Here is a 72,089-nt window from a genome sequence, read left to right as displayed (position 1 = left end):
AAGGCTCTGAAGTTAACGTCTTTAATCCTAACCCGCCCTTGGAGCTGAGAATCACATGGCCAGCTGCCTGCAGTGTATTTCTCCATGAATATGTAACAGGAGTCTTATTTTCACCATGATTTCTATCCTGCTCCCTCCTCAACCTGCTCCTGTCCCAGTCTCCCCATCTTAGTAAACAGCATCCCCACCTCCTACTGGCTAAAGCCTCAACCCCTGGGATAAATTCCCCCTTTCCCTTTTCTCGTATCTAATACATCAGCAAAACCAACTGATTTGACCTCCAAAACAGAAGTCAGACTTGATCACTGCTCTTTATATCCACTGCTCCCATTTGAATCCAAACCCTGAAATTTTTTTTGCACTTCAGACACTGTTAACAGTAATTGGTCCCACGACTACACCTACACAGATATTTTACAAGATCACTAATCACCGCCAAGTTGCCAAATCCAACCCTCAGATCCAAATGACTCAACCTGTCAGTCCTATAGACATAGAAGTCCCTCCACTTCTCTGGAAATATTCTATCTTTTTCATCGTGATGTTGGCTCTCCCTTCCTCTTCCACACTGGTCAGTGATGATGGCTCCTTTCCTGGCTGGGTTTTTTTGAGCTTCCTGACCTTTAGACATCAGTCCTGTGCTCTGGGACTCGGACCTTCTGCTTGAGTTTTCTGTTGTGTTAAAAAAAAAAAAAAATTCAGCTGAGTACATTTTAAAGAACCTATTGGCTTTATTCAATGATTCACGAAATGAATGGAGACTGAAAGGAGCTCGGAGGAGCAGTACAAAATGAAAGAATTTTATAGGCAGAAGAGAGGAGGAGCAAGGAAGTCACATCAGGCAAACAAGGAAGGTTGGTTATGGCCAGGTGACTTGGCTTCTGGGGATGGCAGGGGTCCGAGGGAGTGGGGATCAGGTGGTGTCTGCTTGCCTGGGCTCAGATTCCATTTCTGGGACAGCTGAAATCATAATTAAGTCTGGTTTGGGGGACATGGGGCTTAGCATAAGCAACTCCATTTTGGGCCTCTTGTTTTGTTTTTAATAGTTACTTCATAACAAATAATAACAAGTTTAGTAACTTTAAACAGCTCAGTTTACTATCCTACCATCTCTAGCTGTCAGGAGGCCAGACACAGCTTAACCAGGGTCCTCAGCTCTGGGTCTCACTCAAAGGAGGAGAGAAGGCGCCCACCAAGCTGTGTTCTCACCTGCAGGTTCCACTAGGGAAGGCTCTGCTTCCAAACTCACTCGGGTTGTTGGCAGAACTCATTTCCTTGTAGCTGTGTGATTTGGGGGGCAGCCCATGCTGGGGCGGGCCAGAGAGATTCTCCAGGCTGTTAACTGGAAACCATCCTCAGCCCCCAGAGGCTGCTTGCGGTTTCCTGCAATATAACTCTCTCCACAGGTGATTCCGAACTTGGCTCTTTGCTTCTTCAAGTCCAGGACAGCCTCTCACTCCAATCAGCAAAACAGTCTGATTTAATATAATGAGATCATAATAGTGACATCTTCTTACCTTGCCAAATTCTACTGGTTAAAAGCAAGTCCTAAGTCCCATACACACTCCCATCCATACTCACAGGACAAATACCAGGGGACAGATATCATGAAGCTGCCTTATCATGTTGCCAAACACACCTCTGTCCATACTCACTGCGTAGGTAAGCCCACTTCTTCTCAGAGCTTGAACCCTATGTCCTAACGGTGCTCATATTTGTGCCTCCAGCCTGGACCTCATGCATGAATGCCAGACTTGTGTGTTCAGCTGCTGGTTGGGCATCCCCATGTGGATTCAGCCACCATCTCCAGAACCAAACACCTGTTGCCCATCAAACTTGCTTCTCCCGTCGTCTTTCCCATCTTAGCAAGTGGTAACATCACTGTTCCAGGGCCTTGGGCCCCCCAAATTGTAAAATCATCCCAACTCTTGTCTTTTCCACACACTCCACACTTAATATATTTACAAATCCTGCGTGTTTTGTCTTCAATATACACCCAGAATCTCCCCCCTTCTCCCCACCCCTGCATCTACTGCTCTGGTCTGGGCCAATACCCCCTCTCACCCAGATCAGTGATCCTCAACCAGGAGATTTTGACAGGGTCTGGACACACTTTCCGTTGTCACAACTTGGGAGTGGGAAAGGGCGCTCCTGCGATCTAGTGGTCAGTGCACAGGACAGCTCCCCATAGCAAAAATTAATGTGGCCCCAAATGCCAGCAGTATAGAAATCTCAGTCTACATTAATTCAAGTAGCATCCCCACCCCACAACCACACAAGTCTGTTCTGCACACAGCAGCCTGAGTGATTCTTTTTTCTCTTTATGATTTTATTTATTTATTTGACAGAGCGAGAGAGAGATCCATGTAGGCAGAGAGGCAGGCAGTGGGAAAGGGAGAATCAGGCTCCCTGATGAGCAGAGAGCCCAATGCGGGGCTCGATGCCAGGACCCCAAGACCATGACCTGAGCTGAAGGCAGAGGCTTAACCCACTGAGCCACCCAGGCGCCCCAATCCTTTTCTAATCTAAATCAAGTTAAGTCTCTTCAAAACCATCCAAGCTCTTCTCATCTGGCACAAAGTTAAAGGCAAATCTTTACAATGGCCTTCAAGACTTTATGTGATCTGACCCCACTACCTTCCTTACCTACCTCCTACCACTTGCCATCTTGCTCATTTTTTGCCCAGCATTATTGGTCGCTGTGTCATTCTTTTAACACACCAGATGTGCTCCCACCTTGGGCTTACTGTTTGCTTTGTGTGGGATGCTCTTCTCCAAACAGCACAACTGCTAGTTCCTTAATTTCCTCCAGGTCTTTCCTCAAATGAAGGAGACTTCCCTGACACAGTCCCATAGAAAATACCAACCTGTTCCCCTAAACCCCCACACCCCATGTCCACTCACTCAGCTTAGTTTCCTTCCTACCCCACATCAACCCCTGATATGTATGTATATTTATTTGCTTCATTTCTCACCCAACAACAAAAATGAAAACTCCAAGAGGACATCAAATTCATTTTGTTTCTTGTTAACTATTCTGTCTTTAGGGTTTAGAACAGTACCTGACACATAGTAGATGTTCCGTAAATATTGGAGAATGATTTATTTCTATTTTTGCCTTTTCTCTATCCATTCTTTACACAGCAGCCAAAAATGACATTTTAAAAATGCAAAAGGAATCCCATGACCATCCTCCACCCACCAGTGTAAAACCCTTCAACGGCTTTTCGTTGTGCTCAAGCCGCAGCTGACATTCTACAGCCCAGGGCCAGATTAAGATTTCAGAAGACGATGGAAAGACGATGGTGTTGTCACCACCAGAGATATTTAAATATTTTTGAAGATTAGATCCCAAAGTAAGTGTGCTAAAAGCCTAGCAATATCCGATTTCACAAACTCAGATTTCATAAAGTCTCATTAGTCTTCTCACCTTATGTAAGTTTAATCTTTCCTCAGCCCCCTTTCCTCTTCTGTTTCAGGCACTCACCATACTTTGCCAGAATGACCATAACGGCCTTCCAACCTGTCATCTCTCTTCAGGAATATGCCCCTTTCCCTCCCCTCCTCACACCAATTCATCCTCTAAACTTATTCTAAGATGATCACTCTAAAATGTGCATCTCATTGTGTCCTTCCCCTACAGGAACTTACTCAATAGCTCCTAAGGACGTGTGAATTTCCTTGGTGTGGTATTTTTACAAGACCCTTTGCTTGCAAGTGGCAGCAATCCAAAGAAAACTGGAGGAACCAAAAGGGAAAAGCAAGCAAACAAACAAAAAACAAAGGAATGTCCAGGTTCCTGTAGGGGTGGATACCACAGAATTTCATAAAAATCCAAAAGAAGATGGGGCACCTGGGTGGCTCAGTGGGTTAAGCCTCTGCCTTCGGCTCACGTCATGATCCCAGGATCCTGGGATCGAGTCCCACATCGGGCTCTCTGCGCTGCAGGGAGCCTGCTTCCTCCTCTCTCTTTGCCTGCCTCTCTGCCTGCCTACTTGTGATCTCTGTCAGATAAATAAAGAAAAAATTTTTTTAAAAAATCAAAAGAAGAGCTGCAGAACTAAAATTTCAGAATCAAGAACTAGGGACTGGAAACCGGCAAAACACTTTTCTCTTTGTCCATGTCTCATGTTTACTCGTCTCCATATGGCTGCTTTCTTCTCTGGTCAGACTCTTCAAGTGTCCAGGAAGATGGCCATTGCCAGCTCCTGAATCCCATCCAGCAAGGTCAGTCACTTGCCTAAAGAGAGAACCTTGTCTTCCTGTCATTTACATATCAATCCCAGGGAGACTCTGATTGGTCCTATTGGTGTCAGGTGGACCAATCACTATATGGGTTTATATGTGTGCCCATCCTCCCCCCAGACTGCATAAAGCACAGGTGAAATTTTTTTAAATTAACATATAATGTATTATTTGCCCCAAGGGTGCAGGTCTGTGATTCATCTGTGTTACACATTTCACAGAACTCACCATATCACATACCCTCCCCAATGTTCATAACCCAGCCACCCTCTCCATACCCCCCCTCCATCCCTGCAAACCTCAGTTTGTTTTGTGAGATTAAGTCTGTTATGGTTTGTCTCTCTCCCCCCATCCCATCTTGTTTCATTTTTTCCCCTCCTACCTCCTATGACCCCCTACCCTGCCTTTCAAATTACTCATATCAGAGAGATCATATGATAATTGCCTTTCTCTGATTGACTTACTTCACGTAGCATAATACCCTCTAGTTCCATCCAAGTCATTGCAAATGGCAAGATTTCATTTTTGATGGCTGCATAGTATTCCTCTCTCTGTGTGTGTGTGTGTGTGTGTGTGTGTGTGTGTGTTTATTACATCTTCTTTATCCATTCCTCTGTTGATGAACATCTAGGTTCTTTCCATAGTTTGGCTATTGTGGACATTGCTGCTGTAAACATTCAGGTTCACTTGTCCCTTTGGATCACTACATTTGTATCTTTAGGTAAATACCCAGTAGTGGGATTGCTGGGTCCTAGGGTAACTCTATTTTCCTCTTTGAGGAACCTTCATACTGTGAAGCACAGGAGAAATTATCCAGAGTGAACGGCGTTGTGTACCCAGAAAGAAGAAGATGAGAAAGTACAGCGGTCAGGCACAACACATAGCCCACAGTTTCCACCATTTACATGATCTCTTCTATTCCACTTTTCCCTGCTCCTTCCACAGGTTCTGTGCTTGAACCACAGTGAGCCCCTGTGAATTCGTGGATGGCTTTGGCTTTCTCTTACCTGCATCTGGCCACACCTGCTGCTCTCTGTGCCTAAAACCCTATTTTCTGGCTTGTTATACAAAGATAATACTTCCAGACATTCTTCACACATCGTACACTTCATACATCACCTCCTCCAGGAAGTCTTTGTTTGGACTTAAGGGTTTTATTGTCATTTAGGGATAGTTAGGCCAACAGACCAGGAGATCACTGCTGTTGAAAAGACAATTGGTTACTCACAGATCCCAGAAGGAGGGGGCTGGCGCAGCCACCAGGGAGGTGTGGGGGAGGACAAAGGGGAGCACCAGGTTCCGTCAGGATGGGACTGAGGATAAGAGCCTTTATTGTGGTTTCTGTAGGAAGTAATGGGGGAAGTAGGGATGGTAGGTTGGGACTGGCTGATTTGGACACTTTCAGCAGGAGCTGGGGTATAACGGCTGTCCCTGGTTGTCTGGTACTTGGCCCTGGGGTGATTCGGACCCTGAGTAACAGTTCCACAGAGAAGGTGGTCAGGAATTCAGACTCTAGATTCATTGCTTTGCATTTAAAAACCTCACTCCCAGCTGAGGGGTAACTCTCTCTAGGAGCTGACCAACCCTGGAGGGGCAGTCCTTCCAGCTTCAGCAAGCACTCATGATGGTCAAAGTATCAAAATATGGAAAATAAAGGACGGTTACTCATCTTCCCTGATTTTTTTTCTTTTTAAACTTCTTTTATTTAAATTCAATTAGTTAACGTAAAGTGTATCAATAGTTTCTAATGCAGAGTTCAATTATTCTTCCCTGATATTTTTTTCACCCTCTTCCCCTAAATCAGGTTTCTGTGACTCTTCCTTCTAATCACCATAATAACCAGTGCATATTTCTGTCCTTGCAAGGTGACAGCGCCAACAATGGCATCCCAAGTGACAGCATAGCAATGTTCAACCTTCAGATTCCTTTGAGGGAAGAGGGTCAGAACTTGAAGCCATTTTAATTTCGATGTAATGGATGTGTGACCTCATTTGATGTGGGTAGCCTGTAAGACTGCACTTCTAGTCTTTACTCACGTGTCCTAAAAATATTTTTATTCATATCTTTTTATTAAAATGATGACAACAAAACTCGAGGTGTGCTATATATCCTGAATTTCCACCATCACATTCACTTATAGAGCCATTGTTCATTCATCCTCATACTGATTATTGAATACGTTTTTTTTTTCTCTGCATTATTGTGCCTACCTTCGACCTTCCAAATACACAATTAACCAGGAAAATTTAAACTCTGACTGCTCTTTTAAGAAATTCAGGCTTGTAAATATCCGTGCATAGAAAATCAAAACAATATGCCTGATTACACAATGACCCCTCCCACTGCTGAATGTATGTGCCTTATTATCTTTGTATGGTGCCTGGGTGTGGATTAGGAAAAGAAGCACCTTCCTTTGCATGGTTGCAGCTGTGTGCTGTGGAGACTGCTTGGGGAGCAAAGCACAGGTTGGTTTTTAGCCCAAAGTGTCTCCTTCTGGTAACCCTTAAAACGTCAAGCGAAGATGCTGAATGTGCACTATTTTGCCCCAATGGGTGTAGCTCGATTCATGTTCCTCCCTGGGATTTCCTCCGGGACCTGATAGTGTTATACAATAGCAAGTGAGGGATTAACCCATCACTGTGTAAATTTCTGCTGCCATAATAAAATGTGCATGTTTCTGTTTAGGAATCTGAACACGTATTTGACCTTCATAGTGATTCAACTTTGAAGCAAAGACTTTTTTCATCTTTTCTTCAAGACTTTGGGTTAAATTAAGGGGTGCTCTGAGATTTTAAGGCAAATTATCACGAGTCAGCCTTTATCTACAGTTACTTATCTCTGTAATCAGATTTTTTCTCAAGACACACAAAATACACGTACACACAAAATAAAACACAGATACAGTTTAGATCCCACTCAAATTGTCAGCCAGGGCTGTTGAGTCCACATTTTTTAATCATCCCAGGTGATTGATTATATTAAATGAATATTAGCAGTTACAAAATAAATCTACAGTAATACAATGTACTTTTATCATTTTTTACATTAATGGTTTTTGGTTAATTTTTCCTGTTTCTTAAAAAATAATTTAAAAAATATAGCTCTTCTATAGTCCGAATGTTTGTGTCCCCTCTCAAAAGTCATATGTTGGAGGGACACCTGGGTTGCTCAGTGGGCTAAGCCTCTGCCTTTGGCTCAGGTCATGATCCCAGGGTCCTGGGATCGAGCCCTGCATTGGGCTTTTTGCTCAGCAGGGAGCCTGCTTCCCTCCCTCTCTCTGCCTGCCTCTCTGCCTACTTGTGATCTCTGTCTGTCAAATAAATAAATAAAATCTTTAAAAAAAAAGTCATATGTTGGAACCCTAATCCAAGTGTAATGACATTTACAGATAAGGCCTTTAGGAGATTATTAGGTCATGGTGGTGGGGCCCTAACAATGGGATTAGTGCCCTTATGGGAAGAGATGGGAGAGAGCCAATGATATGCTATACTACATATAATATATGAAATATTATCATAATATTATATTATTATATCAATAAATGAAATGCAATAAATAAATAAATTAAATTAAATAAATTTAAATGCAATAAATAAATAAATTACAATGGAAGATTATTCAGCTTAACAAAGGAAGGACTGTGGGTGATGTCCCTGGTGGGCCATGCTGGCTCTTGGCTGGGACCTAAGCCAGGCCCGGACTGAAAACCTGCATCGTCCCACCAACTTGGGGTTTCCTGCTATCTGCCCCCCAAAGGACAAGTGTCCAGTGTCAGAGAATGGGGACAGAAATAGCCTCAGTTAGTTTCTACACTAAGAGTAGCTTTGGAAACTTCTGAAAACCCAACTCATCATCCATCTGGCTATTAAGGGACGTCTACAACATTAATCCCATGACCCATGTTTTACTTTGTAGAATTCTAAACATTCAACAAGCTTGTGAGTGGTCTATTTATTTGCAAGCTTAGGTTGCTGCTTCTTGTCTTTAAAAGCCAAACACTGTAGTTGCTACCGTAGATTGGTATAGTCTTTTACAGTTTTCAAAGCACTTATGAGTTCTTCCCCTATTCTTTACTTCTGAAAAGCAAAATGTGTATCAGTCAATGATGTAATTAGTTTGAACAGAAAAGAACTTTATTGAACATTATCAAGGACCTTGAAGAATGCCCAGAGGGTCAATGCCAGGTTCTGGGGCTGTACCACTGCAGGACTGCCCAGGGGAGATAGTGCAGTGATACCCCAACAATTGACCCTGGATGGAACCGTGGGCATGGCTGCTCAGAGAACTCCAGTCTTTTGCATCCATCCTTAGAAACAGATCCTACCTACTTGGTTCTTGCTTCTTCTTCTCCCATCAGAGCCTCATGTGGGTGCATCTGATGGGCAGACCTTGTATCATTTGCAAAGTAATTTCTGGCTTCTCTTGGGGTAGAAAGTCAACATGGGAAAATTCCTCAGAGGTAGGAAGAGTGTCCAAAGGATGCTGGCTGTTGCAAATTACAACAAACATGACAAACAATACCACTGACCATCAGAAGTGGGGTTTTAATGTCTTGAAACAGTTATTATTGGGTTTTAATGTTACTGGGAATCATTTACTGTAGGTTCACAAGATATCTGATAAGAGAGCACCTTTTAGATTTCTCTAACCAATAATGTCTGCATTCTGATCCTGCAGAAAAAAGTTCTCTGAAAGTGCTGACCAGTTTTGATTGCAATATGATTTTTCAGCTGATTCTTTTCATATCCTATTTGAAGCAGAGCTCAAAGCTCTGTACTCAGTGGGTGCTTGTATAATTGTTTTAATTCATTTGTTAAACATAATTATCTTTCCTCACTTCTGTCCTATTCCTTTGATATATGCTCAGCAACTAGGTCCCTAATGGATGTGATTAGAGCTTCCCATGGTGTGCATCATTAAGGTGGGGACACATCTTCGTTTCATGTTTCAGGAACTTAAGCTGTTTCTTTTGACACCTGGGGGCTAAGTTAATGAGAGAGTTCTTTGATAGCTTTATGTGAGCTAATTCTGCTTGTCACCTGCTATAGGGGACCGGGAGAAGAGGGAGGAAGTCAGAGAGCAGAGGATAGGTGGGGTGCCTTTGTTCAGTGACCATACCCTCATGTCAACCACCAACCCAATCATTAACTCTGTGCGTTTAAACAAAGACATCCTGAGACAGATCAAAGACAGGTTCTTGGCAACAGGTCAGAACATATTCTTGGGAAAAAGAGTTATGCTAGTGGACCCTTGTGAATCTGAGGTGTCTTCCTCCTAGAGACCTGGGTGTTTTGTAGACAACCTCTCATCCACCTTTTTGCAATGTCCCTGCAAGGCACTTCTTCCCAAGTCTGGGAAAACTGAAGAATATTAGAATCTGTGCTCTTAGAGATGAGGGAAGGTGTCAATGAATCATCCTTCTGGGTTCTAACCTAGACTGACAACAGATAAGAACCTAGTTCAATCAAATGTGATAGGTATTGAGGGCTAGATGAGTCAGCATGGCTTAGATTCAAGACCAAAATAGTCTTGAATCTTCCTGTGCCCTGAATTGAAAAATGGTGCCCAGGGAATAGTGTACCTGGCCCGATCCAGCCATGCTTACCCCAAGAATATGAAGATTTGCCCCTGCATTTTCTTTTGAAAGTTTTATGGTTTTAGCCTTTACATTTAAGTCTACAATCTATTTCCAGTTAATTTTTGGATATAGTGTGAGGCAAGAGTGATGATTTGTTTTCCCATACATACATGCAATGATAGAAATGCTTTCCAGCCTGTCCCCAAGAAGAATGAGCCTGGGTCTTTCCCACTGTTTCCTGGCAATGGTCCAGCACAGCTTTCCTTCAGAGCAGGCAAATAACGGAAAGAAAATCCTCAAATTTAACAATCTTGTCTACTGGGTTTCAATGGAAGTTCATGCATTTTATCCACTCCCCCTTTTCAACCTGCTTTCTATAGAGAACATCAATTTTTCAGGAATTAAACCTGAAAAAAAAGGGCAACAAATTAAGCCACTTACAAGAGTGTCATGAAGTACTGACCTTTTATTCTTAACACAGTGACTGGACAGAACCCATATTTTTGCGAGTAAAAAGAGCAGGCACCCCTTCCCCATCCTATGCGATGGTGCACTTCAAAGCCTTGTCTAAGCAAATCTTAGAATGTAGAAGTTGTAGGGAACAGAATGTTCATCAGTTTGATGAACGTTGGAAACAGTGATCTTTGCAGCTTCAGTTTATAACAGTGAGCTCGTGCATTCTTGGATAGCTGTCCATTACTGATGTGTGCCGGATTAGTTTTACAGTTTCACCTGAGGATCAGAAGTCTGTTGTAGTTGTTTTATGAAGAGTCCAGAAATTCTGCTTTTAAAAAACAGGCTAAATGCATACAGCAACATTTATTACACAGAAAGTGCAGCAAGTCTACAAGGCCAGAAGCATAAGTAGTAAAGCAGTAGCTAGGACTATAGACAATCCTATAGCAAGAGAAGACTGTGATGCTTCCGGCTGGTCCAGGAAATCTTCTGGAGGCTTCAGTACCTGGTGTGATCATTTAGTCATGAAGAGGGCACATCGGAAGGGGTGGTGTGGTGAGCAAGGGCACAGGACAGGAGCTGAGCACATCTGGCAGGTGGCAAGTGGACTGTCAAGGTGGGGCCGTGAGAGACTGGGGTCAAGGCAAGCTGCCAGGAGCCAGGAAGCCTCCTGAAAGCCTGAATATCCCAGGATAGCATATCCTCAAATCATGATGATAAGGCTTACGATGATTTAAATGCTGTTAAATGAGATTTTTGCCTTTCAAACCATGCTATACCTTTGATTGTAAGATGTATCCCAATTTCAAAGATGTTAGATTGTGTGGGGGGGAAAGCACAAGTCAGTGTGCTAGCGTCGGGGAGGACCAAGAAGATTTCCACATCCCGGTATCTGCACGTGTGTTGTACCCTCCCACATCTGGTGTGACTAACAGGATATAGCAGAATTGGGGGTAAATCAGTTAAAGAATTAGGTTATGAAAGACACTGAGGCTTCTGTTTTGTTCTCTCTCTCTTTTCCTCTCTTTCTCTTCTCTCTCTCTCCTTTCTTCCTCTATTCCCCCTCTCCTTCCCTCTCCCTCCCTCCCTTTCTCTCTCTTTCTCATTTATCATTAGCTCTTGTGGACACACAGGTCTCCCTGTAGATACCTGGGTGGCAAGGAACTGAAGCCCTCCACATCTTCCACCTGCACAGAATTGAGGTCTGTCCATCATCACATGTCCTTCAAACAGCTGCACCCGGCTGTTTAATGGCAATCTCATGAGATACTCTCAGAGGCAGAAACACACAGCTCGACTGCTTCCAGGTGCCTGACCTTTAGAAACTGTGTGAGATCATAAGTACTTAAATATATTGTTTTTGGGCTGCTAAGTTTGGGGGTAATTCATTGCACAGCCATAGAGGAACGATTCTATACTCAGACTCAAAAAATGCCTTATTCTGTATGTGTACTCAGCGTCAGTCTGATGTTCAGAAAGTGATATGCCTGCCTGAGGCTGCTTAGAACCTGCAGTGCCTCAGAACAGGGGGAGACATTAAAGAGAGGTAACAAAAAATGGGGAAAGGGAATGGAGACATACAAAGAAGAACCATTTCGCTTTTCTAGGTCCTTCTTTTTAAAGAGTAGAAAATATACTTTCCCAGAAAGAAACAAACTCAGAAGGAAAGAGTAGGATGAAAGTTACCTTTAGCAGCCTATAAACAGATACTCAAACCCAAAACACTGGAAACTGCAAAAAGATGCCAACTGCTTTTAAAGAAATGGCACACGACGTTAGGTATGAATAACTTTCATGCAAATTGAAGAGGTAGACGTGGTCAAATTGTTCAGGAGGCACCAAAAGAGTGTGAATAACATTCTATTGAAAAGAAGGAAGACTGAGATTCTGAAAAAAATGTTTTATTAGGTAAAAGAATGAAATATATATATATATATATTTTTTTTTTTTCTAGGGTTTCTAATACAAGATACCAGAAGCCTGGAGGCTGAAACCACAGAAGTGGACAGTGTCACATTTCTAGAGGCTACAATGTTGGTAGGACATGCTCGTTTTGTAGGTATTGTGGATGGATCTGTTCCAGGCCCCTTTTCCAGCTTGAAGTGTTGCTCTGGCTTTAAACTTCTTCACCGGGCCTTCTCCCTCAGTGCATATCTGTGTATCCACACTCTCCCTTCTTAGAAGCACACAAGTCCTCCTGAATTAGGGGCCCAGTCTACTCAAATATGACATCATCCTAGCTAGTGACATCTCCAGGGACCCTATTTCCAAATAAGGTCATGCTCCCAGGTGCTGGGGTTTAGGACTGGGATAGTTTATATGCATAAACACACACAGACACACACACGTGTGTGTATATGTATTCCTATATATATCTATGTGTGTAGATAGAAAGGGAGGAAGGAATAGACGGGAAAAAGAAAATACGCCTAGCGAGTTAGTAGACTTCACCTTTAACTTTTCAGCACTGACCTTCAGAATGAACGACTGAAATTCTATTGAAAGAAAAGACCTGGATAGGTCAGTGAAAAATAAACTCTACATAGGAGGATGCAGAGGCTAGTATAGATTTTGTGGAAAGAGAAAGGATGAAAAGGGCTAGACTGTACCCAAAGGAATCCTGAAAGGCTGCTTTTCCGAGGTCTTGAGAAGAGACAATGGAAAGACACCTGATCCGTGAACAGAGAAAGAAACCATTGCAGAACAACAAGGGATCCTTTTAGAAAGACATGGCTATCCTCAAGGTGTCTGCATGCGATGAGAAAACTCACTGAGATCCACCACATTCAAGGCCATCCAACAAGGCTCCAGACACTTTTTGGAAAGCTTGTCTTTCTTCCAGGGAGAGAGAATGAGTGAGAGAGAGCATGAGAGAGGAGAAGGTCAGTGGGAGAAGCCGACTCCCCAAGGCTGGGAGCCTGAGGCAGGACGAGATCCTGCCAGTCCGGGGTCATGACCTGAGCCCAAGGCAGTCGCTGAACTAACCGAGCCACGCAGGCGCCCGTCTCCAGAAATGGGTCAACAACAGCTGAGGAGCACCTGGGCGGCACCCTCAGTGAAGTGCCCAACTCTGGGTTCTGGCTCAGGGGATGATCTCAGGCTCTTGAGATTGAGCCCTGAGGCTAGCTCTGGGCTCAGGGCAGAGTCCACTAGGTCTCTCTTCGGGTCCTGCCCTTCCCCCCTTCCTCAGGAAGAGTGCTCTTGCCCTGAAACCAACTAGGAAAAGCCTTCACAGAAATAAACAATGGTTGAGAGGGGGAGGGGTGGGGAGAGAAGCGACTGGTCCTGGGCCAGCAGGAGGTGCCTGAGATGCTGCCCGCCCTGCCAGGGCCGGGCTCCCTCAGCCGCCACCGCCACCGCCTCCCGACGCCTTCGCAGCCACCGCGGCAGCAACTCCCGCCGCCCCCGCCGCCCCCGCCGCCCTCGCTGCAGCCCCTGCCGCAGGGAACAGCTGAGCCCAGAGAGCCTTGGCGCAAGCCTCCAGGAGCGCCTTGAGCGCCCTCTGAGCTAGCTCTCTTGGGGCAGCAGGGCCAAAGATCCGTCAGGTAGGAGGCGAGGGCGTCACCCAGGTGTCCCCGGCGGGGGAGGGGCAGGCAAGACCTGCAGGGAGATCCCCTTGGGATTGTTGGAGCTGCTGCAGGGCTTCACGCTGCACTTGGCAACGCACCAGCCTGAGGACCCTGCCCTGAATCTGGCTCTTTCCTGAGCATGGAGCCTGTTTGGCCCTCTCTCTAGGCCTGTTTCTCTCCCTCCTTCTCCTTTCTGTCCGAGGAAGGAAGAAAAACTTCCAAGAAATCATCAAACAACCCTCCTGATTCTTGTCCTGCATTAGGACCCCATGTGTCAACATTTGATTTTTACTTCTTGAATGGAAGGAATTGCTTGTTTGATAGACGCATTTGACAGAAAGACAGAGACAGTGAGAGAGGGAGCCCCATTGGAGAGGGAGTACACGCAGTGCAAGTGGGAGAGAGAGAAGCAGGCTTCCTGCTGAGCAGAGAGCCCCAGGCAGTGCTTGAGTCCCACATCGGGCTCTCAGTTCAGCAGGGAGCCTGCTTCCTCCTCTCTCTCTGCCTGACTCTGCCTACTTGTGATCTCTGTCAAATAAATAAATAAAATCTTTTATAAAAAAAATAAAAAAATAACTTGTCATGTCTGGAATCAGGAGCATATGGAAAAAAAAAATCTGAGGACAATACTTCTGCCATGTTTTGTGCCTTGTTAATATTTTAATCAGTCAGGCAACTTTTAGCTTTATTGAAATACCTGCTAAGATACCAGCAGTGCCTTTTGGAGCCCTATGACTATAAAAATTAATTGCAAATATTCAAAATGTTTACTATGGTGTCACTATTTAGGGCCACCACCAAGTATGTTTCAGAAATCAGTATAACTGTTACTCTTCCGTAAGGCAAAAGGGCATGTTTTCAGGAGTTCCATCTGCTGTACCAGGAGGTGAATCACGTAATGATTTTTGTCTATAAAATAATTCACTTTTCAATCTAACATTCCTCATTCCACATTATAATAATAAAAACTAGGAGGAGACTAAAACAAACAAACAACTACAACTACAACAACCAGCTTTTCCTTCAGTAGAAAAGTAAATATAACCTTATGAGTAGCCTGAAATTTATTTTTAAATATTTTTAAGATAAACGTTTTTGCTAGAAAACCATATATTTTGTATTACTAAGAAATAACAGGCGAAGTTTTATTAAATTCTAAAAAGTCTAGTTACTTTTATTTATCTATTAACTCATCTCTTTATGAAGTAGAACATGATCACACCTATTGTATCTACCCAAGTTTGTATGCTTTTGGTTATTTTATGTTTGCTATTTCCTTGCTTAATTTTTACAATATTTGATACATAATAGTATCTTTAAGTCCATCTATGGTTTAAGAGAATTTGTTTGAACTTCATAAAAATGTACCATACTTTTTGCACTGTCCTTGTTTTACTTCTCTATTAACTTTCCAAGATTTATTCACTTTAGAGTGTGTAGCTATCGTTTATTTTTATTCCTCCATAATGCTATGGTTACAAATTTGTATTTATCTGTACTTTTAAGAATATCTTAATTATATACCATTTCTCATCTCACATAACACTCATGGTACTTCTGCACTTATCAGATATTATGTAACTGAAAACCACAACTCAGCAACAATATAATACCATTTTTCAAAATTAAATGGCGTACCAGAATTCTTTAATTCTATCCTTTATTTGTATTAGCTGACCCTTTATTCTGGTATTTGGCATTGTTCATATGAAGGAAAGCTTATAAGTTGATATTCCATAAATAGAAGGATTTATTATGATTGATTAATTATTTTCATTTAGAATGCATAGAATATGGTTGATTGAATATTTCTATCTTACTCCCTGCCTGGAACATAGTGCTATCTATGTAATAGCCACTAAAATATTAAGTTAATTACCTAGACTTTAAACTGTATATTAATAGGAATAACATATAGAACTCTTCTCAGATTGGGACACCTGGGTGGCTCAGTCAGTTAAACGCCTAAGCCTTTAGCTCAGGTCATGATCTTAGGGTCCTCGGACTCAGTTCTGCAACAGATTCCCTGCTTAGCTGGGAGTTTGCTTCTCCCTCCCCCTGCTGCTCCCCCTGCTTGTGCTCTCTCTCACTCTCTCTCTTACAAAGAAATAAAATTAAAAAAATAAATTCTTCTCAGATAGCTAATATAGAATATCGTCTTTGTATTCATCAAAGGGAAAGTGCCATATAATAATGAAATTCAGACTACTTCAAATTCATTTTTTAACCAGTAAGAAAGTACTGGAAACAAGCCAAAAATGTCTTCAATGAATTAAAGAAATAGATTGATTTTCAATATCTTAATGTTTCTAAAATAAATTGCAAGATTTTTATATTAGATATTGAAAGACCCCTCCCCTAGAAGATAGGATAACTAACCGCTTGTTTCCTTTTCTGTGAACCGCTGGCTTTTAGGCGTAAATTAGGTTATTAATTGCTCTTTTGCCCTTCTGTAACCACTTGGCTTATAGAAATAATAGAAGACGCCATGATGGCATTCTTACCTTCCCCCTTCTTGTTCCCCCTCCCTGCCTCTCTCCTCCCACGCGCGGGCCCTCAGAACCAATCAGCTTGTTCCCCCTTCCCGCCTCTCTCTTCGCGCGAGCCGGTCCCCAAAGCCAATCAGCAAACTCCACTAAGGCCTTTTTTAAAAGTTCTAATTGTCAACCAATCAGTTGCGCCCCACCCAAAACTTGTTTGTACCTGTTTATAAAAACCCGGCGCCACCACAGCCGGGTGTGCTCAGCTAGCAGGAGCTGCTGACCACCCGCAGGCGCCTGCGTAACAATAAAGAACCTCTTGCTGATTGCATCCAGTGGCAGTGTTGGATTCTTGGGTAAGGGGATCCGCGGGTCTTTCAATATCAGTGTAAATATTCATTATACAAGCATATTCTAAAAATAAACCTGAGAAAACTACTTGACATATATGATGACAAAAACGAGTTTGACAAAAGTCAGTTTGGGTAAAACTTACAACACCTACCACCTGAAACTCTTGTTCTATAATTTAATTATTTTAATTTACAAAAATACAAAGATAATATATCAGAGTAAGTATATTGATAGCTTTGAAGGTATGTTCTGGTTGTGCACTGTTAACTATTTAAAGGGGAACGAAATATGTGATGCTTATAGTGTGACTATATTAAAATTCAACAAGTTCAGAAGCATACAAGGAATAGAATAAAGACAAAAGATGACCCTTACTTATCCTAAAGATAGACAATGGTATATATGTGCTAGTTGGGGAGAGAATCCAGTCAGTAGATGGAGGATGTGGTAGTGGAAAAAAAAAAGACACAACGTTTTGGTTGAAACTTTAGCACTATATTTAACAAAGTGAAATTGTGTGTTAATAGCCTTGAATAAAATCCAAAAAATATTTTCAATTCATTGAAGATTATTTAGGAAAAACTTGAAAAATATAACTTGATAAGGATTCCAATAAAAGATTCATAAGCAATACAAGTTTCAGAATTTTCAGTATATTTTCCCCAAAAAGCCATTTGATTTAAATTAGAAAGAATTCTATTTGCCTGCCACTTAAATAAGAGGAAATTATTTGGTTTTGTAATAAGTCAATAAAATAAATTAACATATCTTTAGAAAACAGACATGCACACTAATTTAAAAATAATAGTGCTTAATCTGTTCAGCAAACATTTGTAAAATTCCTTGCCATCAGCTAGCTCTGGAGTTCTGCTAGGTGAGTAAGGCCATGTATGTTACTGCTCAGAGTACTGGCGCAAAGCAATTGTCCCCTTCACATCCATTTTTTGCTGTTGATATGTCATGCTATATTGTTTAGAGATCCATAGATGGCCCTACGTGAAGGCCTTTTTTTGTGTGTATATGGGTGACTGTGATTTAGCTTTCAAATAAGATGGCTCCTGATTTACAATGATTCAACTTATGATATATTTTGCAATGATGTGAAAGTGAAAGTGATTCAGTAGAAACTGTACTTTGAATTTTGAATTTGGGTCTTTATATGGGCCAGTGACATGTGGTATGGTGCCGTCTTGTGATGCTGGGCAGGGGCAGTGAGCCACAGCTCCCAGTCAGCCAGAAGATTACAGGGCTGAACACCTGATATACTTACAACCATTCCATATATAACCATTCTTCTTTTTTTTAGTGTAATATTTAATACATTGCATGTGATATTTGATACTTTGTTATAAAATAGGCTTTGCTTAAGATGATTTTGCCCAAATGCAGGCAAATTTAAGTGTTCTGAGTATGTTTAAATAAGATTAAGGTAAGCTATGATATTTGATAGTGTAGAGGTATGAAATGCATTTTTAATTTTTTATGTGTTTCTCTGTACATAGCCCCCTTGTAAGCTGAGGAACATCTCTATATGAATATGTAGCTTTAGTATGGCTTACATATTATTGGCATGAAACATCTAGAACAGTACGTGTGCCATATAATTGTCTACAACATCAAACAAGTTTCTTGAAAACTTGTGCCAAAGGGGTTATATCTTTAAGGATTCTTATTTCAGAAGGATTCTCTCTTTTCAGAAGTTAAGTGAAAATCTGACCAAACTAAACATTTTTCCATTTTCCCTAGTGAGCAAAGATAGCTAAAATCTATCTGCCATTTTCAACACTGTACTCAACGATTGTAATTCTAATTTAAGAACAGATTATTTATATCAAACCCACATGTTGGCCTATTCTTATACAATATTCATAAATCTCACTCAGAGCCTTGGATACTTTTATTTGCTGAGTCTATATGGTCTACGGAAATTCATCTTTTTTGACCTCATAGCTTCATGTATGTCTATATTTTTGAAAATACATGCATCATAGTTCCATTGTAAAATGTCTGGGTTATAAAATGTGCTATGCTATCAAAATGGGAATAAGAACATAGAAATGACCTGATGTAATGAACTGGACCAGATTTCTAGATATCACATTTCATACCAGAAAGATTCAGTGGTAAGTTTTAAAATGGCCAGGTATACTTTGACTGAATTATAACTCATTTAACTTCTTTCTTTGTGTACAGTATTATACATTAGTCAGTATTATAGTAAATAAGTACTTTGGACAGATGTAAATATGCTGTAATGAAAAATGTTTTTCTTCTTTCTTTTAGTCCTTTTTACTTATAAAACTAGCCACAAATACCATGCCTCCCCCAAAATAATTTGCAATCCAAATTTATCTCTAAATGAATTTATTGCACAGAAAAAAAAATATATACATTTACAGTAGACATGTTCAAAGATAGTTACACAACAGCAGGGCCTTAAATGTAAGCAGTATAGTTGTTTTATTTTGTTTTGTTTTTTTCTTTAAAAAAGAAGAGGTTATGTGAAATATTGGAATTTTATTTCCAGGCCTAGTATTTCAAGACAGTTAACTACACTTACAGTGTCAACAGCTTCTTGTTGGCAGTATGATTTTATTGGCTCCATGGAATAACAGCAAGACTTTACTATTGCTTCTTTCTTTTATGACACACACAGAAAAAAAAAAATGGATACATTTGCTCAAGACCAACCAGAATCATTTTAACCTATCAAAATTGATGGGAGGCCTTCACTGCCAAAGTCACTGCTGGGTTTTCACAATTCATTGCAGACAATCTGCTACTCCCATTATGGTAAAGGAGAGAAGAGTCATAATCAGGGAAGAAAGCTAGATTAATACTTGTAATTATCATTGAATTATTTAGCCTGCTATAGGATTATTATTATTAGTGTCATTTGATAATTTTCTCTCATTTTATTAAACACAACTGTGAGTAATTACCCTACCTAATATTTCTCTGTATTGGCTGACTAGCTAGCAAACATTCATGAAAATATAGAATAGCCACACATATAAAATGCTGCATTATGATGCTGTTGAATCAGAACATACCACTACCTGATGCTGTAGCTCTTTGAGGATTTCCAAATCAACTAATTATATGTTTCTTGGATTCGTCCCATACAATTAGAAAATTTATAATAGAGTCCATGAACATTATTGGTTTTACCATTTTAAACCAGCAATCACACCTTGATTTTTACAACAAAAGCAGAAATATAAACACAAACGTTTGGATTAGTTTTCTGTTAGTCTGTCCGGACTTCAAAATCCTATTCCTCAAGTTAATGCACACCAAAGTTCTGGATTAAACAAGAAATTAGATGGCACCTGAACACTTGGTTTAATATTCTCAAAAGGACTATGCAACTTATTTCTTACATTATGACATTGTTTTACAAAGATCCACACTTCTATAATGTTAATATTTTTAATAATCAATAAAGTCAATTAATCATGATTAAAATCAAACATAAAAAATTCTACTTTTTGCTTTTGCCTCCTCCATTTGGAACTTATTTATAGCCTGATAATTCAAAGGTCCCTATGTTTATGAAAATCTGGACAGAAATAGCTCTAAGATCCCATTCAGAACTTGATATTAATCTAAGTCTTTTGGTTCCATTTATCCTGAGAGCAAAGAGTAGGACAAAGGATTTGAGTACTTTTAGTTTATCTGGGAGATTATCCAAGGTAGAAAAGAATGGGAAAGTGAGACAGTGAAGAAGCAACTTTGTCAAAAAGGTACATTGTTGATATAATTGTTGTGGATAGAAAATGAAGGCTTGCTTTTACTGAAAGGTCCTGAGAAACTTTAAGTTGTCCTCATGAAGACCTGAAAACTGGCAATTTTATCTATGGTTCTTATTTCCATTTCACTGAGAGCTGTCCTCAGAGGACATTAACTCTCCTAAACTTTTGGGTTGTGTTGGAGACATTCGAAAATGAGAGATAGAACATGAGATGCTATCAGTGTTAAGTAACTGTGATTTCCCATGGAACTATCCACCACAGGTGTGGCTATAATCAGGTGTTGGGCCTTGATATCAGAGGTATTTGAGGCAGTATCATTTTAGGTTAATCACTATATCTGAAATTTCCAAAAACTTCAACTGATGAAACTTGATTATAAATCTATAAATAAAGCAATAAATCTACTGTGTCCAAATTATTTTCATAGAAATACACAGACAAAGCATCAATTGATTAATATTTAAATGTTACAAAATACTGAACTGAAAGAATTTGGTCATATAACAACGTGTAAGAAGTAGAACTTAGGTTTAGGTTAGAACTCAGGATGCATTTGAGACTCAGTTAAGAAATTGAATGGAGGGACGCCTGGGTGGCTCAGTGAGTTAAGCCGATGTCTTCAGCTCAGGTGATGATCCCAGGGTCCTGGGATCGAGCCCCAAATCGGGCTCTCTGCTCAGCAGGGAGCCTGCTTCCTCCTCTCTCCCTGCCTGCCTCTCTGCCTGCTTGTCATCTCTCTCTGTCAAATAAATAAAAAAATCTTAAAAAAAAAGAAATTGAATGGATGTCGACTATCTTATAGGTTTGCTAAAAATCAGTGACTTTGTGTTCACGTGTGGCTATGCAGGAATTTTTAACTTTCTCTAAGAAGTTATTAGATTTGATTATATAATGGCAGTAAAGGATGGGGAAAAGCAAAGTACAAACCCCATAAAGACAAAGACACTGAGTATGAGAAAAGAGTAATAGATAAGAAGAATCAATGCATTTGAGGAAAATGGGAATTGAAATACACAATGGTTGTTGATTTTTTTTAGATGGAGAAAACAAAACTAGCTTGCAAGAAGGAAATAACAGAAGACATGTTGTGATGTGATACAGAATCCTGGAAAAGGCAGTAACGTGGAATAAAGGAGTAGGGAGAGCATATCAGGTAATTTGGATAGGAAGGAGTTAGGAGATAATTGCTTGATAAATTTTATATGGCCCACTTAAATGCACAGATTTCTCTTCTTTAATTTATATGGAGAACAGGGTGTCCTTTCTCTTCCCTTTCAGAGCACCAGAGGTGTACTCTTTCAGACTGAGAACCTGAAAAGCTCAGGACTCAGTTGCTTAAGCACAGCTGAGAGGACATATTTCAATTAAGATTTACATTTTGATGGGGCGCCTGGGTGGCTCAGTGGGTTAAGCCGCTGCCTTCAGCTCAGGTCATGATCTCAGGGTCCTAGGATCGAGTCCTGCATCAGGCTCTCTGCTCAGCAGGGAGCCTGATTCCCTCTCTCTCTCTCTGCCTGCCTCTCCATCTACTTGTGATTTCTCTCTGTCAAATAAATAAATAAAATCTTAAAAAAAAAGATTTACATTTTGCTGTATGTAGTAGACTGTCAAAAGTGGTTTAACCATATTTTTTCATTTAACAAGAAGACGACAGAGAGTGTTTTCTGGTGTTGGTTCAGAGTCTTAAGAAAGTCAAGTGAACTATCTTAGAGGTTTTCGTGGCTTTTTATTCACGGTTGCAAAAATTGCTGTTGGAGTTCTCACCTCTATCGAAAGATAGAGGTAAAAGAGAATGATATCTTGTAAGACTGATACTTTGTCATATGGTTACAATGTAACTAGAAAAGAGACAATAAAATATTTGATGTTGTTTTAAGTTTCCTTGTTGTCAATCCCTCAGTGCTTTCTGATATTAAAGGAAAAAGTAGATGGATATTGACCTGGTAACTATCAACACCTGTCAGTCACTCTTGGATAACCAATATCTCTATAATTTCTTCTTCCCAGTAAAAAAAATATATATATTCGTAACCCACACAGTGCCATCTCAAGTTACTGCACCAAGATTACAATGATTTTCAGTCATTCCAAATGGACAGAATACCCTTCCTTATGATATCATGTCTTATAAGATAGATAATTGGCTTGCTACCAATATACCCAGATGTGACTGTGGAAGAGACAGGAAAAAAATAATAATATTTATACATTCCTTGGGTTGACCCTGTTTACACAGATGCATTACTATTAGAAAAGGTTGGTTTGGGACATTGGAATGAGTTTACTTAGTCGGTATGTATGTAATTGGGTTGGAGGAAATTTTTAATTTCTACAAAAATTATTAGAATTCTATCTTATTCTCTTTTGTTAATTTTCACATGTTAACAAAGCCAACGTTTTTGTCTAGCAGACAAGATCTTAAATCCTAACAAAACTCAATTTTTTCCTTTTTCTTTTTTTTAAGTTTGAGAGCCTCATGTTCTCTCATGCTGCTTTAAATACAACTCAAAAAAAGGAGCTAAATGGGGCAGTAAGACCAGACTTTTTATTTTATTTTATTTATCTTATTTTTAATTAAAAAATTAAAGATTGTATTTATTTATTTGAGAGAGAGAGAGCATGAGTGGGGCAGGTGGTAGTAGCTGCAGAGAGAGACTGAGAAGTATACTCCCTAATGAGCAGGAAGCCCGATATGGGGCTCGATCCCAGGATCCTGACTGAGATCATGACCAGAGACAAAGGCAGGTACATGTGCAAAATCCCTTTTTTCTGGGAAACAATACTTTACAAGAGATGTTTGAAAAAGTAATGGGGAATCAACTTTAATCGGAGATACAAAAATTTAATTGACTTTTGTAAAGCTACAGGGATCCAAATGATGGGATTCCCGGCCCGTTTAGGTTGTGGACCACAGAGTATTTCTCTCTGTAATATTTTATTTTCTTCCATGTCTACTAACTCCAGTCCAAGTTCACTGATCTCTTTTTAGATAGTGCAAAACATGGCAAAGAATACCAAACAAGTGCCCAATATTCTACATTTATTACATCATTTCTAACATATAGAAGTGTGTTATCAAGGTTGGTTCTGTGAACGAACATAGTTATGCTAAAGTGTGTTTTGTTCTCCAAGAAATTAAATGCATGATTATCACACAATTATAAAATACTTGTGTCAAGAATTTTTATTCAAAAATTAACAAGAGAAGCAGATATTAAAACTAGTTCACATGGTTATTTGGGATATAAGCAGAGTTGTGCAGCAGAAGTGCTCTGGGCCCATAATTTGGGTTATAGAATTCATGTTTTCTAATGAAAAATCATTAACTTGCATTATTGTTAACAAGAATCTTGTGCATTACCATCAGTTTTCTACATTATAACCTCTTGCTCTACAGTTTGTAAATAACTTTGTCAATAGCAAGCTAATAAACGTGTGACTCCAATGGATTGAGATAATCTCCAGAGTTTTTGTTACATAATACCCAGGACGCCATTAAAAGGACACCTAAGAATTTATTTTGCCCAAAAATTTGATCATTTTTTTTCACTCTCCTTACCTATTTTCCAAATCTAGTACTTTTGCTTCACCTTTCACTCTGTGGACAACCCTGTATCTGATTGACTTGTTAATTCTGGGAATGTTTTGCAGATTAATTTGCTTGCCAGAGGTGGTTCCTCTAATTGATGTCTAAGAACCCTAATTAGTTAAGAAAAGTTGTTTTTAACATTTTCATTGCTATTTATTATTATTATTATTATTATTATTGCTAATATCTCTATTATAAATAGTTCACAAGGGCATCTATCTGACAAAAGACAAAGAGCTGGCTACTAGTAGAAAAAGTACATTTGACTCTGTCAGTGAAAATGGTAAAGGGATTTGAGAAAATAAGGCAAAGCACTGGAATTATGTGTTAAAACTTTAAATATTATAGACACATTTACTTAATTTCTAACTGTTGTTACTTATAATTAAATAAGATGTTTTCCATGAACCACGCATTACAGCAAATATATTGTTTATACAGATTAAATTTTCATCAAAAGGGACGCCTGGGTGGCTCAGTTGGTTAAGCAGCTGCCTTGGCTCAGGTCATGATCCCAGCGTCTTGGGATCGAGTCCCGCATCGGGCTCCTTGCTCGGCCGGGAGCCTGCTTCTCCCTCTGCCTCTGCCTGCCATTCTGTCTGCCTGTGCTTGCTCTCTCGCCCACACTCTCTGATAAAGAAATAAAATCTTAAAATATTTAAATAAATTTTCATCAAAAAATTGTAAATGTATTTTATTGTAGGATAATGATCAGCATTTTGCAGATGAGAAAAGTGAAATTTAGAAAAGTATGTCTCTTCAAATCCCTCATACAATATCTAGCCTAGATAGAAGGATATACTATCACAATTGAGGAAGATAATTGAGATTACTTAAAATGATAAACTTATGGGTTTTTTAAAAGTTTGCCACATATTCAGATTCTTTTAAAATATATATCTATTTTGTGAAAGAGAATGCACTGAGAAGTAAAAAGAAAGTGATATATCAGTGCTACCAACTAATGGCTATAATATCACCAACTTATTTATGAACAATGAAACAGCGTGCAATATTTAAATAAATTTAAATAAATTCCTATTTATTTTATATATTTATAAATTTAAATAAATTCCTATTTATTTATTATTAAAGAAATTCCTCTAACAAACAGTATGTTTTGAAGGTTGCTAGCAGAAAAGTGTTGTACTACATGGAAGTAATCAGAAAATGTGATCTAAAATTCTGCTTTCAAGGGCGCCTGTGTGGCCCAGTGGGTTAAAATTCTGCTTTCAAAAAGCTATAACAGTAAGTACTGAGCATTAGCTATTTTATGCTATGGATGAATAACTGAAATCTACATTTGAAACTAATGGTACACTATATGTTAACTAATTGAATTTTGAAAAGTTAATTAAAAAAACCACTATTTTATAAAACAATATTCCCAACAGGCTCTTTTGCTTTAAAATACTCACTTTGTAATGAGAGTCATTACTTTTGTTTAGCCAATTCTTACATCACTGTTTATCCCTTCCCTGCTTTATCCCTTCCCAGTATCAATAAAGGCTCACTTGGGTTACCTAGAAGCCATGAGAAAGCTTGTAATAGGTATGGCTGATTTTCACCAGCAATTTGACCACCATGTGCACAGGGAAGTCTATTGATAAAGGCTTTATTGCAATAAGTTGCAAATACATGGATGATTGAATTCTCTTTCTTGAGGTCTTGTTTCATGATAATAAATTGAGGGTGGCTTATTGGAATGGATGTTATTAACATATCTTCATAGTTATAAGTACATGGAATTGTAAAATAGATGAATGAATGTGGCATTACTGACAACTGTCCTCATTTTGAAATCAAATTACAGTGTACTAAGATGAGGAAGCAAAGCAGATTTGGGATTATGAGTGAAATAATTTAAAAAAGTCTTAGGGGTATGATCAGACTATTGGGATATTCAGTAGAAAGATGTCAACTGATTGAGATTCTGTGTTCCCTGATTTCAGAGAGAAGTTAAGATAAATAAGTAACACGAGGAGACTAGGAAGCCAAACATAAGTGATAATTTTGTGCCAGGTTGTGTATACATCTGTTTATCTTCTTGCTTTACCACTAAGGTTGCTCCTAGAGGAGAGCTTAAATATGTGTTGGAGCTAATCTCTGTGGATTACACAAGAAACCACATCCTACAGCTCTCCCTGAAACACCCCTTATGATTTCAATGTAATTTGGTTTTTGCATTTTCAGAAATAACAAAATACTTTGCAAACTCATCTACTTTATTACCACCACAAGTGAGTCAGCTGACTCCACATTTTAACACAGTGACAGTCACAGAGGAATGGAGGAATGGGTAGAGTTATCAATATATGTGCTTTTAAGAAGTATGACAGGGTAGCAGCTATTTCCAGGAACCAAAACATGGGTCAGCAGCTGTGCAGGAAAAGTGATGGAATAAATGACTCATTTCAGAGGAGTTCTATAACATATTAGTTCTATAATGTATCTTCAGCACCCAATTACCCGTTTTGATCTAAAGATAAGGAGTTACAGTTAAGGTCCCATTTATGATTTGACTGGTAGGGTCTGAATCATGTTTACTATTGTTTTGACTATTACTTGAAACCTATAGTAGTACTTGGGATATGTGTTGTGTATTCTGTGAACATGTGCTATTTTTAGATTAGATAATTTCTGTCTCGAACCCCTGTTAATTTGTTTGTTTTTGTTTATTTGATGGCAGTTTCAGTAAATGGATATATCTGAAAAATTGCAAAGCCACTATTAAAATAAATTATTATTACATAGAGCATGGAATTGCACATTCTTCTTTTGAATCCAACAGAGCTTCACCATATCCTTAACAATTTGGGAAAAACATGCTATTATTTTTCTTTATAAAATTTCTCCTGTTAGGCTGTGATGGTTGTCATCAGCAGTAACTCCTCTGAAGGCTTTGTCAAAAGATTTGAAAAAATTGGAAAGGTGTGAATGAAGCTGTTTGCTGAATATAAAGAAAAGAGAATTGACGCACAATTCACACTCTTACTTCTCCTTCTATGCTTTCAGATGTTTAACATTTGAAAATTTTGCTTCTAGAAGAGAGGCCCTATATAATTCTTTTTTTTAATTTTTATTTTTTATAAACATATATTTTTATCCCCAGGAGTACAGGTCTGTGATTCGCCAGGTTTACACACTTCAAAGAAACCCTAAGCTCATCAGGAGAAGAGAAATCATAAAGATCAGAGCAGAAATCAATGAAATAGAAACCAAAAAAACAATAGAATAAATCAACGAAACTAGGAGCTGGTTCTTTGAAAGAATTAATAAAATTGATAAGCCCCTGGTCAGACTTATCAAAAGAAAAAGAGAAAGGACTCAACTAAATAAAATCATGAATGAAAGACAAGAGATCACAACTAACACCAAAGAAATACAAACTATTATAAGAACATACTATGAGCAACTCTATGCCAACAAATGACAATCTGGAAGATATGGATGCTTTCCTAGAAACATATAAACTACCACAACTGAACCAGGAAGAAATAGAAATCCTGAACAGACCCATAACCAGTTAGGAGATTGAAACAGTCATTAAAAATCTCCAAACAAACAAAAGTTCAGGGCCAGACGGCTTCCCGGGGCAATTCTACCAAACATTTAAAGAAGAAGTAATTCCTATTCTCCTGAAATTGTTCCAAAAAATAGAAATGGAAGGAAAACTTCCAAACTCATTTTTTGAGGCCAGCATCACCTTGATCCCAAAACCAGACAATGATCCCTTCAAAAAAGAGAGCTATAGACCAATATCCTTGATGAACACAGATGTGAAGATTCTCACCAAAATACTAGCCAATCAGATTCAACAGTACATTAAAATTATTATGCACCACGACCAAGTGGGATTTATTCCAGGGCTGCAAGGTTGGTTCAACATCTGCAAATCAGTCAATGTGATACAACACATCAATAAAAGAAAGAACCAGAACCATATGATACTCTCAATAAATGCTGAAAAAGCATTTGACAAAGTACAGCACCCCTTCCTCATCAAAACTCTTCAAAGTGTAGGGATAGAGGGCACATACCTCAATATCATCAAAGCCATCTATGAAAAACCCACCGCAAATATCATTCTCAATGGAGAAAAACTGAAAGCTTTTCTGCTAAGGTCAGGAACACGCCAGGGATGTCCATTATCACCACTGCTATTCAACATAGTACTAGAAATCCTAGCCTCAGCAATCAGACAACAAAAGGAAATTAAAGGCATCCAAATTGGCAAAGAAGAAGTCAAATTATCACTCTTCGCAGATGATATGATACTATATGTGGAAAACCCAAAAGACTCCACCCCAAAACTGCTAGAACTTGTACAGGAATTCAGTAAAGTGTCAGGATATAAAAACAATGCACAGAAATCAGTTGCATTTCTCTACACCAACAACAAGACAGAAGAAAGAGAAATTAAGGAGTCCATCCCATTTACAATTGCACCCCAAACCATAAAATACCTAGGAATAAACCTAACCAAAGAGGCACAGAATCTATACTCAGAAAACTATAACTACTCATGAAAGAAATTGAGGAAGACACAAAGAAATGAAAAAATGTTCCATGCTCCTGGATTGGAAGAATAAATATTGTGAAAATGTCTATGCTACCTAAAGCAAGCCCTATATAATTCTTACTTTAAGGAACAAGTTGCTTTTATAATTTTTTTTAATTATTCTACCATTCAAGTATTTCCATTTAAATTAAATTCAATACCATTTAAAAAAATCAAAAGTGCAGCCAGTATTCAATTCCTGGGCTAAATAATTTTAGAAAGCTTTGTGTTATTGAACCTCCAGGGATTTTCTGTAGTTTTAACTCTTTCTGTGATTTTTCCCATTAGTCACGTAAGTGACTGCAATATAACAGACATTGAGGATAAACAAGGACTGAATAGAACAATCCTTGGCCTCATGAAGTTGAGAATCTAGCAAGGGAGTCAAACAATTCAATCATTCAGAGACAATTTATTGAGTGCCTGGCCTAAGATGAGCACTACAAAACCCCAGCCCAGAGCAATCATTTTAATGGGAGAGATAGATAATAGGTAAGCCAACTTAAAAAAAAAATTGTACTGGTTTTTCCTTAATAGTGATGCATATTTGAGCTAAATAAGCACATTTTAAAAAGAGCAGTGATTGAGAAGAGGTTTTTTAACTTAGTGGTCCAAAAACGACTCCCTTAAAAAGTCTGTTTTGAAAAGATTTCTGAATAATATCAGCTATGAAGCTGCGTAAAGATCTCAGGGGTGGGTGATTTTTCCAGTCAAAAAACTGTAAAGGCTCCAAAGTCACAATAGAGCTATAAGTTTCTCTAATAAAGTAACTTCTGACAAAGAATGAGAAGAAATAACTAACCCAGGTTTGAAAGAAAAGGGACAGACTTTCTATGGAATTCATATTTAATTAAAGCTCGAAAGGACAAAAATACAATAGAGCAAAATTCTGGTCACGCTGATATACCTAATGAAAGTTCGTAAACAAGGTGTGGGTAGCAAAGAGTGTGTGGGAATGTTGGTAAGAACAGTGGGGAAGAGTCATCCCTGAACATGTTCTTAAATGAAGCAATCCTTGTGTTGTTTTAAAGGGTAAATTGGAGTTTGCCTGAATGATTAGAGAAGGATGCCTCACCTTATGGAAGTTCAAAGCCATAAAGATGTAATAAACTACTGCAGATATTTTCATGTATATTTGTTGTTGCTTCTAGTAATGGTGATCTAAAAACTCCTACTTAAGACAACTAAAAATCCAGACAAAATAGCTTTTAAAGCTAAAAATATCAGAATGATTATAAAAATAAGTGAGGGATTACTGGGCCAAAATACGAAATACAATGAGAGCCTAGAGATATATGCCCTGAAGCCATTTTAGCTATGAGAGCATTTGAAACTGCTAAAACACACTGAGCTGTGTTGTTAGTAGACTCTTGATACTAGAGAAACAAAATTCAAAATCCAGCAGCAATCAAATTTGAGGACTTCGGTACAACCCAAATTTAAGTTGAGATCCCCAAAGCACAAGAAGCAGAAATAAGACTATAGCCTACCTTGCCTTCTGTGTAAACTGAGAAAGTCAATCACTGAATTTGGAGTATGATTGTCTTGTAGAATCTCAGATATAAGAGAAAATCCTGCCAAGGAGGACCATACCATTATTATAGCTCTTAATTATCCCTACTCAATAAGAGTTTCAAATATAATGTCTTGAACATAGCAAAATGTAACAAAGCACACAAAGAAAAACCATTAACAAGATTTGATAGACAAAATGGGATTAAGTATGATGTTAAAATGATCAATAAAGATTGTAAAATGGCTTGATTACTCTGCTCAAACAAATGAGAGGAGAAGCAAATTGAACAAAAAACTGAAACTAAAAATGATATTGAAAAAGATTTTATAAATGAACCAAATGGATACTCTAGAACTTTAAAGATATGACAGCTAATTTAAGATACCACAGGGGTGCCTGGGTGGCTCACTTAATTAAACCTCCAATTCTTTTCCTTTTTTTTTAAACACCTTAATTTTATTTTATTTCTTTCATTTTGGCTCAGGTCATGATGTCAGGGTTGTGAAATAGAGCCCAGAGTTGGGCTGTGTACTGAGCCTGGAGCCCGCTTAAGATTCTTTTCTCTTCTTTTTCTATCCCTCCCTGTGCTCTTGCTTGCTAATAAATAAATAAATATATAGATAATAGATAAAGCAAAATAAAAGCAGATTATGAAAATAAATATAAAGATTTTGAAATGTAAACAAGTTCAAAATAAAATAGAGAAGACCTACACAGCTAAAAGTTCATTCAAAAAATCTACTATTAAAGAAGTCAGTATGACACAATGTTAAGATATCAAAAGATTTGAGCATGTACTTTACAGAAAGGGTAATCCAAATGGCCACTCATATATAAAAACTTTATCTTTATTATGAATCTGGAATTAAATTAAATTAAATTAAATTTAAAACCTAGAATGGCATACTATTACACACTTACCATATTGGGCAACAGTAAAATTGTCTTGCAAGAATGTGAAAGAATGACAGTGCCCATAATAAAAACATTTGAGGTAAGTTGGACAATATTTAGAAAACTTAAAAATAAAAAAATTTGGTCCATTCCTAGAAATACAACATGGAACTAAATGAATATTTTCACCAGGATATGCAAACAGATGATTATAGTTATTTCATTCATAACGGCAGATCAGTAGTGGTATATTTTCACAATGTTACATTAAATAAGAGAGAATATTAACAAACTGGGAGGAGGGGATAGGTTGTTATCATAAAGAGATCTTCTATGGTGCTGATTATGTTCTATTTCTCAAAATCTTTAAGTTAAAAAAGTTTTCAAATTTATATCTAGATAGATAGATAGATAGATAGACAGATATCCCAGAAGCTGTAATGCTAGGCTAAGACCAGGCTTTAAAGGGCTTTTCTATACTCTACTAAATACTTGAAACCATTCATTATATCATAGCTCAGTGTTCAAATCTCCATTTGTTTCCTCAGTTTCCTAATATTTATCTTAAGGTGACCTGATCTAGACTTTTGATCACCTTTGTCTAAATATTTCTATTTTAACAAAGTCCTTTTTAACACTCAGAGTCTAAAACTTAGAAAAATACTCTGTTATCTCACTAGAGTGGAAAATATATAGTTACCCATTAACTAATGATATCCATGTCTACATTAGATCCATGACATTTTTAATTCTTGGGTCCTTTTGGTTAAATGAATTTTTTAAGCTTCCTTTAAATGAAGCTTTAAGCCATCACCACATGAATAAAATTGAAGAACTAAATGAAAACAAGCCAAGTATTTACAGAGTAATAGAACGTGCAGTGGAAAGAGTACAATTCTGAAATCATAAAGCCTAAATTAGTGTGATGCATCTTTACTAGCCATGTAATCGTAAACCAGTTATCTAAATGTGTTAGCCTCAGTTTTTTCACCCATGAAATGGTGATGATAATACTTATTATGCAGAGTTTTTGTGTGGATGTAATGAAGCATGGAGCATGAGAGTCTCATATTCCATGCTAAAATGATAGCGATTTTTATGCTTCTAATAATTCTAATAATAGTAATTAAATTGTTCAAAATGGTAATATTCATTTGTATTGAGGCATTGTATTGACTATTCATAGACACATTTACCAAAATAAATTTCATTTTACTTTACCCCCTCTGAGGATATATATTTCCTAATTCAATATGAATCTCATTATGAATAACAATTATCATAATAAATATGCTGATTTTTCTTCTATTTATTTTTAGGGAAGTATCCTTTACTGTTGAACGTAAAGAACTTAAGCAAGTCTGTCTTATTCAAAATTTGCATGCTGCTTTCTTATGAAACTAGATGTTAGAGTTGTATGAAATAAATTCATGCAGTTAAGACATTTATGTTTGGAAAACTGGGTGGTCAGTTCAGTATTTCAAAAGAAGATTTTAAATTTAAACCTTAAAACTGAGCTCTTTCAGCCTTATTTATAGACCATCCTTCATGCTTCATAAGTATTCCTTCATTGTAAACTAAGTAATAGTTTTTGTCACAGTGTATAACTAAAATGGATTTTATATTCTATTATTTCAGAGTTAGTTGCAGTTTCTACTTCCTTACTTCCTTTTTTGAAAAATAGATTAATTCTACAAAAAGTTTTTTTCCAGCTTTATCGAAAAATAATTGACATATTATAATTTTTAAATTTAAGAAATTATTTCTTATAACATTGCAAACTTTTAACATTGTGTAAATTTTGTACAATTTGATAAATTGGTATACATCTGTATTGCAATATAATTGGTATACATGTGTATTGCAATATAATACATAAAAATGTTAATACATCTACTATCTCATATAGTTGCCACTGTTTTTATGCATGTATCATAAGGAATTTTAAGATCTACTCTCTTAGCAACTTTTATGTGTATAGTACAGTAGAGATAAACTTCAGAGGTCTTGTGGGTTTTGTTCCAGACCACCTCAATAAAGCGATTATCTCAATAAACTAAGTCAAATTGTGTTTTTTTTTTTTTTTTGGTTTCCCAGTGCATATAAAAAATTATGTTTCCCAGTACATATAAAAATTAAACACTATACTGTACTGTTCAAAAGCATTATGTCTTTAAAGAAGAACAATGTATATACCTTAAGTAAAATAGTTCTGAGTTTTCAGTGGGTCATAATTACTGATCACAGATCACCATAACAAATACAATAATAATGAAAAAACTTGAAATATTGCAAGAATTACCAACATGTGACAGAGAGACACAAAATGAACAAATGTTGTTAGAAAAATGGTGGCAGCAGACCTCTTTTATACAAGATTGCTATAAACTTTCAACTTGTAAAAATGTGATATATGCAAAGTTTAATAAAAGGAAGCACAATAAAAAAGTATGTATATTATTAACTATGATCTTCACGCTGTACATTAGATCCCCAGACTTTTTCATATTATAGTTGCAAGTTTGTACCCTTTGACCACCTTATTCCACCCCAGGTTCACCTCTTGTCAACTCAACTCTAAGTTTCCATTGTTTGCCTTTTCTTCAGATTCTGTATGTAAGGGATATCATAATACATAAATAAAAAAAACCATATAAAATCTTTGAAATATTTCACTTAGTATAATACCTTCAAGATCCATCCATGCTGTTGTAAATGGCAGTATTTCTTAATTTTTCATGGTTAAGTAGTATTCCATAGTATATATTTACCATACTTATTTTATTCATTCATCCATTAATGGATACTGAAGTTATTTCCATCTCTTGCTTAGAGTTAATAATTTTATAATGAACATAAAAGTGCAGATATGTCTTCGAATAGTGACTTCGTTTCCTTTAGATATATACCTAGTAGTGGGATTACTGAATCATATGGTAATTTTACTTTTAATAATATGAATAATCTCCATACTGTTTTCCATACAAATTTATATCCCTATCACAGTGCCTAAGTTCCCCATTTTCCCCAATATTTACCAAAATTTGTTAGTTTTAATTTTTTGGTAGTATATATTCTAATAGGTAGTAATATCTTGCTGTGTTTTTCAGAGGTAAACAGCAACAACAACAACATAATGACTTTGCCCTGAGTTTTTACGTTGAGCACTTTTTAATGCCCCTTGTGGTCATTTATATAACTTTTTTGAAAAAAAAAAGTCTATTGAGATCCTTTTGCTATTTTTTAATTATATATTTTTTTCTATTTGTTTCTGTTGGTTATTAACCTGTTTTCAGATATAAGATTTGTAAGTATTTTCTTCCATTCTGTGGATTGTGCTTTCATTCTCTCTCTCTCTCTTTTTTTTTTTTTTGGCAATGCAGAAACTTTAGTTTGATGTAATACCATTTATTTATTTTTGCTTTTTTTGCTTGTGTTTTTGGTCTGGTATCCAAAAAACTATTGGCAAGACCAATGTCAAGGAGAATTTTTCCTATGTTTTCCTTTAGGAAATTTAGTTTCATCTATTTCAAGTTAAGACTTTATGAGTGATATAAGGTTCCAGTTTCATACTGTTTTATGTGACTATTCAATTTTAAATATCATTTATTGAACAGACTATCTTTACCCATTACATATGTTGGCCCCTGTCAAATATTAGGTGACTGTATGAAAGGATTTATTTCTGGACTCTCAATTCTGTTCTACTTGTTTATTGGTCTGTTTTTATGCCAGTATACTTTATTGTTTTGAGCATGAGGGCTTTGTAGTATAATTTCAAATCAAGAAGTGTAATTTCGCTTCTTCATTCTTTCTCAGAACTGCTTTGATTATTTGTTGTCTTTTATGATCTCATATAAATTTTAGGATTCTTTACTTACTTCTGTAAAAAAATAATATTGGATTTTTTTAAAAGATTTTTTATTTATTTATTTGACAGAGAGAGATGACAAGCAGGCAGACAGGCAGGCAGAGAGAGAAGAGGAAGCAGGCTCCCTGCTGAGCAGAGAGCCTGATGCAGGGCTCGATCCCAGGACCCTGGGATCATGACCTGAGCCGAAGGCAGCGGCTTAACCCACTGAGCCACTCAGATGCCCCTAACATTGGATTTTTGATAGGAATTGAATTTACAGATGGTTTTCAGTAGTATGGACATTTTAACAATGTTAATTCTTACCGTTCATTAATATGGGCTATCTTTCTGTTTGTATATTCTTCAATTTCTTTATCAATGTCATAGTTTATGGGGTACAGATCTTTCATCTTCTTAGTTAAATATTTTCCTAAGTGTTTTATTATTTTTTATGCTATTGTGAATTAGATTGTTTTCTTTATTTTTTCAGATAGTTCATCATTAGAGTGTTAAAATGCTCCTGTCTTGTGCTTACTTTGGGAGCACATATATTAAAATTGGAATGATGCAGAGAAGATTAGCATGATCACTGAACAAGGATGATATGAAAAACTGGGAAGCATTCCATATTAAAAAAAAAACGAAACAAAACAACATTCTTGTCTTTTATATATTGATCTTGTATTTGGCAGCTTTACTGAATTTGTTTATTCAAATGTTTTTTGTGAATTTTTTAGGATTTTTTTACATGTAAGTTCATGTTATCCAAGAAAAGAAAATTTTACTTCTTCCTTTTTTTTTTTGGATTCTTTTATTTCTTTGTGCTCCTTGTTTTTCTGGCTAGGACATCCAGTACTATGTCAAATGAGAGTAGTGAAAGTGGACACACTTGTCTTTTTTCTGATCTTTAAGGGGAAAACTTTCAAACTTTTTTGATTGAATATGAGATTAGCTCTGGGCTTGTAATATGTGTTTTTTTAATGGATTTTTTTAATAAACATATAATGTCTTTTTATCCCTACGGGTACAGGTCTGTGAATCACCAGGTTTACACATTTCACAGCACTCACCGTAGCACATACCCTCCCCAATGTCCATACCCCCACCATCCTCTCCCAAAACACCTTCACCCAACAACACTCTGTCTGTTTTGTGAGATCCAGTCTTTTATGGTTTGTGACCCTCCCAATCCCATCTTCTTTTATTTTACTTTTCGTATCCCACAAACCACCTATGTTGCATCTCCACTTCATCATATCAAGGAGATCATATGATAGTTGTCTTTCTCAGATTGATTTATTTCGCCAAGCATAATACCCTCTAGTTCCATCCACGTCATTACAAATAGCAGGATTTCATTTCTTTACATGGCTGCATAGTATTCCATTGTACATATATACCACATCTTATTTATTGATTCATCTGTTGAAGGGCATTTAGGTTCTTTCCATAGTTTAACTATTGTGGACATTGCTGCTATAACATGTGGGTGCTTGTGCCCCTTCAGAATGCCACGTTTGTATCTTTAGGGTATATACCCAGTAATACAATCACTGGGTCATAGGGTAGTTCTATTTTCAGCTTTTTGAAGAACCTCCACGCTGTTTTCCAGAGTGGTTGCACCAGCTTGCATTCCCACATACAGTGTAGGAGGGTTGCCCTTTCTCCACATCCTCGCCAGCATCTGTCATTGACTGACTTGTTCATTTTAGCCATTATGAAAGGTGTGAGGTGGTATGTCATTCTGGTTTTGATTTGTATTTCCCTGATGCCGTGTGATGTGGAGCATTTTTTCATGTGTCTGTTGGCCATTTGGATGTATTCTTTGCAGAAATGTCTGTTCATGTCCTCTGCCCATTTCTTCATGGGTTATTTGTTCTTAGGGTGTTGAGTTTGATAAGCTCTTTATAGATTTTGGATACTGGCCCTTTATCTGGTATGTCATTTGCAAATATCTTCTCCCATTCTGACAGTTATCTTTTGGCTTTGTTAACTCTTTCCTTTGCTGTGCAAAAACTTTTTGATCTGATGAAATCCCAATAGTTCATTTTTGTCCTTGCTTCCCTTGCCTTTGGCGATGTTCCTAGGAAGAAGTTGCTGCTGCTGAGGTCAAAGAGGTTGCTACCTGTTCTCTCCTCAAAGATTTTGATGGATTCCTTTGTCACATTATGCTTCTTCACCCATTTCCAGTCTATTTTCATGTATGGTGTAAGGAAATGGTCCAATTTCATTTTTCTGCATTTGGCTGTTCAATTTTCCCAACACCTTTTGTTGAAGAGGCTCTCATTTTTTCATTGGACATTCCTTCCTGTTTTGTTGAAGATTAGTTGACCATAGAGTTGAGGGTGTATTTTTGGGCTCTCTATTCTGTTCCATTGATCTATGCCTGTTTTTGTGACAGTTCCCTACTATCTTGATGATGACAACTTTGTACTAGAGCTTCAAGTCTGGAATTGTGATGTCAACAACTTTGGCTTTCTTTTTCAATATTCCTCTGGCTATTTGAGGTATTTCTGGTTCCATATAAATTTTAAGATGATTTGTCCCATTTCTTTAAAAAAATGGATGGGAGTCCCATTTCTTTAAAAAAATGGATGGGATTTTGATAGGGATTGCATTAAATATGTAGATTGCTTTAGGTAGCATAGACATTTTCACAATATTTGTTCTTCCAATACAGGAGCATGGAACATTTTTCCATTTCTTTGTGTCTTCTTCAATTTCGTTCATGAGTGCTTTAGAGTTTTCTGAGTATAGATTCTTTGTCTCTTTGGTTAGGTTTATACCTAGGTATCTTAGTGTTTTTGGTGCAATTTTAAATGGGATTCACTCCTTAATTTCTATTTCTTCAGTCTTGTTGGTATAAAAAAATGCAACCAATTTCTGTGCATTGATTTTATATCCTGATACTTTACAGAATTCCTTTACAAGTTAGAGCAGATTTGGAGTTGAGTCCTTTAAGTTTTCCACATACAGTATCATATCATCTGCAAACAGGGATAGTTTGACTTCTCTTTTGCCAATTTGGCAAAATTTGGATGCCTTTAATTTCTTTTTGTTGTCTGATTGCTGAGGCTAGGACTTCTAGTACGATGTTGAATAGCAGTGGTGATAACGGACATCCCTGCCGTGTTCCTGACCTCAGCAGAGAAGTATTCAGTTTTTCTCCATTTAGAATGGTATTTGCAGTGGGTTTTTCATAGATGGCTTTTATAATATTGATAATATGTGCCCTCTATCCCTACATTTTGAAGAGTTTTAATCAGGAAAGGATACTGCATTTGTTAAATGCTTTTTCAGCATCTATGGAGAGTATCATATGGTTCTTGTTCTTTCTTTTATTAATGTGTTGTATCACATTGATTGATTTGCAAATGTTGAACCAACCTTGTAGCCCTGGAATAAATCCCACTTGGTTTTGGTGAATAATCCTTTTAATGTACTGTTGAATCCAATTGGCTAGTATTTTGGTGAGAATTTTCGCATCTGTGTTCATCAAGGATATTGGTCTGTAGTTCTCTTTTTTGATGGGATCCTTGTCCGGTTTTAGGATCAAGGTGATGCTGGCCTCAGAAAAAACGATTTTGGAAGTTTTCCTTCCATTTCTATTTTTTGGGAACAGTTTCAGGAGAATAGGAATTAATTCTTCTTTAAATGTTTGGTAGAATTCCCCTGGGAAGCCATCTGGCCCGGGACTTTTATTTGTTTGGAGATTTTTGATGACTGTTTCAATCTCCGTACTTGTTATGGGTCTGTTCAGGTTTTCTATTTCTTCCTGGTTCAGTTGTGGTAGTTTATATGTCTCTGGAATGTATCCATTTCTTTCAGATTGTTGAATTGGTTGGCGTAGAGTTGCTCATAGTATGTTATTATAATTGTTTGTATTTCTTTGGTGTTGGTTGTGATCTCTCCTCTTTCAATCATGATTTTATTTATTTGGGTCCTTTCTCTTTTCTTTTTGATAAGTCTGGAAAGGGGTTTATCAATCTTATTAATTCTTTCAAAAAACCACCTCCTAGTTTCGTTGATTTGTTCTATTGGTTTTTTTGTTGGTGGTGGGTTTTTGTTTTTTTTTTTTTGGTTTCTATTTCATTGATTTCTGCCATGATATTTATTATTCCTCTTCTACTGCTGGGTTTAGGCTTTCTTTGTTGTTCTTTCTCCAACTCCTTTAGGTGTAGGGTTTTGTTGTGAATTTGAGATCATTCTTGTTTCTTGAGAAAGGCTTGTAAAGCTTAATATTTTCCTCTCAGGACTGCTTTTGCTGTATCCCACAGATTTTGACACTTTTGTTTTCATTATCATTTGTTTCCATGAATTTTTTCAATTCTTCTTTAATTTCCTGGTTGACCAATTCATTATTTAGAAGGGTGCTGTTCAGTCTCCATGTATTTGTGTTCTTTCCAAGTTTCCTCTTGTGATTGAGTTCTAGTTTCAGAGCATTGTGGTCTGAGAATATGCAGGGGATGATCCCAATCTTTTGATAATGGTTGAGATCTGATTTATGACCCAGGATGTGGTCTATTCTGGAGAATATTCCATCGCACTAGAGAAGAATGTGTATTCTGTTATTTTGGGATGGAATGTGTTGAATATGCCTGTGATGTCCATCTTGTCCAGTGTGTCATTTAAGGCCTTTTTCCTTGTGGATCTGTTGCTTGAATGATCTGTCCATTTCAATAAGGGGAGTGTTAAATTCTCCTACTATTATTTTATTATTGTCGATGTGTTTCTTTGATTTTGTTATTAATTGGTTTATATAGTTGGCTGCTCCCATGTTAAGGACATAGATATTTAAAATTGTTAGGTCTTCTTGTTGAACAGACCCTTTGAGTATGATATAGTGTCCTTCCTCATTATAGTCTTTGGCTTAAAATCTAATTTATCTGATATAAGGATTGCCACCCCAGCTTTCTTCTGATGTCCATTAGCATGGTAAATTGTTTTCCACCCCTCTCTTTAAATGTGGGCGTGTCTTCGGGTATATGATGAGTTTCTTGGACAGCATATTGACGGGTTTTGCTTTTTATCCATTCTGATACCCTGTGTCTTTTGATTGGTGCATTTAGGCCTTTTACATTCAGGGTAACTATTGAGAGATATGAATTTAGTGGCATTGTATTGCCTATAATGTGACTGTTGTTGTATATTGTTTCTGTTTATTTCTGATCTACTACTTTTAGGCTCTCTCTTTGCTTAGAGGACTCCTTTCAGTATTTCCTGGAGAGTTGGTTTGGTTTTGCAAATTCTTTCAGCTTTTGTTTGTCCTGGTAGCTTTTTAATCTCTCCTTCTATTTTCAATGATAGCCTAGCTGGATATAGTATTCTTGGCTGCATGTTTTTCTCACTTAACACTCTGAATATATCATGCCAGTTCTTTCTGGCCTGCCAGGTCTCTGTGGATAAGTCTGCTGCCAATCAAATGTTTTTACTGTTGTACAATACAGACTTCTTTTCCCAGGCTGCTTTCAGGATTTTCTCTTTGTTGTTAACAGTTGTAAATTTTACTATCAGGTTGCGGGATGTGGACCTATTTTTATTGATTTTGAGGGTCATTCTTTGCATCTCCTGGATTTTGATGTATGTTCCCTTTGCCATATTAGGGAAATTCTCTACAAAAATTCTCTCCAATATACCTTCTGCTCCCCTCTCCCCTTCTTCTTCTTCTGGGATCCCAATTATTCTAATGTTGTGTCGTCTTATGGTTTCACTTATCTCTCAAATTCTCTCCTCGTGGTCCAGTATTTGTTTGTCTCTCTTTTGCTCAGCTTCTTTATTCTCCATCATTTGGTCTTCTATATCACTCATTCTTTTGCCTCATTTATCCTAGCAGTAAGAACTTCCATTTTTTATTGCACCTCATTAATAGCTCTTTTGATTTCAACTTGGTTAGATTTTAGTTCTTTTATTTCTCCAGAAAGGGATTTTATCTCTCTGGAGAGGGTTTCTCTAATAACTTCCATGCCTTTTTCGAGCCCAGCTAGAACCTTGAGAGTTGTCATTCTAAACTCTAGTTCTGTCATATTACCAATGTCTGTTTTGATTAGGTCCCTAGCCTTTGGTACTGCCTCTTGTTCTTTTTCTTGTGGTGAGTTTTTCCACCTTGTCATTTTGAGCAGATAAGAATACATAAAGGAGCAAATAAAATGCTAAAAGGGTGGTAAATACCCCAGGAAAATGTGCTTTAACCAAATCAGAAGAGACCCAAGTTGTGGGAGAACGAAAGGGGATAAAAAAGAAGTTCAAGGGGGGAAAAAAGGTTTAAAAAAAAGAAAACAAGGAAAAAATATTTAAAAAGAAAAAAAATATATATATATATATATATACTAGACTTGTGACTAGAACAGGGTCACTCACTTAATTTTGGGAGTATTTTGGTCTCTTAGAAGAAACTACCTCCCAAGATTTTAAAGGATGAAAAACATAAAAGGGTAGGCACAATGAAGGGATGGAATAAACCTATAAAAATGAGGAAGAAATGGACGCCTCAGTGGCTCAGTTGGTTAAGCATCTACCTTCGGCTCAGGTCATGATCTCAGCGTCCTGGGATCAAGTCCCACATCGGGCTCCTTGCTCGGCAGGGAGCCTGCTTCTCTCCCTCTGCCTCTGCCTGCCATTCTGTCTGCCTGTGCTCACTCTCTCCCCCCCCCCTGATAAATAAATAAAATCTTAAAAAAATGAAAAAAAATGAAAAAAAATTTAATTTCTAAAAAATAAGTTGATAGAGCAAGTTGGTTGGGACAATAAAGAAAAATAAACTAGAGAGAATTTGTTCAGGCTGGACACTAGAACAATCTTGTAGCTAGATTTAGGGTATATTTTGATCTATTAGGAGAAGTTATACCCCAAATTTTTTAGAAGAAAAAACCCTATGTGTAAAAAATATATATAGTTAGATAAAATGGAGGATAAAATATGACTATAATAATGAAGGTTCAAAATAGATTATTATTTTTGTAAGGTATTTTAAAAATAAACTCGTTAAAAAAATCATTAAGAGAGGAATGGGTAAAAGTTAAAAAAAAGTTAGCAGAAGGAAAAAGACAAAATATATAACTGCAAGACTAAAGAATCATTGGGAGAAAGCCATGAATTCCTTGTTTTGCTTTCTCCTCCTCTGGAATTCCACTGTTCTCTTCAGTAAGTGAAGTTGATCTTGGCTGGTTTTCTTGTTGGTCTTCTGGGGAGGGGGCCTTTTGTATTGATTCTCAAGTGTCTTTGCCCGAGATGGATTTGTCCTGCCCTTACCTAGGGTAGGGCTAAGTAATCCGGGAGCTATTGTTCCCTGAATGCTTTCTGTAGAGTTCTGGATGATGGAATGATAATGGCGGTCTCACAATCCGTCCCAGAGGAGTGGAGAGCTCAGGGCCCCGCTCCTCAGTGCACCCTCAGAGAAAAGTGCTTAATCACTCCCATCTTCCCAGCCTCTGGCCATGCTTGGAGAAAAGCACCCTGTCGTTCGCACTTGGAGAAAAGTCCTTGGTCATTCTCATCTCCCTGGCCTCTGGCCATGCTTGGAGAAAAGAGCTCAATTACTCCTGTCTCCCTGGCCCTTGGCTGTGCTCCAAGTTCACCCTGCCTATGCCTGGTTCAAAGTAACCCTGGGTTGAGAGCTCACTCCTCAGCTTTGTCTCTGTAGCCGGCTTCCCCACTCTAATTCCTGTGAGTTCTGTGACACTCAGATACCCCTGGTCCTTCTGTGACCCTGAGGGACCTGGAGCTATGCTGACCATCCATCTGGGGTGATATCCCTCATTGGATCAAACTTAAAAAGTCCTGATTTTCTTCTCCGTTGCTCCACCACTTGCCGGGAGCTGGCCCCTCCCCCCGCGGTCTACCTTCCCGTTCTTTGGGTTCACTTTTCCGCCGGTTCTACCTTTCAGAATGTGATCATTTTTCTGTTTCTAGAATTGTTGCTCTCCTTCTCTTTGATCTCCCATTGGATTGTAGGTGTTTGCAATGGTTAGATAAGCTATCTAGCTGATCTCCTGCTACCTGATGTCGTCTCAGCCTGCTACTTCTCCGCCATCTTGAATCCTTCCATGGAATATGTGGTTTTTATTGTGTTGATGTGTATTCTTTCTGTACCCAGTTTGGTGAGTATTTTTATTATGAAAGGTTGTTGAGTTTTGTCAAATGCCTTTTCTGCATATATTGAGTTGATCATATGAGTTTTTATTGATCATTCTATTAATATAATGCATCACATTTACTGATATGTGCTGGTGAATTCAGTTTTGTAGCATTTTGTGTGGAAATTTTACATTTTTATTTATCAGGGATATTATCCAGTAGTTCTTTTTGTTGCTGATTTTTTTTTGTAGTGCTCATGTCAGGTTTTGATATCAAGATAATGCTGGCTTTGTAAAATGTGCCTCGGAGTATTTCAACCTCTTCAACTTTTTGGGAAGGGTTTTAAAAGTGTTTGTATTATTTCTTCTTAAAATGTTTGGTAGAATTCACTGTGGAAATCATCTGACTCTGAACTTTTATTTGTTAGAAGGTTTTTATTACGGATTCAATCTCCTTACCCCTTATTGGTCTGTTCACATTTTTATGTCCTTATGATTCAGTCTTGATAGGTTGTATGTGCCTAGGAATTTGTCCATTTCCTCTAGGCTTTTGATTCGCTGGCATTTAACTGTCTTTTGTCCTTTATATTTCTGTGGTATCTGTTATAATGTCTCCTTTTTCATTTCTGATTTTGTTGAGTCTTCTCTCTTTTTTCTGAGTTAGTCTAGCTGTCTTTTTTTTTAATTTATCATTACTAAGTCTAATTTTATTTACCATTTTAAAAAACTTTCTAGTTTTTTAATTCTATACTTCATTTATTTCTTCCCTAATTTTTATTTTTTTCCCTTCCTTTTGCTACTTTTAAGTTTACTTTGTTCTTTTTGTTGTTTTTTTGAACTGTTATATTAAGTTCTTTATTTGAAATCTTTTTTTAATAGCTATAAATTTCCTTTTATAACTGCTTTGCAGCTTCTCATAATTTTTTGGTATATATTTTTTTATTTTCCTCAAGATGTATTTTTATTCCCACTTTGTCTTCTTTTTTTTTATTTTTTGTTTGTTTAAAAATGTGTATGTCTGTGTATTTGTAAATTTTCCAAATTTCCTTCTGTATTGATTTCTAGTTTCATATTATTTTGGCTGGAAATATACTCGATATGCTTTCTATATTATTGATTTTTGGGGGACTCTTGTTTTGTGGTTTAAAATGTGATCTATCCTAGAAAATATTCCACGTGTGCTTGAGAAGAATATTTATTATGATAGTATTGGATGGAATATCCTGTAAATATGTTAGGTTCATTTGACATAGTTCTTGTTTGTTTGTTTTGTTTTGTTTGTTTGTTTGTTTGTTTGAGAGAGAGCAGGGCAGAGAGAATGAGCAAGGGGTAAAGGCAGAGACAGAGTGAGAAGACCCCTTCCTGAGCAGGGAGCCCAATGTGGGACTCTATCTCAGGACCCTGGGATCGCGACCTGAGCCAAAGGCAAAGGCTTGACTGACTGAGCCACCCAGTTGTCCAGGCATAGTGTTTAAATTCACTATTTTCTTATTGATTTTCTGTCTGGATGATCTATCCATATGTAAGAGTGGGGTATTATTGTCCCCAGATACTATTGTATTGCTATTTATTTCTCCTTTTTGTTTTGTTAGTATTTGGTTTATATATTTATGTGGCTCAATATTAGGTACATGATATTTACAATTACTGTATTGATGAATTGATGACACTTTCCTTATTTATAATGACCTTCTTTGACTCCTGTGGTGATTTTTAGCTTATATAAACCCTATTTTGTCTGTTATAGTTATTGCTACCCTTGTTTTCTTTTGTTATCATTAGCTTGGAATATCTTTTTCCATCCCTTTACTCTCTGCCCATGTGTGTCCTTAAAGCTAAAGTGATTCTTTTATAGCAACATATTGTTGGATCTTGTGTTTTTTGTTTGTTTTTTAATCTATTCTAGCCTTTCTATGTCTTCCAACTTGATGATTCCATTCACTTACAGTTAAGGAAATTATTGATAGGTAAGGACTTAACTATTGCCTTTCATTCTTTTTATATTTCATGATTTATTTAAATTTTAGTTAATATATAGTGTAATATTAGTTTCAGGAGTAGAATTTAGTAATTCGCCATTTACATATAACATTCAATGCTCATCACAAGTGACCTCCTAATAATTATTACTGACTTAGCCCATTCCCCTGCCCATCTCCCCTCCAGAAACAATCAGTTTGTTTCTTATAGTTAAGTGTATTATGTCTTGTCTTCCCCTCCCTTTTTAAAAAAAATTTTTTTTCTTCCCCAGTGTTTATTTTGTTTCTCTGTTAATTGCTCTTTTGTAGATGCTCTGCTCTTTATTTCCTGTCTTGTTATCTTTGTTTGTAATATAATGACTTTTTTTTAACTTCTTTATCAAAATCTTTTGTGTATCTACTACATATTTTTTAATATTTAGCATTAAGCTTATATAAAATACGTTAGTTTTAACATTCCATCTTATGTGGAAAACAACTGAACTTCAATAGTGTACAGAAAATTTATACTTCTCCTATAACAACAGGTTATTGATGTTTTTACATTTTAGATCATTTTTATATTGTACTTTTAATAACAAATGATTGCAGTTATAGTTATTTTTAATAAACTTGGTTTTTTTTATCTTTTAAACTAGACAATAAATGATTTATATATCACCATTACAATATTGGAGAATCTGGTTTTGACTATACATTTACCTTTAGCAATAAATAAGGAGCCATCCATGCATCCATGTTGCCATCTTGATAACATCACCGTCCCCAAATCTTCAGTAAGTGTTACTTTATATTTATCTTTTTTTTTTTTTTAAGATTTTGTTTATTTGACAGAGGGAGAGAGAGAGCTCAAGTTGGCAGAGTGGCAGGCAGAGGAAGATTGAGAGGCAGGCTTACTACCCAGCAGTGAGCCCGATGCAGGTATTAATCCCAGGACCCTGGGATCATGACCTGAGCCAAAGGCAGCTGCTTAACTGATTGAGTCACCTAGGGACCCCTAAATTTTACTTTAGTTAATATATGACCATTTTTTATTTCTACTAATAGACATATCAATTTTATTGCTTTTAATATTAAGGTCTTCTCCTTAACATCATTATCATCTATTTCTTTTTCAATTTTATAAGTGTTGTTTACATTTGTGGTGGTAAGTATGTAATTCATGTATGTGGTGGTATGTAAGTAATTCAAATATGAATTTTAAACTCTAGATCATATGCTCCATTGTGGCAGATATTTGTCTTATTCATCCCACCCACAAAAAATTAGTACTAAATAGGTCTTTGTTGATTGGCTGAATGAATTAAGTGTTCTGACACTAGCATAGCTGACCAAACCAGAGATAAAGGAGAAAATATAATGATTGTCAAATGGGTGAACCTGAGATAAAAAGACACTTTTAGCTTCGTTAGTTTGATATACACTCTGGATAACATTCCAATTTTGCATGGATTTTTAGAAAGCAAACAACTCCTCTCCTAAATAATAAATTTATTAATTGCCTTCCTTATGAGTCCTGACAGCAGTCAGCTTTGTGGGTTTCTGATTCCATTCCAAGAGGTTGAATGTCTGTTTGATTTATGTAATAGGCAACAGTGTCATGAGGAAAGACTTGTAGGATAAAATTTCTTAAAGATGGGAAAACAGATGGTTTCCTCTGGACTGTGAGGTGGGTGTTAATGAAAATGCATTGAGCAGTAAGGGAAGGGCAGCTCACAACCAAGGGAAAGGTGCCTTGTGTTTTTGTTTTGTTTTGTTTTGTTTTGTTTTACAAACAGATACCATTTCCCCTCCCCATGGAAATTTTCAAATTTACTTTGCTCTAACAACCATAAATACTTAGGACATTATGAACACAATATGGGCATTAAAGGATAAAAATAAACAAAAAGTTAACTAAATGTTAAGTGTTTATCATTATTTCAGCCATGTTTTTCTATGCTTAACTGCTCAAAGAAATTACACAGTCTGGTTTCTAAATATTATACCAGGCTGTTAAACTAATGCAAAGGGTTTTATGGAATTTTCTATAACACCATCTAGATTTTCTACATTGGCTGTCACTCCTGAAAATTCTCAGTTTATAAATGTGCATGCATTGAAACAGCATATATTTACATTATAGTAAATATTCACTGGTTATTTACCTGGTTTATTACTGTATTTTGATCCTTTCTAATTGTTCACTTTCTTCCATGTTTCCCCCTTATTTCTACAAATGTCAATCCATCACATGTTATGTAAAGTGAAACAAAGAGAGGAACAGCTGTTAGTAGAAAGGATTAATAGGTGATTTGATGTTACTCTGTGAGATATTAAGTAATAGGCAAGGTATTTCCATATCATCATTTTAATATCTTTTAGTAATACAGCATAGTTGTTATGCTTTAATTAAACCTTCATTAAGTCCTTTTATATATATTTTTTTCCTAACTCACAAGTCCGCCCTTCATGTCCCATTCAAAACCCACTCATTTTATGGAATAATTGTTTAATCTTCCCAGTACAATCTTCATTTAACTTATGTGCTCCTTTGGCAGCACATATATTAACTTATTGTTCTGGGTATACAAAAGGATAGGAATAGAATATTTTGTAATATGATATTTTGTCCTTTCTACACTACTGAGTCTGTGTAAGCATTCTTTGATCAGAGACCTAAGGAGGAGGTCCAAATTGAAGAAAAACAAACAGAAATAAAAATGTTCTCAGCCCTTTCTTGTAGTTTCATTTGCAGGAACCCCAAAAGCAAAGATATTAAAATGGTTTTTTTTTCTTATTTTTTAAAATTAATTTTAAAATTTTTATTGGATTATGCTCCCATAAACTCATCTGATACCATGAATAGAAAACCAAAGCAATCCACCAAACATTCTTTCATGATGTTGCCTTTAAACATGTTGCCTTTAAAAATTTTATACAGTAGTCTCATCTGTAGAGTAGATGAGCCTTGACTCAAAAGTGTCATCAAAGACTGTGGTGACACTTGTCTTGCCACCGGCCCGCTGTTCCTGCCATGGCAGGCTCTCCTGCTTCATGACCATTTCCCGACAGCAAGGCCAACGGCTCCTTCTCTTCTCCCGGGGCGGCGTGCTGTGCCTTCCCCAGACATGCTACTGGGGAGTGCAGTGACAGACGTGTCCCTTTCCTTAAGGCTGTTTCCACAGGTGTAACCACGCTTCTCTCCCAGGCAAAGGGGATGCCCGGGCTAAGAGGATTTCGCTCCATACGGGTTTATCCCACCATGCTTCGGAGACTATGTTCAGGCAAGCGGCATCAGCATCCCACAGAACTGACACTGATTTCCCAGTGAATGCTGTGCTTTCCCAGAGGGGATGCACGAACAAAGGGGCTTTTGCTCTATGCAGGTTTCTCCCACGGTGCTGTGAATACTAGGTTAAGGCAAGCAGCAACAGCAGCCCGCAGAACCGACTCTGATTTCGCAGAGCTTGCTATGCAGGCGCAGAGGCTTTGGGCTTGGCGCGAACCGCACTTCGCCGCTGCTTCCTCAGGAAGGCTTTGGGCGTTCGCTCTGTCGTGTCAGGGAAGAAGAGTTGCGGGGGAGCGGTGCCTCTTGGGCCTTGCTTTCCCGGGTACTATGTTCGCGCCCTGGGTTCAACATGCCAGGACGAACTAAGCAGACACAGCCACAACCCGCAGCAGCGTGCTTGGCCTAGGATGGCACTCTATGCACACTACCATCTCCTGGTGTAGGCAACGCTTGGCCTTTTGCTCTGGCGCTCAGGCAGACTCGGAGACTAGGCCAGTGCCTTCCCCACAGGAGAGGAGAGGTGACAGGATCCCTGCACACCGCCCGTGCACTGGGATGGGGAGCTGTGGGGAACTTACCTCACTCCTTCCCCGGACACCCCGTGCCTCCGCGAACGCTTCCACATCCTGGAGGAGGACGGCATCTAACTGCCCGTTCCTCCTGGAGCTGTTTCTGCGAGTTCAGGGCCGGGCGCCTGGTGGCAAGCCTACGTCTGCCCTATGGACAGGTGGCCCATGAGCTGCTGTCCCCTTGGGCCCAGAGGCACAGGACAGGCCTGCCTTCTGCTCAGACTCCTTCAGAGTGGAGCACGCACCCCTGCCCTAGTCCTCTCGTGTCCCCTTAGCAGCCAGGCTTCCGTCTCTCTGCACAAGGAGCGGGTGACACTTGTCTTGCCACCGGCCCGCTGTCCCTGACAGGGCCGGCTCTCCTGCTTCACTACCGTTTCCCGACAGCAAGGCCAACGGCTCCTTCTCTTCTCCCGGGGCGGCGTGCTGCACCTTCCCTAGACATGCTCCTGGGGCGTACAGTGACAGACGTGTCCCTTTCCTTAAGGCTCTTTCCATAGGCACAACCAAGCATCTCTCTCAGGCAAAGCGGATGCCTGGGCAAAGAGGATTTCGCTCCATGCGGGTCTATTACACCGTGCTATGGAGACTAGCTCAGGCAAGCAGCAACAGCATCCCACAGACCTGACTCTGATTTCCCAAAGAATGCTGTGCTTTCCCAGAGGGGATGCCCGGGCAAAGAGGCTTTCGCTGTATGCGGGTTTCTCCCACCATGAGACTGGGCTCAGCAAGCAGCAGCAGTAGCCCGCAGATCCGACTCTGATTTCTCGGCGAATGCTGTGCTTTCATAGAGGCTTTGGGCTCGGAGCGAGCCACACTTCGCCGCTGTTTCCTCAGCAAGGCTTCAGTCCTGTCAGGGAAGAAGTGCTGCGGGAGAGCTGGTGTCTCTTGGGCCTTGTTTTCCCGGGCTCCATGTTCGCGTCCTGGGTTCACCCTGTTGTTGAAATAAGCAGACACAGCCTTGACCCTGCTGCAGCGTTGCGTGCCTTGGATGGCACTCTGCTCCCAATGCCATCTCCTGGCATAGGCAAGGCCTGCTCTTTTGCTCTGGTGTTCAGGTGGACAGGAGACTAGGCCAGTGCCTTCCCCAGCTGAGAGGAGACGCGACAGGATCGATGCACACCGCCCACGCCCTGGAATGGGGAGTAATTGGTAACTGTGCCTCCTTATCCGGGACACCTGCTGCCTCCGCCAATGCTGCCACATCCTGGAGGAAGGCGGCATTTGATTGCCCATTCCTCCAGGAGCTGTTTCTGCGAGTTCAGGACCGGGCGCCTGGTGGCAAGCCCACTTCTGCCCTATGGACAGGTGGCCAAGGAGCTGCTGCCCCTTGGGCCCAGAGGCACAGGACAGGCCTGCCTTCTGCCCAGACTCCTTCCTCAGAGTGGAGCACGCGCGCCTGCTCTAGTCGTTCGCTCGCTCGTGTCTTCTTAGCAGCCAGGCTTCCTTCTCTCCATACAGGGAGCGGGTGATACCTGTCTTGCCACCCGCCCGCTGTACCTGACAGTGCCAGCTCTCCTGCTTCGCGACCTTTTCCCGACAATAAGGCCAACGGCTCCTTCTCTTCTCCCGAGGTGTCGTGCTGCACCTTCCCCAGACATGCTCCTGGGGAGCGCAGTGACAGGCATGTCCCTTTTCTTAAGGTTCTTTCCACAGGCGTAACCACGCTTCTCTCTCGGGCAGAGGGGATGCCCGGGTAACGTGGATTTCGCTCCATGCGGGTTTATTACACCGTGCTGTGGAGACTAGCTCAGGCAAGCAGCAGCAGCAGCATCCCACAGACCCGACTATGATTTCCCAAAGAATGCTGTGCTTTTCCAGAGGGGATGCCCGGGCAACGAGGCTTTCGCTCTATGCGGGTTTCTCCCAACCTGCTGCGAATACTAGGCTAAGGCAACCACCAAGAGCAGCCCAGAGAAATGACTCTGATTTACCAGTGACTGCTATGCTATCGCAGATATTTTCAGCTTGCTGTGAACCGCACTTCGCTGCTGCTTCCTCAGCAAGGCTTTAGGCGTTCGCTCTGTCGCGTCAGGGATGAAGAGCTTTGGGAGAGCTGGTGCCTTTGGGCCTTGCTCCTGGGCTCCATGTTCACGTCCTGGGTTCAACGTGCCAAGCCGAAATAAGGAGATACAGTCACAATCCTGCAGTAGCATGCGTGGCCTAGGATGGCACTCTATGCACACTACCACCTTCCGGTGTAGGCAACGCTAGGCCTTTTGCTCTGGCGCTCCAGCGGCCTCAGGGACTAGGCCAGTGCCTTCCCCACAGGAGAGGAGAGGCGACAGGATGTCGGCACACCGCCCGTGCACTGGGATGGGGAGCAGTGAGGGACTTTCCTCCTCCTTCCCCGGACACCCCGTGCATCCTCGAAAGCTTTCACATCTTGGAGGAAGACGGCATCTGACTGCCCGTTTGCTGCGGTTCGCAGCAAGCTGAAAACTTCTGAGAAAGCATAGCAGTCCCTGGGAAATCAGAGTCGTTTCTGTGGGCTCCTCTTGCTGGTTTCCTTAGCCTAGTGTTCGCAGCACATTGGGAGATACCCGCATAGAGCAAAAGCCTCTTTGCCCGGGCATCCCTTCTGGGAAAGCACAGCATTCTTCGGGAAATCACAGTGGGGTCTGTGGGGTTCGGCTGCTGTTTGCCTGAGCTGGTCTCCACAGCACAGTGTAATAAACCCGCATGGAGCAAAATCGTCTTTGCCGGGCATCCCCTCTGCCTGAGAGAGAAGCGTGGTTGCGCCTGTGGGAAGAGCCTCAAGGAAAGGGACACGTCTGTCACTGAACTCCCCTGGAGCATGTCTGAGGAAGGTGCAGTACGCTGCCCCGGGAAAGAGAAAGAGTCGTTGGCCTTGTCGGAAACGGTCGCAAGCAAGAGAGCCAGCCCTGTCAGCAACAGCAGGTCGGTGCTAAGACAAGTGTCATCCGCTCTCTGTGTGGAGAACGGAAACCTGGCTGAGAAGGAGACACGAGGGTACGACTAGGGCAGGGGTGCTTGCTCCACTCTGATAAGGAGTCTGGGTAGAAGGCATGCCGGTCCTGGGTCCCTGGGCCCAAGGGGACAGCAGCTCCTTGGCCCCTGTCCCAGGTGCAGACATGTGCTTGCCACCAGGCGCCGACTCTGAACTCGCAGAAGTAGCTCCCTGAAAGAACGGGCTCAGATGCCCGTTCAGATGTCCTGTCGCTCAGATGTCCTGTCGCCTCTCCTCTCCTGTGGGGAAGGCACTGGCCTAGTCCCTGAGGCCGCTGGAGCGCCAGAGCAAAAGGCCTAGCGTTGCCTACACCGGAAGGTGGTAGTGTGCATAGAGTGCCATCCTAGGCCACGCATGCTACTGCAGGATTGTGACTGTATCTCCTTATTTCGGCTTGGCACGTTGAACCCAGGACGTGAACATGGAGCCCAGGAGCAAGGCCCAAAGGCACCAGCTCTCCCAAAGCTCTTCATCCCTGACGCGACAGAGCGAACGCCTAAAGCCTTGCTGAGGAAGCAGCAGCGAAGTGCGGTTCACAGCAAGCTGAAAATATCTGCGATAGCATAGCAGTCACTGGTAAATCAGAGTCATTTCTCTGGGCTGCTCTTGGTGGTTGCCTTAGCCTAGTATTCGCAGCAGGTTGGGAGAAACCCGCATAGAGCGAAAGCCTCGTTGCCCGGGCATCCCCTCTGGAAAAGCACAGCATTCTTTGGGAAATCATAGTCGGGTCTGTGGGATGCTGCTGCTGCTTGCCTGAGCTAGTCTCCACAGCACGGTGTAATAAACCCGCATGGAGCGAAATCCACGTTACCCGGGCATCCCCTCTGCCCGAGAGAGAAGCGTGGTTACGCCTGTGGAAAGAACCTTAAGAAAAGGGACATGCCTGTCACTGCGCTCCCCAGGAGCATGTCTGGGGAAGGTGCAGCACGACACCTCGGGAGAAGAGAAGGAGCCGTTGGCCTTATTGTCGGGAAAAGGTCGCGAAGCAGGAGAGCTGGCACTGTCAGGTACAGCGGGCGGGTGGCAAGACAGGTATCACCCGCTCCCTGTATGGAGAGAAGGAAGCCTGGCTGCTAAGAAGACACGAGCGAGCGAACGACTAGAGCAGGCGCGCGTGCTCCACTCTGAGGAAGGAGTCTGGGCAGAAGGCAGGCCTGTCCTGTGCCTCTGGGCCCAAGGGGCAGCAGCTCCTTGGCCACCTGTCCATAGGGCAGAAGTGGGGGCTTGCCACCAGGCGCCCGGTCCTGAACTCGCAGAAACAGCTCCTGGAGGAATGGGCAATCAAATGCCGCCTTCCTCCAGGATGTGGCAGCATTGGCGGAGGCAGCAGGTGTCCCGGATAAGGAGGCACAGTTACCAATTACTCCCCATTCCAGGGCGTGGGCGGTGTGCATCGATCCTGTCGCGTCTCCTCTCAGCTGGGGAAGGCACTGGCCTAGTCTCCTGTCCACCTGAACACCAGAGCAAAAGAGCAGGCCTTGCCTATGCCAGGAGATGGCATTGGGAGCAGAGTGCCATCCAAGGCACGCAACGCTGCAGCAGGGTCAAGGCTGTGTCTGCTTATTTCAACAACAGGGGGTGAACCCAGGACGCGAACATGGAGCCCGGGAAAAACAAGGCCCAAGAGACACCAGCTCTCCCGCAGCACTTCTTCCCTGACAGGACTGAAGCCTTGCTGAGGAAAACAGCGGCGAAGTGTGGCTCGCTCCGAGCCCAAAGCCTCTATGAAAGCACAGCATTCGCCGAGAAATCAGAGTCGGATCTGCGGGCTACTGCTGCTGCTTGCTGAGCCCAGTCTCATGGTGGGAGAAAAACCGCATACAGCGAAAGCCTCTTTGCCCGGGCATCCCCTCTGGGAAAGCACAGCATTCTTTGGGAAATCAGAGTCAGGTCTGTGGGATGCTGTTGCTGCTTGCCTGAGCTAGTCTCCATAGCACGGTGTAATAGACCCGCATGGAGCGAAATCCTCTTTGCCCAGGCATCCGCTTTGCCTGAGAGAGATGCTTGGTTGTGCCTATGGAAAGAGCCTTAAGGAAAGGGACACGTCTGTCACTGTACGCCCCAGGAGCATGTCTAGGGAAGGTGCAGCACGCCGCCCCGGGAGAAGAGAAGGAGCCGTTGGCCTTGCTGTCGGGAAACGGTAGTGAAGCAGGAGAGCCGGCCCTGTCAGGGACAGCGGGCCGGTGGCAAGACAAGTGTCACCCGCTCCTTGTGCAGAGAGACGGAAGCCTGGCTGCTAAGGGGACACGAGAGGACTAGGGCAGGGGTGCGTGCTCCACTCTGAAGGAGTCTGAGCAGAAGGCAGGCCTGTCCTGTGCCTCTGGGCCCAAGGGGACAGCAGCTCATGGGCCACCTGTCCATAGGGCAGACGTAGGCTTGCCACCAGGCGCCCGGCCCTGAACTCGCAGAAACAGCTCCAGGAGGAACGGGCAGTTAGATGCCGTCCTCCTCCAGGATGTGGAAGCGTTCGCGGAGGCACGGGGTGTCCGGGGAAGGAGTGAGGTAAGTTCCCCACAGCTCCCCATCCCAGTGCACGGGCGGTGTGCAGGGATCCTGTCACCTCTCCTCTCCTGTGGGGAAGGCACTGGCCTAGTCTCCGAGTCTGCCTGAGCGCCAGAGCAAAAGGCCAAGCGTTGCCTACACCAGGAGATGGTAGTGTGCATAGAGTGCCATCCTAGGCCAAGCACGCTGCTGCGGGTTGTGGCTGTGTCTGCTTAGTTCGTCCTGGCATGTTGAACCCAGGGCGCGAACATAGTACCCGGGAAAGCAAGGCCCAAGAGGCACCGCTCCCCCGCAACTCTTCTTCCCTGACACGACAGAGCGAACGCCCAAAGCCTTCCTGAGGAAGCAGCGGCGAAGTGCGGTTCGCGCCAAGCCCAAAGCCTCTGCGCCTGCATAGCAAGCTCTGCGAAATCAGAGTCGGTTCTGCGGGCTGCTGTTGCTGCTTGCCTTAACCTAGTATTCACAGCACCGTGGGAGAAACCTGCATAGAGCAAAAGCCCCTTTGTTCGTGCATCCCCTCTGGGAAAGCACAGCATTCACTGGGAAATCAGTGTCAGTTCTGTGGGATGCTGATGCCGCTTGCCTGAACATAGTCTCCGAAGCATGGTGGGATAAACCCGTATGGAGCGAAATCCTCTTAGCCCGGGCATCCCCTTTGCCTGGGAGAGAAGCGTGGTTACACCTGTGGAAACAGCCTTAAGGAAAGGGACACGTCTGTCACTGCACTCCCCAGTAGCATGTCTGGGGAAGGCACAGCACGCCGCCCCGGGAGAAGAGAAGGAGCCGTTGGCCTTGCTGTCGGGAAATGGTCATGAAGCAGGAGAGCCTGCCATGGCAGGAACAGCGGGCCGGTGGCAAGACAAGTGTCACCACAGTCTTTGATGACACTTTTGAGTCAAGGCTCATCTACTCTACAGATGAGACTACTGTATAAAATTTTTAAAGGCAACATGTTTAAAGGCAACATCATGAAAGAATGTTTGGTGGATTGCTTTGGTTTTCTATTCATGGTATCAGATGAGTTTATGGGAGCATAATCCAATAAAAATTTTAAAATTAATTTTAAAAAATAAGAAAAAAACCATTTTAATATCTTTGCTTTTGGGGTTCCTGCAAATGAAACTACAAGAAAGGGCTGAGAACATTTTTATTTCTGTTTGTTTTTCTTCAATTTGGACCTCCTCCTTAGGTCTCTGATCAAAGAATGCTTACACAGACTCAGTAGTGTAGAAAGGACAAAATATCATATTACAAAATATTCTATTCCTATCCTTTTGTATACCCAGAACAATAAGTTAATATATGTGCTGCCAAAGGAGCACATAAGTTAAATGAAGATTGTACTGGGAAGATTAAACAATTATTCCATAAAATGAGTGGGTTTTGAATGGGACATGAAGGGCGGACTTGTGAGTTAGGAAAAAAATATATATAAAAGGACTTAATGAAGGTTTAATTAAAGCATAACAACTATGCTGTATTACTAAAAGATATTAAAATGATGATATGGAAATACCTTGCCTATTACTTAATATCTCACAGAGTAACATCAAATCACCTATTAATCCTTTCTACTAACAGCTGTTCCTCTTTGTTTCACTTTACATAACATGTGATGGATTGACATTTGTAGAAATAAGGGGGAAACATGGAAGAAAGTGAACAATTAGAAAGGATCAAAATACAGTAATAAACCAGGTAAATAACCAGTGAATATTTACTATAATGTAAATATATGCTGTTTCAATGCATGCACATTTATAAACTGAGAATTTTCAGGAGTGACAGCCAATGTAGAAAATCTAGATGGTGTTATAGAAAATTCCATAAAACCCTTTGCATTAGTTTAACAGCCTGGTATAATATTTAGAAACCAGACTGTGTAATTTCTTTGAGCAGTTAAGCATAGAAAAACATGGCTGAAATAATGATAAACACTTAACATTTAGTTAACTTTTTGTTTATTTTTATCCTTTAATGCCCATATTGTGTTCATAATGTCCTAAGTATTTATGGTTGTTAGAGCAAAGTAAATTTGAAAATTTCCATGGGGAGGGGAAATGGTATCTGTTTGTAAAACAAAACAAAACAAAACAAAACAAACACAAGGCACCTTTCCCTTGGTTGTGAGCTGCCCTTCCCTTACTGCTCAATGCATTTTCATTAACACCCACCTCACAGTCCAGAGGAAACCATCTGTTTTCCCATCTTTAAGAAATTTTATCCTACAAGTCTTTCCTCATGACACTGTTGCCTATTACATAAATCAAACAGACATTCAACCTCTTGGAATGGAATCAGAAACCCACAAAGCTGACTGCTGTCAGGACTCATAAGGAAGGCAATTAATAAATTTATTATTTAGGAGAGGAGTTGTTTGCTTTCTAAAAAATCCCATGCAAAATTGGAATGTTATCCAGAGTGTATATCAAACTAACGAAGCTAAAAGTGTCTTTTTATCTCAGGTTCACCCATTTGACAATCATTATATTTTCTCCTTTATCTCTGGTTTGGTCAGCTATGCTAGTGTCAGAACACTTAATTCATTCAGCCAATCAACAAAGACCTATTTAGTACTAATTTTTTGTGGGTGGGATGAATAAGACAAATATCTGCCACAATGGAGCATATGATCTAGAGTTTAAAATTCATATTTGAATTACTTACATACCACCACATACATGAATTACATACTTACCACCACAAATGTAAACAACACTTATAAAATTGAAAAAGAAATAGATGATAATGATGTTAAGGAGAAGACCTTAATATTAAAAGCAATAAAATTGATATGTCTATTAGTAGAAATAAAAAATGGTCATATATTAACTAAAGTAAAATTTAGGGGTCCCTAGGTGACTCAATCAGTTAAGCAGCTGCCTTTGGCTCAGGTCATGATCCCAGGGTCCTGGGATTAATACCTGCATCGGGCTCACTGCTGGGTAGTAAGCCTGCCTCTCAATCTTCCTCTGCCTGCCACTCTGCCAACTTGAGCTCTCTCTCTCCCTCTGTCAAATAAACAAAATCTTAAAAAAAAAAAAAAGATAAATATAAAGTAACACTTACTGAAGATTTGGGGACGGTGATGTTATCAAGATGGCAACATGGATGCATGGATGGCTCCTTATTTATTGCTAAAGGTAAATGTATAGTCAAAACCAGATTCTCCAATATTGTAATGGTGATATATAAATCATTTATTGTCTAGTTTAAAAGATAAAAAAAACCAAGTTTATTAAAAATAACTATAACTGCAATCATTTGTTATTAAAAGTACAATATAAAAATGATCTAAAATGTAAAAACATCAATAACCTGTTGTTATAGGAGAAGTATAAATTTTCTGTACACTATTGAAGTTCAGTTGTTTTCCACATAAGATGGAATGTTAAAACTAACGTATTTTATATAAGCTTAATGCTAAATATTAAAAAATATGTAGTAGATACACAAAAGATTTTGATAAAGAAGTTAAAAAAAAGTCATTATATTACAAACAAAGATAACAAGACAGGAAATAAAGAGCAGAGCATCTACAAAAGAGCAATTAACAGAGAAACAAAACAGATAAACACTGGGGAAGAAAAAAAATTTTTTTTAAAAAGGGAGGGGAAGACAAGACATAATACACTTAACTATAAGAAACAAACTGATTGTTTCTGGAGGGGAGATGGGCAGGGGAATGGGCTAAGTCAGTAATAATTATTAGGAGGTCACTTGTGATGAGCATTGAATGTTATATGTAAATGGCGAATTACTAAATTCTACTCCTGAAACTAATATTACACTATATATTAACTAAAATTTAAATAAATCATGAAATATAAAAAGAATGAAAGGCAATAGTTAAGTCCTTACCTATCAATAATTTCCTTAACTGTAAGTGAATGGAATCATCAAGTTGGAAGACATAGAAAGGCTAGAATAGATTAAAAAACAAACAAAAAACACAAGATCCAACAATATGTTGCTATAAAAGAATCACTTTAGCTTTAAGGACACACATGGGCAGAGAGTAAAGGGATGGAAAAAGATATTCCAAGCTAATGATAACAAAAGAAAACAAGGGTAGCAATAACTATAACAGACAAAATAGGGTTTATATAAGCTAAAAATCACCACAGGAGTCAAAGAAGGTCATTATAAATAAGGAAAGTGTCATCAATTCATCAATACAGTAATTGTAAATATCATGTACCTAATATTGAGCCACATAAATATATAAACCAAATACTAACAAAACAAAAAGGAGAAATAAATAGCAATACAATAGTATCTGGGGACAATAATACCCCACTCTTACATATGGATAGATCATCCAGACAGAAAATCAATAAGAAAAATAGTGAATTTAAACACTATGCCTGGACAACTGGGTGGCTCAGTCAGTCAAGCCTTTGCCTTTGGCTCAGGTCGCGATCCCAGGGTCCTGAGATAGAGTCCCACATTGGGCTCCCTGCTCAGGAAGGGGTCTTCTCACTCTGTCTCTGCCTTTACCCCTTGCTCATTCTCTCTGCCCTGCTCTCTCTCAAACAAACAAACAAACAAACAAAACAAAACAAACAAACAAGAACTATGTCAAATGAACCTAACATATTTACAGGATATTCCATCCAATACTATCATAATAAATATTCTTCTCAAGCACACGTGGAATATTTTCTAGGATAGATCACATTTTAAACCACAAAACAAGAGTCCCCCAAAAATCAATAATATAGAAAGCATATCGAGTATATTTCCAGCCAAAATAATATGAAACTAGAAATCAATACAGAAGGAAATTTGGAAAATTTACAAATACACAGACATACACATTTTTAAACAAACAAAAAATAAAAAAAAAGAAGACAAAGTGGGAATAAAAATACATCTTGAGGAAAATAAAAAAATATATACCAAAAAATTATGAGAAGCTGCAAAGCAGTTATAAAAGGAAATTTATAGCTATTAAAAAAAGATTTCAAATAAAGAACTTAATATAACAGTTCAAAAAAACAACAAAAAGAACAAAGTAAACTTAAAAGTAGCAAAAGGAAGGAAAAAAAATAAAAATTAGGGAAGAAATAAATGAAGTATAGAATTAAAAAACTAGAAAGTTTTTTAAAATGGTAAATAAAATTAGACTTAGTAATGATAAATTAAAAAAAAAAGACAGCTAGACTAACTCAGAAAAAAGAGAGAAGACTCAATAAAATCAGAAATGAAAAAGGAGACATTCTAACAGATACCACAGAAATATAAAGGACAAAAGACAGTTAAATGCCAGCGAATCAAAAGCCTAGAGGAAATGGACAAATTCCTAGGCACATACAACCTATCAAGACTGAATCATAAGGACATAAAAATGTGAACAGACCAATAAGGGGTAAGGAGATTGAATCCGTAATAAAAACCTTCTAACAAATAAAAGTTCAGAGTCAGATGATTTCCACAGTGAATTCTACCAAACATTTTAAGAAGAAATAATACAAACACTTTTAAAACCCTTCCCAAAAAGTTGAAGAGGTTGAAATACTCCGAGGCACATTTTACAAAGCCAGCATTATCTTGATATCAAAACCTGACATGAGCACTACAAAAAAAAAATCAGCAACAAAAAAACTACTGGATAATATCCCTGATAAATAAAAATGTAAAAATTCCACACAAAATGCTACAAAACTGAATTCACCAGCACATATCAGTAAATGTGATGCATTATATTAATAGAATGATCAATAAAAACTCATATGATCAACTCAATATATGCAGAAAAGGCATTTGACAAAACTCTACAACCTTTCATAATAAAAATACTCACCAAACTGGGTACAGAAAGAATACACATCAACACAATAAAAACCACATATTCCATGGAAGGATTCAAGATGGCGGAGAAGTAGCAGGCTGAGACGACATCAGGTAGCAGGAGATCAGCTAGATAGCTTATCTAACCATTGCAAACACCTACAATCCAATGGGAGATCAAAGAGAAGGAGAGCAACAATTCTAGAAACAGAAAAATGATCACATTCTGAAAGGTAGAACCGGCGGAAAAGTGAACCCAAAGAACGGGAAGGTAGACCGCGGGGGGAGGGGCCAGCTCCCGGCAAGTGGTGGAGCAACGGAGAAGAAAATCAGGACTTTTTAAGTTTGATCCAATGAGGGATATCACCCCAGATGGATGGTCAGCATAGCTCCAGGTCCCTCAGGGTCACAGAAGGACCAGGGGTATCTGAGTGTCACAGAACTCACAGGAATTAGAGTGGGGAAGCCGGCTACAGAGACAAAGCTGAGGAGTGAGCTCTCAACCCAGGGTTACTTTGAACCAGGCATAGGCAGGGTGAACTTGGAGCACAGCCAAGGGCCAGGGAGACAGGAGTAATTGAGCTCTTTTCTCCAAGCATGGCCAGAGGCCAGGGAGATGAGAATGACCAAGGACTTTTCTCCAAGTGCGAACGACAGGGTGCTTTTCTCCAAGCATGGCCAGAGGCTGGGAAGATGGGAGTGATTAAGCACTTTTCTCTGAGGGTGCACTGAGGAGTGGGGCCCTGAGCTCTCCACTCCTCTGGGACGGATTGTGAGACCGCCATTATCATTCCATCATCCAGAACTCTACAGAAAGCATTCAGGGAACAATAGCTCCCGGATTACTTAGCCCTACCCTAGGTAAGGGCAGGACAAATCCATCTCGGGCAAAGACACTTGAGAATCAATACAAAAGGCCCCCTCCCCAGAAGACCAACAAGAAAACCAGCCAAGATCAACTTCACTTACTGAAGAGAACAGTGGAATTCCAGAGGAGGAGAAAGCAAAACAAGGAATTCATGGCTTTCTCCCAATGATTCTTTAGTCTTGCAGTTATATATTTTGTCTTTTTCCTTCTGCTAACTTTTTTTTAACTTTTACCCATTCTTCTCTTAATGATTTTTTTAACGAGTTTATTTTTAAAATACCTTACAAAAATAATAATCTATTTTGAACCTTCATTATTATAGTCATATTTTATCCTCCATTTTATCTAACTATATATATTTTTTACACATAGGGTTTTTTCTTCTAAAAAATTTGGGGTATAACTTCTCCTAATAGATCAAAATATACCCTAAATCTAGCTACAAGATTGTTCTAGTGTCCAGCCTGAACAAATTCTCTCTAGTTTATTTTTCTTTATTGTCCCAACCAACTTGCTCTATCAACTTATTTTTTAGAAATTAAATTTTTTTCTCATTTTTTTAAGATTTTATTTATTTATCAGGGGGGGGGAGAGAGTGAGCACAGGCAGACAGAATGGCAGGCAGAGGCAGAGGGAGAAGCAGGCTCCCTGCCGAGCAAGGAGCCCGATGTGGGACTTGATCCCAGGACGCTGAGATCATGACCTGAGCCGAAGGTAGATGCTTAACCAACTGAGCCACTGAGGCGTCCATTTCTTCCTCATTTTTATAGGTTTATTCCATCCCTTCATTGTGCCTACCCTTTTATGTTTTTCATCCTTTAAAATCTTGGGAGGTAGTTTCTTCTAAGAGACCAAAATACTCCCAAAATTAAGTGAGTGACCCTGTTCTAGTCACAAGTCTAGTATATATATATATATATATTTTTTTTTTCTTTTTAAATATTTTTTCCTTGTTTTCTTTTTTTTAAACCTTTTTCCCCCCTTGAACTTCTTTTTTATCCCCTTTCGTTCTCCCACAACTTGGGTCTCTTCTGATTTGGTTAAAGCACATTTTCCTGGGGTATTTACCACCCTTTTAGCATTTTATTTGCTCCTTTATGTATTCTTATCTGCTCAAAATGACAAGGTGGAAAAACTCACCACAAGAAAAAGAACAAGAGGCAGTACCAAAGGCTAGGGACCTAATCAAAACAGACATTGGTAATATGACAGAACTAGAGTTTAGAATGACAACTCTCAAGGTTCTAGCTGAGCTCGAAAAAGGCATGGAAGTTATTAGAGAAACCCTCTCCAGAGAGATAAAATCCCTTTCTGGAGAAATAAAAGAACTAAAATCTAACCAAGTTGAAATCAAAAGAGCTATTAATGAGGTGCAATAAAAAATGGAAGTTCTTACTGCTAGGATAAATGAGGCAAAAGAATGAGTGATATAGAAGACCAAATGATGGAGAATAAAGAAGCTGAGCAAAAGAGAGACAAACAAATACTGGACCACGAGGAGAGAATTTGAGAAATAAGTGAAACCATAAGACGACACAACATTAGAATAATTGGGATCCCAGAAGAAGAAGAAGGGGAGAGGGGAGCAGAAGGTATATTGGAGAGAATTTTTGTAGCGAATTTCCCTAATATGGCAAAGGGAACAAACATCAAAATCCAGGAGATGCAAAGAATGACCCTCAAAATCAATAAAAATAGGTCGACACCCCGTAACGTGATAGTAAAATTTACAACTGTTAACAACAAAGAGAAAATCCTGAAAGCAGCCTGGGAAAAGAAGTCTGTATTGTACAACAGTAAAAACATTTGATTGGCAGTAGACTTATCCACAGAGACCTGGCAGGCCAGAAAGAACTGGCATGATATATTCAGAGTGTTAAATGAGGAAAACATGCAGCCAAGAATACTATATCCAGCTAGGCTATCATTGAAAATAGAAGGAGAGATTAAAAAGCTACCAGGACAAACAAAAGCTGAAAGAATTTGCAAACACCAAACCAACTCTCCAGGAAATATTGAAAGGGGTCCTCTAAACAAAGAGAGAGCCTAAAAGTAGTAGATCAGAAACGAACAGAAACAATATACAGTAACAGTCACATTATAGGCAATACAATGCCACTAAATTCATATCTCTCAATAGTTACCCTGAATGTTAATGGGCTAAATGCCCCTGTCAAAAGACACAGGGTATCAGAATGGATAAAAAGCAAAACCCGTCAATATGCTGCCCATGACACTCATCATAGACCCGAAGACACCCCCAGATTTAAAGAGAGGGGTGGAAAACAATTTACCATGCTAATGGACATCAGAAGAAAGCTGGGGTGGCAATCATTATATCAGATCAATTAGATTTTAAGCCAAAGACTATAATAAGAGATGAGGAAGGACACTATATCATACTCAAAGGGACTGTCCAACAAGAAGACCTAACAATTTTAAATATCTATGTCCTTAACATGGGAGCAGCCAACTATATAAGCCAATTAATAACAAAATCAAAGAAACACATCGACAATAAAAAAAATTGTAGGGGAATTTAACACTCCCCTCATTGAAATGGACAGATCATTCAAGCAACAGATCCACAAGGAAAAAGGCCTTAAATGACACACTGGACAAGATGGACATCACAGGTATATTCAACACATTCCATCCCAAAATAACAGAATACACATTCTTCTCTAGTGCACATGGAACATTCTCCAGAGTAGACCACATCCTGGGTCATAAATCAGATCTCAACCATTATCAAAAGTTTGGGATCATCCCCTGCATATCCTCAGACCACAATGCTCTGAAACTAGAACTCAATCACAAGAGTAAATTTGGAAAGAACACAAATACATGGAGACTAAACAATATCCTACTAAAAAATGAATTGGTCAACCAGGAAATTAAAGAAGAATTGAAAAAATTCATGGAAACAAATGATAATGAAAACAAAAGTGTTCAAAATCTGTGGGATACAGCAAAAGCAGTCCTGAGAGGAAAATATAAAGCTGTACGAGCCTTTCTCAAGAAACAAGAAAGATCTCATATACACAACATAACCCTACACCTAAAGGAGTCGGAGAAAGAACAACAAAGAAAGCCTAAACCCAGCAGGAGAAGAGGAATAATAAAGATCAGAGCAGAAATCAATGAAATAGAAACAAACAAAGAAAAAAACACAAAAAAACCAAAACCAAAAAAAAAAAAAAACCCAATAGAACAAATCAACTAAACTAGGAGCAGGTTCTTTGAAAGAATTAATAAGATTGATAAAGTAAGAGAAAGGACCCAAATAAATAAAATCATGAATGAAAGAGGAGAGATCACAACCAACACCAAAGAAATACAAACAATTATAAGAACATACTATGAGCAACTCTACGCCAACAAATTCAACAATCTGGAAGAAATGGATACATTCCTAGAGACATATAAACTACCACAACTGAACCAGGAAGAAATAGAAAACCTGAACAGACCCATAACCAGTATGGAGATTGAAACAGTCATCAATAATCTCCAAACAAGCAAAAGCCCCGGGCCAGATGGCTTCCCAGGAGAATCCTACCAAACATTTAAGGAAGAATTAGTTCCTATTCTTCTGATACTGTTCCAAAAAAATAGAAATGGAAGGAAAACTTCCAAACTCTTTTTTTTCTGAGGCCAGCATCACCTTGATCTCAAAACCAGGCAAGGATCCCATCAAAAAAGAGAACTACAGACCGATATCCTTGATGAACACGGATGCAAAAATTCTCACCAAAATACTAGCCAATAGGATTCAACAGTACATTAAAAGGATTATTCACCACGACCAAGTGGGATTTATTCCAGGGCTACAAGGTTGGTTCAACATCTGCTAATCAATCAATGTGATACAACACATTAATAAAAGAAAGAAAAGAACCATATGATACTCTCCATAGATGCTGAAAAAGCATTTGGCAAAGTGCAGTTTCCCTTCCTGATTAAAACTCTTCAAAGTGTAGGCATAGAGGGCACATATTATCAATATTATCAAAGCCATCTATGAAAAACCCACTGCAAATATCATTCTCAATAGAGAAAAACTGAATACTTTTCCACTGAGGTCAGGAACACGGCAGGGATGTCCGTTATCACCACTGCTATTCAACATCGTACTAGAAGTCCTAACCTCAGCAATCAGACAACAAAAAGAAATTAAAGGCATCCAAATTTTGCCAAATTGGCAAAAGAGAAGTCAAACTATCCCTGCTTGCTGATGATATGATACTGTATGTGGAAAACTTAAAGGACTCCACTCCAAATCTGCTATAACTTGTATAGGAATTCTGCAAAGTGTCAGGATATAAATCAATGAACAGAAATTGGTTGCATTTTTTTTATACCAACAAGACTGAAGAAATAGAAATTAAGGAGTAAATCCCATTTACAACTGCACCCAAAACCCTAATATACCTAGGAATAAACCTAACCAAAGAGACAAAGAATCTATACTCAGAAAACTCTAAAGTACTCATGAAAGAAATTGAAGAAGACACAAAGAAATGGAAAAATGTTCCATGCTCCTGTATTGGAAGAACAAATATTGTGAAAATGTCTATGCTACCTAAAGCAATCTACACATTTAATGCAATCCCTATCAAAATCCCATCAATTTTTTCAAAGAAATGGGACAAATCATCCTAAAATATATATGGAACCAGAAAATACCTCGAATAGCCAGAGGAATATTGAAAAAGAAAGCCAAAGTTGTTGACATCACAATTCCAGACTTCAAGCTTTATTACAAAGTTGTCATCATCAAGATAGTAGGGAACTGTCCCCAAAGCAGACATAGATCAATGGAACAGAATGGAGAGCTCAGAAATACACCCTCAACTCTATGGTCAACTAATCTTCAACAAAGCAGGAAGGAATGTCCAATGGAAAAAAGACAGCCTCTTCAACAAATGGTGTTGGGAAAATTGAACAGCCACATGCAGAAAAATGAAATTGGACCATTTCCTTACACCATACATGAAAATAGACTGGAAATGGGTGAAGAAGCATAATGTGACAAAGGAATCCATCAAAATCCTTGAGGAGAGAACAGGTAGCAACCTCTTTGACCTCAGCAGCAGCAACTTCTTCCTAGGAACATCGCCAAAGGCAAGGGAAGCAAGGACAAAAATGAACTATTGGGATTTCATCAGATCAAAAAGTTTTTGCACAGCAAAGGAAAGAGTTAACAAAGCCAAAAGATAACTGTCAGAATGGGAGAAGATATTTGCAAATGACATACCAGATAAAGGGCCAGTATCCAAAATCTATAAAGAGCTTATCAAACTCAACACCCTAAGAACAAATAACCCATGAAGAAATGGGCAGAGGACATGAACAGACATTTCTGCAAAGAATACATCCAAATGGCCAACAGACACATGAAAAAATGCTCCACATCACACGGCATCAGGGAAATACAAATCAAAACCAGAATGACATACCACCTCACACCTTTCATAATGGCTAAAATGAACAAGTCAGTCAATGACAGATGCTGGTGAGGATGTGGAGAAAGGGCAACCCTCCTACACTGTATGTGGGAATGCAAGCTGGTGCAACCACTCTGGAAAACAGCATGGAGGTTCTTCAAAAAGCTGAAAATAGAACTACCCTATGACCCAGTGATTGTATTACTGGGTATATACCCTAAAGATACAAACGTGGCATTCTGAAGGGGCACAAGCACCCACATGTTATAGCAGCAATGTCCACAATAGTTAAACTATGGAAAGAACCTAAATGCCCTTCAACAGATGAATCAATAAATAAGATGTGGTATATATGTACAATGGAATACTATGCAGCCATGTAAAGAAATGAAATCCTGCTATTTGTAATGACGTGGATGGAACTAGAGGGTATTATGCTTGGCGAAATAAATCAATCTGAGAAAGACAACTATCATATGATCTCCTTGATATGATGAAGTGGAGATGCAACATAGGTGGTTTGTGGGATACGAAAAGTAAAATAAAAGAAGATGGGATTGGGAGGGTCACAAACCATAAAAGACTGGATCTCACAAAACAGACAGAGTGTTGTTGGGTGAAGGTGTTTTGGGAGAGGATGGTGGGGGTATGGACATTGGGGAGGGTATGTGCTACGGTGAGTGCTGTGAAATGTGTAAACCTGGTGATTCACAGACCTGTACCCGTAGGGATAAAAAGACATTATATGTTTATTAAAAAAATCCATTAAAAAAACACATATTACAAGCCCAGAGCTAATCTCATATTCAATCAAAAAAGTTTGAAAGTTTTCCCCTTAAAGATCAGAAAAAAGACAAGTGTGTCCACTTTCACTACTCTCATTTGACATAGTACTGGATGTCCTAGCCAGAAAAACAAGGAGCACAAAGAAATAAAAGAATCCAAAAAAAAAAAGGAAGAAGTAAAATTTTCTTTTCTTGGATAACATGAACTTACATGTAAAAAAATCCTAAAAACTTCACAAAAAATTTTGAATAAACAAATTTAGTAAAGCTGCCAAATACAAGATCAATATATAAAAGACAAGAATTTTGTTTTGTTTCGTTTTTTTTTAATATGGAATGCTTCCCAGTTTTTCATGTCATCCTTGTTCAGTGATCATGCTAATCTTCTCTGCATCATTCCAATTTTAATATATGTGCTCCCAAAGTAAGCACAAGACAGGAGCATTTTAACACTCTAATGATGAACTATCTGAAAAAATAAAGAGAACAATCTAATTCACAATAGCATCAAAAATAATAAAATACATAGGAAAAGATTTAACTAAGAAGATGAAAGATCTGTACCCCATAAACTATGACATTGATAAAGAAATTGAAGGAGACACAAATGGAAAGATAGCTCATATTTATGAATGGTAAGAATTAACATTGTTAAAATGTCCATACTACCGAAAACCATCTGTAAATCCAATTCCTATCAAAAATCCAATGTTAGGGGCGCCTGGGTGGCTCAGTGGGTTAAGCCGCTGCCTTCGGCTCAGGTCATGATCCCAGGGTGCTGGGATCGAGCCCCGCATCAGGCTCTCTGCTCAGCAGGAAGCTGCTACCTATTCTCTCTCTGCCTGCCTCTCTGCCTGCTTGTCATCTCTCTCTCTGTCAAATAAATAAATAAAAAATCTTTTAAAAATCCATTTTTTTTTACAGAAGTAAGTAAAGAATCCTAAAATTTATGTGAGACCATAAAAGACAACAAATAATTAAATCAGTTCTGAGATAGAATGAAGAAGCGAAATTACACTTCTTGATTTGAAACTATACTACAAAGCCCTCATGCTCAAAACAATAAAGTATACTGGCATAAAACCAGACCAATAAACAAGTAGAACAGAATTGAGAGTCCAGAAATAAATCCTTTCATACAGTCACCTAATATTTGACAGGGGCCAACATATGTAATGGGTAAAGATAGTCTGTTCAATAAATGATATTTAAAACTGAATAGTCACATAAACCAGCATGAAGCTGGAACCTTATATCACTCATAAATCTTAACTTGAAATAGATTAAAGACTTAAAGGTGATGCATGAAACTAAATTTCCTAAAGGAAAACATAGGAAAAATTCTCCTTTTCTTTGGTCTTGCCAATAGTTTTTTGGATACCAGGCCAAAAACACAAGCAAAAGAAGCAAAAATAAATAAATGGTATTACATCAAACTAAAGTTTCTGCATTGCCAAAAAAAAAAAAAGAGAGAGAGAGAGAGAATGAAAACACAATCCACAGAATGGAAGAAAATACTTACAAATCTTATATCTGAAAAGAGGTTAATAACCAACAGATACAAATAGAAAAAAATATATAATTAAAAAATAGCAAAAGGATCTCAATAGACTTTTTTTTCAAAAAAGTTATATAAATGACCAACAGGAGCATTAAAAAGTGCTCAACATAAAAACTCAGGGCAAAGTCATTATGTTGTTGTTGTTGTTGTTTACCTCTGAAAAACACAGCAAGATATTACTACCTATTAGAATATATACTACCAAAAACTTAAAACTAACAAATTTTGGTAAATATTGGGGAAAATGGGGAACTTAGGCACTGTGATAGGGATATAAATTTGTATGGAAAACAGTATGGAGATTATTCATATTATTAAAAGTAAAATTACCATATGATTCAGTAATCCCACTACTAGGTATATATCTAAAGGAAACGAAGTCACTATTCGAAGACATATCTGCACTCTTATGTTCATTATAAAATTATTAACTCTAAGCAAGAGATGGAAATAACTTCAGTATCCATTAATGGATGAATGAATAAAATAAGTATGGTAAATATATACTATGGAATACTACTTAACCATGAAAAATTAAGAAATACTGCCATTTACAACAGCATGGATGGATCTTGAAGGTATTATACTAAGTGAAATATTTCAAAGATTTTATATATATTTTTTAATTTATGTATTATGATATCCCTTACACACAGAATCTGAAGAAAAAGCAAACTAATGGAAACTTAGAGTTGAGTTGACAAGAGGTGAACCTGGGGTGGAATAAGGTGGTCAAAGGGTACAAACTTGCAACTATAATATGAAAAAGTTCTGGGGATCTAATGTACAGCATGATGATCATAGTTAATAATATATACATACTTTTTTATTGTGCTTCCCTTTATTAAACTTTGCATATATCACATTTTTATAAGTTGAAAGTTTATAGCAATCTTGTATAAAAGAGGTCTGCTGCCACCATTTTTCTAACAACATTTGTTCATTTTGTGTCTCTCTGTCACATGTTGGTAATTCTTGCAATATTTCAAGTTTTTTCATTATTATTGTATTTGTTATGGTGATCTGTGATCAGTAATTATGACCCACTGAAAACTCAGAACTAGTTTACTTAAGGTATATACATTGTTTTTCATTAAAGACATAATGCTTTTGAACAGTACAGTATAGTGTTTATTTTTTATATGTACTGGGAAACATAATTTTTTATTTGCACTGGGAAACCAAAAAAAATAAAAATAATTTGACTTAGTTTATTGAGATAATCACTTCATTGAGGTGGTCTGGAACAAAACCCACAAGACCTCTGAAGTTTCTCTACTGTACTATACACATAAAAGTTGCTAAGAGAGTAGATCTTAAAATTCCTTACGATACATGCATAAAAAACAGTGGCAACTATATGAGATAGTAGATGTATTAACATTTTTATGTAGATTATATTGCAATACAGATGTATGCCAATTTATCAAATTGTACAAAATTTACACAATGTTAAAAGTTTGCAATGTTATAAGAAATCATTTCTTAAATTTAAAAATTATAATGTTGATTATTTTTCAATAAAGCTGGAAAAATCTTTTTGTAGAATTAATCTATTTTTCAAAAAAGGAAGTAAAGAAGTAGAAACTGCAACTAACTCTGAAATAATATATAATAATATAATAATATAATATATAATAATATATATATATAATAATATAATAATATATAAAATCCATTTTAGTTATATACACTGTGACAAAAACTATTACTTAGTTTACAATGAAGGAGTACTTATGAAGCATGAAGGATGGTCTATAAATAAGGCGGAAAGAGCTCAGTTAAGGTTTAAATTTAAAATCTTCTTTTGAAATACTGAACTGATCACTCAGTTTTCCAAACATAAATGTCTTAACTGCATGAATTTATTTCATACAACTCTATCATCTAGTTTCACAAGAAAGCAGCATGCAAATCTTGAATAAGACAGACTTGCTTAAGTTTCTTTATGTTCAACAGTAAAGGATACTTCCCTAAAAATAAATAGAAGAAAAATCAGCATATTTATTATGATAATTATTATTCATAATGAGATTCATATTGAATTAGGGAATATATATCCTCAGACGGGGTAAAGTAAAATGAAATTTATTTTGGTAAATGTGTCTATGAATAGTCAATACAATGCCTCAATATAAATGAATATTATCATTTTGAACAATTTAATTACTATTATTAGAATTATTATAAGTATAAAAATAGCTTTCATTTTAGCATGGAATATGAGATTCTCATGCTCCATGCTTCATCACATCCTCACAACAACTCTGCATAATAAGTATTATCATCACCATTTCATGGGTGAAAAAACTGAGGCTAACACATTTAGAAAACTGGTTTATGATTACATGGCTGGTAAAGATGCATCACACTAATTTAGGCTTTATGATTTCAGAATTGTACTCTTTCCACTGCACATTCTATTACTCTGTAAATACTTGGCTTGTTTTCATTTAGTTCTTCAATTTTATTCATGTGGTGATGGCTTAAAGCTTCATTTAAAGGAAACTTAAAAAATTCATTTAACCAAAAGCTCCCAAGAATTAAAAATGTCATGGATCTAATGTAGACAGGGATATCATTAGTTAATGGGTAACTATATATTTTCCACTCTAGTGAGATAATAATCAGAGTATTTTTCTAAGTTTTAGTCTCTCAGTGTTCAAAAGGACTTTGTTAAAATAGAAATATTTAGACAAAGGTGATCAAAAGTCTGGATCAGGTCACCTTAAGATAAATATTAGGAAACTGAGGAAACAAATGGAGATTTGAACACTGAGCTATGATATAATGAATGGTTTAAAGTATTTAGTAGAGTATAGAAAAGCCCTTTAAAGCTTGGTTTTAGTCTAGCATTGCAGCTTCTAGGATATCTATCTATCATTTATCTATCTATCTATCTATCTATCTAGATATAATTTGAAAACTTTTTTAACTTAAAAATTTTCAGAAATAGAACATAATTAGCACCATAGAAGATCTGTTTGTGATAACAACCTATCCCCTCCTCCCAGTTTGTTAATATTCTCTCTTATTTAATGTAACATTGTGCAAATATACCACTACTGATCTGCCGTTATGAATGAAATAGTTATAATCATCTGTTTGCATATCCTGGTGAAAATATTCATTTAGTTCCATGTTGTATTTCTAGGAATGGACCAATTTTTTTTTAATTTTTAAGTTTTCTAAATATTGTCCAACTTACCTCAAATGTTTTTATTATGTGCACTGTCATTCCTTCACATTCTTGCAAGACATTTGCACTGTTGCCCAATATGGTAAGTGTTTAATAGTATGTCATTCTACGTTTTAATTTATTTTTAATTTAATTTAATTTAATTCCAGATTCATAATAAAGATAAACAGTTTTTATATATGAGTGGCCATTTGGATTACCCTTTCTGTAACGTACATGCTC

The 72,089-nt window shown here is 38.5% G+C and overlaps 2 non-coding genes across 2 annotated transcripts; one reads left to right on the top strand and one right to left on the bottom strand.

Moving 5' to 3' along the window:
* Positions 1 to 35,377: 35,377 nt before the first annotated feature.
* LOC123388878 lies at positions 35,378 to 35,484 on the top strand. The gene has a single exon (XR_006603398.1). It is a non-coding gene; the product is annotated as a U6 spliceosomal RNA (small nuclear RNA).
* Positions 35,485 to 67,432: 31,948 nt separating this feature from the next.
* Positions 67,433 to 67,539, bottom strand: LOC123388877. The gene has a single exon (XR_006603397.1). It is a non-coding gene; the product is annotated as a U6 spliceosomal RNA (small nuclear RNA).
* Positions 67,540 to 72,089: the final 4,550 nt, after the last annotated feature.

Source organism: Mustela putorius, unplaced genomic scaffold (genome assembly GCF_011764305.1).
Source record: "Mustela putorius furo isolate JIRA1106 unplaced genomic scaffold, ASM1176430v1.1 tig00003915_pilon_pilon_pilon, whole genome shotgun sequence".
In the NCBI taxonomy this organism is placed as follows: domain Eukaryota; kingdom Metazoa; phylum Chordata; class Mammalia; order Carnivora; family Mustelidae; genus Mustela; species Mustela putorius.
This window is presented reverse-complemented; position numbering and strand designations above follow the sequence as displayed.